Source organism: Rousettus aegyptiacus, unplaced genomic scaffold (genome assembly GCF_014176215.1).
Source record: "Rousettus aegyptiacus isolate mRouAeg1 unplaced genomic scaffold, mRouAeg1.p scaffold_m13_p_4, whole genome shotgun sequence".
NCBI classification, from domain to species: Eukaryota; Metazoa; Chordata; class Mammalia; order Chiroptera; family Pteropodidae; genus Rousettus; species Rousettus aegyptiacus.
This window is the reverse complement of record NW_023416307.1, coordinates 88,935,711-89,007,799: the sequence shown is the minus strand read 5'-3', so window position 1 is coordinate 89,007,799 and position 72,089 is coordinate 88,935,711. Positions and strand designations below refer to the sequence as shown.

The window sequence follows — 72,089 nt, the reverse complement described above, 5'->3', positions numbered from 1 at the left end:
AACTGGCCGGCCCATTGGGGTGAGAATACATCTGGGAGAAAACATTTACGGCTGTGCTCAGGACACATTCCAGCAAATCTGACATTAGCTTTTGGGTCCTGTGACAAACTCCAGGCCCCACTGAGCAAATGGAGCTGCTGGCTGTTCTCTACATAGACATGGTTGGGCTAAGGGTCTGAAGAAGCCAACAGAGGGAGAGACACTTAGCCCCTCCCTGCTCAGAGAGGAGTACACATTCCTAAGGTGATTCCGCTCTGTCCTTTTCTGCCTTGTCCTGGGCAGTGGCTACCGGATACATGCATGTTAGACCTTGTAAATAGGAGACATGTCTGTATGTAAGAAGCTGATCTCTTTTAGGGACTAAAAGTTGGGGGGAAGGGTGACAGGAATTCTTCTTTGGGAATGTGCTACTTTGTTGAAAAACTTAAAAAAAAAAAAAAAGAATAGTAAATAAAATTTAATATGACCTCATGGTCCCCGAAGGAGAGTGCTCGATTCACAGGGGTGATCCCTATGTCCAAATGATCTCCAGTCTGGAACTTTTGCAACAGCAGGGTCATGAAGTCGTCAGTCCCCTTTCTCTCAGACATGGTGCTGCCAATCTCTTTTACTCCGATTAGCCAGGTTTTTTAATATCTGTAAAAACAACTGCGAAACGGAAGTGCGTGCACTTTTTTCTAACTTGAGGATAGACTTCTTTTACTCGGTCAGTTCCTTCAAGGTTGCATCCATCCGGAGGATAGCTCGCCGGACAGCACGTTGTCGCCGCTGGGAGGACTCTGCCCCACGGCAGTGGCGGCGGCGGCCGGCTGTTGTAGGTCAGCGTGCGCAGCGGACTCGGGCGCGGGCGCGGGCGCGTCTCCTCCCGCCCCACGGGCTTCTCTGGCTCCTTAATTTCTTTCCTCCTGGGAAATGTGCGACTCTGACTTCTGACCTCCAACCTCTGACCACCGACCACTGCACTGAACATGAGAACAAAGTTGGAAAAAACTTTTAAAAGGTTTCCCTCTCTCTGTAATATTGACTAACATTAATCGGCACCTTCCAACTTGCTCAGTCGACAACTGTTCTCCTTTTCCCTGCCATTGACAATAGACATTTTTGCCATCTTCTACTTTTTAATTTTGGCAAGAAGGAATATTAGGCAAAGCACTGGCTTATAATTCAGCACCTCCCTCAATATTTATTTAAAAAATCATCAAAATTAAATGCAAAACCTTACTGTGCTTCTTTGTCTCCATAAGGATGGCTGAATTTCAATTATTCTGTGCTTGGAGCCACTAACAATGAAACTTCCACAGAATACCTTCCTCCTTGTCTTTAAGATGTTTGAAACACAGCCTAAATACCGCCGGCCACTGTGAACTACAGAGAATGAAACTCTAGAGCCACCACTGGGTTGCCACCTGTTACCCCAGTCAGATTTCTCTCTCCGCGATTTTCTTGGATCTCAATTAAAGCCAGTCAGCCTCCGTGCCTTCTGTCGTAACTGCTATCAGGTTTTCAGAGCTAGAAAGATGTGTTTTATGCAGTGGTTTTTGGTAATTTGGGGGGAAATGTACTTTTTAAGGATTTGATGAACGCTTGCCTTTCCCCAGAAAAGTTAACAAAATGTATAAAAATTCCAAATGCTGCCTAGAGTTTCAGGCTCTTCCCTGACGCTTGTAGCACATCCTGTAATCTTGGGTTAAGAATCATTGATAAAAGATGAAATTATGAGCACAGTGTTAATTTTCATAGGTGTATCAGTTGGGATTAATCAGAGAGGCAGAAGAGTAGGAGATATGGAGATAGAATGATAGGAGATTATATATATACACGCACACAGAAACACACACACACACATACACATATGAAGACATTTATGGCATGGTTTATGTGATTGTGGAGGCTAGCTAGGCAAATGCTATATACTGAATGTTTATGTCCCCCCAAAATGCATATGTTGAAACTCCAAGGTGATGGTATTTGCAGGTGGGGCTTTTGGGAGGTGATTAGATTATGGCAGTAAAGCTCTCATGAATGGGATGAGAGTCCTTATAAAAGAGACCGCAGAGAGCTTCCTTGTCTCTTCTGCTATGCGAAGACACAGCAAGAAGACAGCTGTCTATGAACCAGGACTTGGGCTCCCACCAGACATCAAGTCTACTGGTGTCTTGATCTTGAACTTCCCAGCCTCCAGAACTGTGAGAAATAAATGTTTGTTGTTTAAGCCATGAAATTTATGGTATTTGTGTTTATAGCAGCCCAAACAAACTAAGAAAACAAGTTTGAAATCTATAGGACAGGCCATCAGGAAGGACAGACTGGAACTCTTGGGTACAGGGTGAGGTTCATGTCTGCAGGTGGAATTTTTCCTTCCAGGAAGCTTTAGCTCCCTTCTTGTTTTTGTTTTGTTTTGTTTTGTTTTGTTTTTGTTTTCCCCCAATGCCTACAGCACCTGGTCTTCCTAGGTGGTCTCCCATCCAAGTAGCTTCATGAGATCAGACATCAGGCTTATTCGGGGTGTTATGTATGGCTGTAGACCACGGACTGTGGCTCCACTGGGGCAGGAACCCAGGATCTTCTGCATGTAAAGCAGATGTACTAACCGCTATACTATGGAACCACATCCTGCCTTAGCTCTGTTCTTAACACCTTTCAACAGATTGAATCGAGCCCACCAGATTCTTTGGGATGATCTCCCTTACTTAAGATCAGCTGACTGTAGGTTTAAATCATACTCACAAATTATCTTCGTGGTATACTTAGAGTTTGATTGAATAACCGGGGACTGTAGCCTAGCCAAGCTGACACATGAATCTGACCATCACAACTAAGATGGTATTATGATTATGTAGGAAAACATCTTATTCTTAGAAGATACATGTTGAAATATTTAAGGTGAAGTATCATGATGTCTGCAGTTTATACTTAGTTTATAAAATATACATATGCAGAAAGTGAATGTGGCAAAAGGTTAATAACTGTGCAATGTAGTTGGAAGGAAATGAGAGTTTACCGTATTATTCTTTCAGTTTTTCTCTATGTTTAAAAGTTTTCAGAGTAAGATTTGTGAACTTAAAATAGCTCTGATGTCCTGCCTGGTGCAGTGTTCGCTGGCCCATAGCATATACTCAATAAGTGTTCCAGGAATTAAATTGGATAAAAGGTGGCATTTCACTCATAAAGAAGTCAGCAAGATAATGTGGCCTGAGTGTAAGAGAATTTCTCTTGTCCATCCTCTATCCTTGTTCAGATAATTTCACTGATACGTAACTAATATTTAAGGCACTTCTTGAGGTGAGTGGAGGCTGCATGATATAAGCCACTGAAATACTAAAATAGGAGACAGGAATTTTGTATCTGAGTTATAACTGCAAGCTGTGTGACTATGGGCAGATTGCTCACCTACTCTGAACCTATTTCCTCATCTGAAAATGAGGATAATTATCTTTGCTTTGTTCAGACTTGTTCTGAGGGAGATATTTAATAATGACTGTAAAAATGCTGGGTAAACAGCCAAGCTGCAGAGTGGTTCTTCTGCTCACTACTGCGTGTAGGCTCTAGACTCATATCTTGTCACACTGAACACCTCTGACTTGGGAAGCATCTTATAATTGATGGTGCATCTAATTTAATTGGCAGCATTTTTTTCTTTAGTAATTGTTTTTAAAATAATAGTAGCATCTAGATTTGATGAAATACTGTGGCTGAGTAGTTTTGGGCAATGACTTAAACATTTTAAACCTCTTCTTTTTCTTCTTTGCTTTGGGGATAAAAATACTTTGTAAGGTTGTTCTGAAGATTAAATAAGATCAAGTAAGCAAAGCACTTAGTAAGCGATCAATAAATAGCAGTACGACATAGTATTATTATACAAATAGAAGTCATTACTATGTCGTTTAGAACTTAGGAGATAGCATGGAATCCACCTTTGTCGCCCCATTATTGAAGGAAAAAATATAGCTTTATCAGATTTACTTTGGAAGAATATGAGTGCAAATTAAATCTGGATGATTGCTTTGAGTGTTAGGGCTAAAGAAATAAATCTGAATACAAGATGCCAGTGTAGTGAACTCTTTTTTTACCTTTGGTCCCTACTCTGTGGATGCTGGCACTATTTTCACAGTCACGTTTCTGGGGACTCCCTTAGACTCTCTTAGATTAAGACCTGGGGTATAATCTCTGTACACACAGAATTTGTTGAGATTGGCCCTACCTTGGACGAGCCACACTGCAGGATTCTCTGGATAAACCTCCAGGGATTTTTCCATGGTGCTATAGTCGGGCTCTGAGATCTCTAGCGTCCAGAAACTGGGATTTGTGGTAAACACAGTACCTGTGGTAAAGGCTTTTATTTTCCTTGACCTATAGTGTGAGGATTAATTTGCATGATCCCTCCTGCCAAGGGAAGTGTGTGAATACTGCTAGCCACTGGCCTGTGTTAAGTGCTTCCAGCTTAGGCACACATCAAATCCCGTTGCAAATGCTCTGGCCTTAACTTTTCAACCGGTGCCCCTTGCCCCTTGCCCCTTGCCCCTTGCCCCTTGCCCAGGGAGCACAGAGAGGGAGAAAAACGCGGAAAGCAAAGCTTCAGGAGAAGTTTGTCTCCCGGCACTGTGAAGAACCACTGATTCACTTACAGGAGTGGAGTCTCCTTTTCTTTGTAAAAATCTGGGGAGATGTGAATGGGACCCTTGAAAAGTGGTCTAAGATGCCAGTTTTCCTTCTTTGTTAGTCTTTCCCTGGTCCTCTCAGTCACTGGGCTTTCTAGTGCCCTTCTCCCCTTGTCCCCACTTCTTCTGTTGTTGTCATTTCTTCTCTCAGCAGTTGAAGGTTTCATATTGATGTTATTTTTAGGTCTTTTCTTTGTTACCCTTCTCATGCTATCTCTAAGATTTAAAAACTTTTCCTTTTGAAATAATTTCACTTACAAAAATCTTACAAAAAATAGTACAAAAAAAGTCCCATATACTCTTCACACAGATTTTCCAAATAGTAACATCATAATAACCAAATTTTTTTAAGATAAAAAATATTGATCGATAATGCATTCCTCTGGTTTAGAATGAAAACAGGCTGAGATTACACACTAAGAAGTCTTATTCTTACATCTGTCCTCAGCCATTCTGTCTTCACTGTCCTCTCCTCTTTGTCAGGCAACTGCTTTGGTAGTCTTTTAGTGTTTTTCAGGCAAATGTTAGCAAATACGCACTTTTCCCCTTTATTACACAAATGGCAGCATTATGTACACTGTTCTACGACTGACTTTTCTCACCGTTTTGTCCCAGAGATGTTTCCATATTAGTATGTAGCAATCCCATTTTTTTTTAATCAGCTGTGTAATTTTCCATTATGTGGGTGCCTTGGTCCAGTTGGGTAGCTATTACAAAATACCACAGACTGAATAGCTTACAAACAACAAAAATTTACTTCTCACGGTTCTGGAGGCTGGAAGTCTGAGATCAGGGTGCCAGCATGGTTGGGTGAGGACCTACTTTTATGTCACAGAGCTCTCCTTGTATCTCCACGTGGTGCAGGGGGAGGGAGCTCTCTGGGCTCTTTTTATAAGGGCACTTATAAATTAATGAGGGCTCCCCGCTTATGACCTAACACCTCCCAAAGGCCCCACCTCCTATTGCCATCACACTGGTCATCAGGATTTCTCCTTCCTTCCTTCCTTCCTTCCTTCCTTCCTTCCTTCCTTCCTTCCTTCCTTCCTTCCTTCCATTTTTTTATGGTGAAATTGGTTAATGAACTCCAATAAGTTTCAGCCGTATACTTTAACAGTAAGGCATATATATATTTACACTGTGTGTTCACCTCTCATAGTTAAATTTCTTTCTGTCACCACATATTTGACCCCCTTTATTGCATCTACCTCTCCACTCCCCTCCCTCCTCCCCCTTCCCCTTTGGTATCAGTAGGATTTCAACATATGAATTTTGGTGGGCCATATTTAGACCACAGCAGTGGATATACCAGTTCCCTATTGATACTACTGCTTGGCAGCTTTTTTTATTATTTGTAGTTGAATACATCTTAAGTGATACACCAGTCAGCAAAAGGCAGAGGGTGAGGGACAAGCCCTAGGAAACCCCTTTAGTGGTAGAATGAATTTCTTCAATCACGTGCATTGCATAGCTTTGGGTGATCTTAGTTCTAATTGCTGGATTTAATTGCTGTGGGCTGGACTCAGGTGAAGAGATGTACCAGAAGAACAAAAAACCAATCACCCCGCCCCCCTCCTGCTCCCTAAAGCCTTATTGTTGATCCTTCGGAATCTAATTATATAGGAAGAGTTAGCATGTTGCATTATAACAGGCACTTTAATGTTTCCATTAGGGGCACCCAGATATGGAATGAGGGGAGTGGGATCTAACCCTGTAGAACAACATATTTCTCAGAGGAAAGTTCTGTGGCCTCTCCTGCTTTGGGATTAGGCCCCCAAAATAACAAGATAGAGTGGGACTTTTACTTGGCCTGGGAATTAGTAGCCAGGGTCAAAGCTGAGGCTTATATTCCCCACATTCTTACATAGAAAAATGCCAAGGCGCCTCTAAAAATTGGAACCAATCACCTGCTGACCTCAGCCATCACCCCGGTTCTCAACCCCATCTATATAGACCAAAGACATCTGGCTAGGGGTAGGAGTGAGGGTGGGAGGTGAGGGGCCAGTGAATAAAGCGAAGTGTTGGAGCTGTGAGTATAGTATTCCTATGCAACTCTGAAGCCAAGGGAAGGGATCCCACGGGGGTCTGATTGCAAAGTCGGGGCTCCTGCAGGAAGGGCGGATGGTTATTGTATCTGTTTTCTATCATTGCTATAACAAACTACTACATACTTAGTAGCTTAAAACAATACAAGTTTATTATTTTACAGTTTTGGAAGTCTGAAATCAATCCCAGTGAACTAAAGTCAAGTTGTTGGCAGAGCTACATTCCTTCTCTCACCCTGGTTCCATCATCATGTGGCAGTCTCCTAACTTTGACCCTCCTCCCTCTTATTAGGACCACTGATTAAATTTAACCCACCTGGGTAATTCAAGATAATCTCCCTGTCTCAAGATCCTTAAATTAACTACAGTTGCTAAGTCTCTTTGTGCAAAACAAAATATTTACGGATTCCATAGATTAGGACATGGACATCTTGGGGGAGCCATTATTCAGCCAGTCACAGTCATAGTTCCTTGATTAGACAAGGCAAGTGTGAGGACTTTTTAATAACTTTTGATAACTAGACAGCTAGATCTGCCCAAAATGTCATGTTACCCAGTGGAAAAAGAAGAGTCAATATTTGACAGTTGGGGTTCAGTAATAAAAAAAAAAAAAAAAAAAAACCTCCACAACTATTTCACATTTGTGTTACTAGCAAGATAGGCTCCTTAATAAATTGGTTATATTTCTTCATGTGAAGGCTGGGACTCAGATGAGAAAAGAAGAATCTTAAAGAGTATAAGTCACACCAGCTACCTTTGCTTGATTGCCTCTTGCAGCACCTCAAGAATCAGTATTTTTCCCTCTACAGCCACACTTCTCATAGTTATGAGTGGTTGTCTGTGTAGTTAAATAGTGTGGAGGACTACTCCTGACTGAATTAGAGAAAAGAATGTCTACTTGAGGAGCGCTCAGTTAACATTTCTTGAATGTTTGTTTTTCTGGAGAGAACCTCAATTGAGCCTCACACTTGCCTGGAAGGAGACGTTTGAAGATTATCACCCAGCCTGCTCCCAGACCCATTATTCCATTTCTGCAACCCCGAATCCTAGCCTTCTGCAAGTTCCTTGGGAGTCTGAGGAGCAGGACAGTTAAGAGGGTGGGCTTTAGGGACAGATGACTCAGGTTCCAATCCTAGTTTATCACCATCAGCTCTTTGACCTTTTATGCCAACACTCCTATCCCAGGTAGACAAAACACAGACTTTTCTAGGAGCGCTGATATTTGGGGTAGTGGGAACTGCATTATGTGAACTGCTGCAACTTCACTGCTGAGTTTCGAGGAAAAGAGGCCTCAGGCTGAATGCTACTACACATAGACAAAGTATGCATACTCTCTCTCTGTTCAGTAAGCTTGAGGGAATCCCAGCTCTCTTGATTCCTTATGGTGTGCTCCTTGCATAAAAGTTGCATCTGAGACAAACGTCTCTATATTCTAGTGGCGGGGTTCTGCAAACCATTTTATTGGAGTCGAGTAATCAAGGATCTTCTGGAATTAGCAAGTGGCCACAGGACCTTTTACAAGGTTTGATTTAGCTTTGGGGGTCGTTGAGAAGGGTTAAGTTTCTTATGTGCCATTCAAGTGGGTTTTAAAAATTATTTTAGTCATCCATATATATTGAGCAAACAATTGCTTTTACCAATGGAAACTCATTTTTAATATCCATTATACTAGTAAAAAAACTTTAAGTGTTGGCTAGAGATAAAAATAGCTAAGGAGCTTGTAGTAGCCCCCTTCTGGAGTGGAGCTTTTGATTAAATGTCAGCAAACCACCCCTGGAGAGCATATGCCTGATTAGGGCATGACTGTCACAAGGGTGTAGCCTAAACTAATTCACACACTTATAGCACACTTTTTATGTTGAAATATTTTAAAGCAAATTGCAGATGACATGATACCTCTCATACCTTAGTTTCCTCTTCTGTAGAATAAAGATAATAATACATACTTCGTATGCTGTAACCAAATTATTAAATTACGAGAAAGGTTAATATAGTATCTGCTAAGCAGTAATGGCTCAGAAAGCGTGGCTGATACATTGTTGTTAGTTTTGCTTAGATACATCCAAGTAAACACTTTTGAAAAACTATGAACATTCTGTAGCTGATATCTAAAATTTTTCATTATGGATTTATATAATAGCAAAGGATATAATCTCTGGTCTGTAGTAATTATTCTTTTTAATTAAAATTGATGTATTGATCTTTTAAATATATCCAATGAAATCTAAATCCTGCAATGCTATTCTTATTTTAAACACACAAAGATTTTTTTCCCCGTAAAAGCTCTTTTGTAATATTTAAAATAGGAAATTTCATTTCTTTATTTTTTCTCCTTAAACTTGCATTTCCATTCCACTTACTCTATAAAATTTTATTCTAACATATTTTTATGCTTCAAAGTCTTTTATTGGTTGCCCTATTGTATTTTCTGTAATGACTATGTGCATGTAAATAAAAGTTTTATAATTTATTTTATTTCCTGTTACCTTAAGGCTCTTAAATGTTAAAAACATATTGGGATATCATAACTGTTATTTTTTAATACAGTTGATCAAAATAATATAAATGTATTATAAATTTTGATAAACATGTACTAAAGAAAAATTAAACATATTTAAAATAAACTTAATCTGATTTTTAAAATTAATTCACGTATCTGGATGAATATTATTTATTTTTAGAATGAAACAAGGTTTAGCATCAAGTACTTTCCCAATTTTATTTTTATTGATATGAGAAATGAGAAAATTTATTTGTGCATAGGCATACCTTGGAAATAATGCAAGTTTGGTTCCAGACTATCACAATTAAGTGATTATAGCAATAAAGAGAGTTGTAATCTTTTTGCTGGTGGAGGGTCTTGCCTTCCGTTTGTAAAACATGCAACATCTGTGAAGCACAATAAAACCAATCCTGTATGGAAGTAGATAGGAGTGGAAGAAGTCTTAATACAGTGATGGCATTCAATTCTTTGAATTTTGCAAATTTCAAGGGATGTTATGACACCTGCTGAGAAATAATTTGTAAGATAGATTATGAAAGCAGTGAGAGTATTGTTTAAGTCACGTGGACCTAATAGAATGGATTTATCTTCTTCACTTGGCAAGGGACCATGATTATTAGCTGAGGTGTCTGCCAAGGGCAGTTGGAACATGAAAGGTAAGAACTATAAGCACATGCCCAATATTGCAAACATGTAATACTTCTCATATTTCTTTCTTATTTGATATAGATCAACCAAATATTTGTTTTTCCTCCCTTGTTATCCTTTTATCACCTAACATAAAATGTGTTAATAGTATATAACTTTATATCTCAGTGCATGTGTTACAGGATAACAAAAGGGGAGTGTGAATCAGCTAGAAGAAGAATGAATATCACCTAAGGACAAAAAAAGAGACTTTGCATCCCCCCTTTGGGAAAGGTTTCGTGTGTTTTTGGTTGTGTGTGGGATAGTTGTATCATGTCAGGCAAAAGTGTGACCTTGCTTTTGTCTTTATTTGGAGATTAAGTATAGTTTAAGAACATGTGTCCGAGTGCCAGGTTGACAAGGCGTATACTGCTGTAGCTTTGAAATGTGTCAAATTGGCTAGGCTGAAATACATTACCTAAATTGCCTTTCCTATATGTTTCCCATTAGGGTGCACCACAGAGGAGATTCTCGGGGGATTTAGAGGGTGGAAGTGAAGCAGCAGTCATCTTGTAGCTCATACGTTGTTATTTATTTGCTGGTTCCCCTTGTTGGCAAAAGGCAAGCAGCTGGGTCTCCTTTAGCTTTTCTGACTCCTGGGCAAGGATGTGTGTTTAGCTGCATGATGAAAGGCCTTGGCTTCTGTAAGACACCTTTAAAATCAGAGGCAACAAGAGCTGACGTTTCAGTCTGCCTTTGTGGGCTCCAGCTGGCGTTTGTGGGTTCCAGCTTGTTCTCCCTCTCCCTCACTTTACGTCCATCTTCCCTTCCTGATTGCATCAGTCAGGAAAACAAGAGCCTTTGTGTGGATGGTTCATTTTATGTGTCAGTTTTCCTGGGCTAGGTGATGCCTTGATAGTTAGGAAACATTTATGGGTGTGTCTGTGAGGGTGTCTACGAAGAGATTAGCATTTGAATTAGTGATCCAAGTAAAGCAGAGGCTCTCTCCAATGTGGGTGGGCATGATCCCTCGCATGATCCAAAACATCGATGGCCCAAATAGAACAGAGTGGTAGAAGAAGGGAAAATTTGCTCTCTCTTTGTTTGAACTGAGATATTTAACTTCTGCCCTTGGAATTTGATAGTCCTGGTTCTCAGGCTTCCAGATTTAGATCAGAACTTAACACCACTAACCCCAGATTCAGACTCAGACTAAAGTATACCACAGGCTTTCCTGGTCCTCCAGCTTGCAGATGATAGTCATGGGACTGACTTCTCAGCCTCCATAACTATGTGAGTAGTTCTCTACCTCTACCTCTGCATCTGCCTCTGCGTCTGCGTCTGCCTCTGTGTCTGCCTCTGTCTCTGCCTCTGCCTCTGCCTCTATATATCTATATCATCTGTACCTATATCTGTAGCCTATTGGTTCTAGTACTTAAACAGCTTCCCACAATTGCATGAGATCCAGTTCCTATAACAACCCCCATCTATGTGATTCTGCTTCTTTGATAGAACCCTGATTGAATAGTCATGGGTAAGATGATATATAAGGTGCGCATTTGCCATGAAGTATTACTCCCCACTAACAAAGTAGCGTGTGTGTGTCTGTGTATGTATGTGTGGGAAAATAGATGAAACAAAGCTGGCAACATGATGATTATTATTGAAGCTGGGTGATGGGTATTTGAGGGTTTATTACACTATTCTCTCTATTTTTGTATGTTTGGAAATTTCATAATAAAAAGTAAAATGTTTTTAAGTTAAAACAAAAGAGATAGAGGCTTGTTAAATAAAAATTATTATTCCCCCTCACACTCTACTATATATTTTAATTCACCATATCCCAACACAAGCCAAAATACTGTTACATTTCAAAATTACAGTTATATTTAACAGAATCTCTAAACCCATCAATTTTCTCTGTTCTGAATTTAGGGTACCCAACACCAGCTGGCCTGTTTTAACGCTCAACATCTCCTTTAATAGAACGATGTATGAGACAGAGAAAGATTGCACGGGTTATGAGTTCCTGATTACTTCATTAAAGAAGACACTCCCTCTAATATCATCAGAGGTTTTTATACCCTGGGGCGACACAGCCGTAAGATTGGGATGGGTGAGGGGTCTTGTAGGAGAGGGCCATTGTGAATGCAGCCCCCTTTCCTAGGTGGGTCGGTTTTAGCAGAGCACATAAGTACAGGGTCTGAAATCAGGTGGCTTAAAGTGATCCATGCTCACTCTGGTACCTCTGGGAAGGTCTCTGGCTGTCTGCAAGAGCATGCCTGTATGCGTGTGCACGTGCGCGTGTGCGCGCGCGCTCACACACACACACACACACACTCGAAGACTATTGATCTAAAGCAAGGCATTGGGTCTCAGCATCTTCCAACATCCCGCTTTTTAGGCTACTACTATGGTGATCTCTGGCCAGGCCTCAGCACAGGGTGGCAGTTTGCCTCCTGTACTAAGGTTCCAGAGTGCAAGGGTGGGGAGGAAGTTTAGCCCCAGGTTCCTCAAGCCTGGAGCCTGGCCAGGAAGGAGGCCTTCATGTAACTCATCTGCTGGGGCGTTTTCTGTCATTTACACAGGAGGCTCCCTACATGCCGGTGGGGGTCCTGGCCCTGGGTGTCCACACCTAACATTCTTCCAGTTGCACCATCTTCCCAGTATCAGAGCTTTAGTTCTCTGCTGGTAGGAACCCACAGTCATCTGTAGTTTAGGGCTTCAGTGGCTTTGTGTTGGTTTTAGAGGTGAGTGTGGGGTGTCTTTCTTACATAGTCTACTCAGTCCTGTTCAGAAGGCAGCGGATGTTGGAGCCTCAGGGAAACGCAGCATGGAATTGTGATCTTATCAGATTTCTCCCTCTTCTTTGAACTCTCATGCCCTTATTGCAAACCTAGATGCTTTCAGCATCTTGGAAATTATACATGGACCCATTTAACAATTTTGATACACAACACTTATTACAGAAATATTTTAGAATAACATTTTCCTGATTATGAACTAACACATGTTCATTGTAAAAAAAGAAAAAAATCTTGGAAATTTTGTGAATAAAGACAAATGCTACCACTCATAATAAGTATTATTAACACTCAGGTGTTTTCGATTTCCTTTTGGTGCATCATTCTCTATGTAGCTATATTTGACAGTTTTACATTTTATTTTTGTCATTAAGTCTTTGAACACATTTTTTAATTTTTGTTTTTAATAGTTGAAGAGTATACTAGAAAAGATACTGTGCTAGACTGTGGGGTATACAACGTTTGTGTGTATGTGTGTGCGTGTGTGTGTGTGTGTGTGAATTTGTGTATGCATGATTATATTTTCCAGCTTTTTCCCAAAAATAAAGAGGAAATAGATGTTATCTCTGCCCTCTCAGACTTTATAATCTAGTAGAAGAAATAATACATGTACATAATTAACTTTAATACGGTGGCAGTGTGTAATAAATCATGAATTCCACAGAGAGAACTTGGAGATGGAATGAATCTACATATGCATATTCTGGGCATATTCCTGTTCTATAGCTGACATTGAAGAATGATAAAAATAATCTTGATGCTTCCCCCATTCTGTGAATGAACAATTTCTGCTTTTTAAGTGCAGAAGTCATTGAAAGATTTGGTAAGCTCATGACAAAAGGATGTTGGAATCAACCAAATTTGCTTCATTTTCATCGTTCCCCACCTCCAAAAGGTCACGTTGCCAATGCTCTGTTTTGTCAGAGGCAATTAAAGTCCTGGATAGCTATGCCACCTGTCTCTGGAATGTTTTGAGGGTGAGGAATAGATGAGACATTCAGAGAGTGAGAAGAGATTTTGCTCCTCCCTCCTTGGTGTGCCATGGGAAAACACTAATTTAAAATAATTAGAGCTAAGTAATGGAGAAGCCATAATGGGACGTTAACCATGCATGTGACACAACAGGATATTGCCCCTGCTAATGAGGAGACAAGACCCGGCCTTCAGTAATTGAGAGACTTAACTGTGAATTCCCATAAGAAAAGTTAGACTTTCAAATAGGAGGGGATTGGGAGATGAGAAGTGAACCTGTGATGGATGAACATACCCTTTTCAGAGGCAGAGAATTCCCAGATTGTGTGTTTCCTGGTGTGTTTCATGCAATTTTCACTTAACTAACTGGCTACCCTTCCAGAAAATGGAGGTGGTATTCTAGTGCTTTTTGTCATCTTTCCTGGTAAGCTTTCAGGATTTCGATGAATTTGCTTACATTCACTATCCATGGGAAAATCCTGTTAAATTTTTGTTCATGGTGGTTTTATTTTATTTGAGAAAGAAAGCCCTCCCGGAACCTTCCAGCAAGGATTTGCATATGTTATTTATTTCCCTTAGGGCAGTGGTGCAGATAATAGTGTGTGGACCTTATTTGGCATTTTTTATTCAAGGAAAAGAGTCACAGTATGTTTGGTACTCATCATTTCTGAAGAAAGAAAAATCATTACATGGCAGGGGCTGGGTGGTCCAACACCAGGTGATGTTTCAGAAAATCCCCCCATAGGAACGCTCTGTTCCTTGAGCTCCTTTCAATATACTCGAGTCTTTTGAGGGATGTACACAAATGGGCAAAGGCCTGAGCATTTTTCTGATATGCTTGCATGGAAAAATCAGACTTAAAAGTAAGTTAGGTTTCCTTTCAAGAAGAGATGCAGTGAGTTTAGCCCTGTGTATGAGGGAGCCCTGTGTAACGGCCTAGCCCCATTCAAGTGAGAAATGGTATTCTTGGTCATCTGACTGTAGAAAATTTTTTTCAGCAAGACAGAAAGTGGGAATTTATGTTGTTATAGAATAATAATGGCAAAAGAAATAATAAGCTTTCCTTTCAGATAGAGATAAAGCAGTAAGCCCCTGTCAGGAGTTGTGAATGGTTGGTACTAGGTAGGTAACCTGTTTATACTATTCAGTCCACTCATTTTTGCCATCTACAATTTTCAAGAAATATTTGTCCAGGGAATGTGATGTGTGGAATGATGTTTTTCTTTGTGTAAAACCAAGATTCATTTAGAAAAAGAGCCTGACCCCTTCTGACCATGTATTACTCTACTGCCGCTGGGCTCTCCGAGGCAGAAATCTATCTGACCATGTCAGGTTCCTGCTCAAAATCCCTCAGGCTTCAGGAGGAAATCAATCTCTTTGATGATCTGGCCACAGACTATCCCTCTGGGGTCGTCTCTGGTAACTCTTCACTTTGTCCCCTGGGTTCCAGTCATACCTAACCACTTTTTTCTTTTTTTTGGGGGGGGGGGAGGCGGGGAGGGTGGGAGGCTACCAAATTACTTTATTTGAAGTAATGGTACAAATGAAAGAACATAAGTAGAAGATTTGTTACCATTCTTTTAAGCTAATATTTACTGAGTTTGTTCTGTACTACAAGTCAAATGCTGTGTTAAGGATTTTTACATGGGTTATCTCATTTAGTCCTAATGACAACTTTCGGAGGTTGACATGGAAAGGTTTAGTAACTCATCTAAGACCTTAAGTAACTCGCCTATAGCCAATAAGTGCTAGACGAAGCAAGATTTGAACCCACATCTTCTGACCACAGAGCCAGTGCCACTAACTGCGAAGGAGCCTGGGAAACACATTCTGAGAAGCCATGTATGTGCCCAGATAAAAATTACTAGTATTATTATATTACTATAGAGGAAGGAGAATGAATATTTTGGGATAACTGTCAATTTCTGTCACAGTGAACAACAATTTAAAAATTATTATAGAAGCTCTCTTGGGTGTATATTTGTGTTGTGCTAAGCTAAATCAGTGTGGAGTGTTGACTTTTAAGGTTTATTAAATAGTAACTTATTTTATAGACTCTAAAGCCTTTAAATTAAGAATTTTCTGGCTGGAATAACTTGTCAGTGTATGTATTATTAAGTGAATCAATTCAGTGGAACGATGGAAAACGACCCGTCAGAGAAGGTTTCCTGGAGGAGGACTGTCTGGTCTGATTTTCGAAGAACACATAGGAGTTAGCCAGGTAAAGGTGAGCCCATCTCTCCAGGTCCAGCAGCTGCAATGGTGGCCAGCTATGCATGGGCCACCACCAAGCTCATGCAGGTGCCATCTGATAACACCCAGCTTCATGCCTGCTCCTCAGAGCTCTTGCCTTCTGTTCTGGGGCTTCCCTGTTGATGGCGAAGCAGTCGTAGAGCGCTACTTGGTGCACACAAATACACAACAGGAAGTGCAGGGTGCGTGACACCCAATGGAGTGGACCTTCAACCTGAGATGAGAGCTGATGGATAAATTGTTATCCCTTTCTCTCCCAACCAGATAATCCTGAGGCACATTTGAAATGGCTTCTCAGAGGAGTGGCATGAGGTCAAGCAGTCAGGTGCACTCGCATTTTTCACCCTTGCATGGTGCTCCCTTATTCTTGCTTCACACCCCTTGCTCCTCACTTCTGCTCCAAAGAGTTGCCATTCCTAATAAAGAAGAAATACAGACACCTTCGCCTCTCAGACGCTGAGTCCTGGAAAACACTGTGTTTCCCCAAATCCCATTTCCCATTTCATCAGCCATATAAATTCATTCTCTTCTCTGTTATCTCTGTGAAAAGGGAGAGGCACACCATAGCCATCCACATGAGTACTCCTCCCCTCCTCCCCCCAACTTTCCCTGGAGGAGATTTTAACTTCTGCAAAGACTTAGAGGCACAGGACATTTTCAGAAAGCCATTCAACCACACATTTCAATTTAGATCTCATTGATCCCATGTTAGCATGTAGAGAGAGAGTTATTAAAGTCTGTGGTTGAGTGGTTTCTGCCCTTGCTTCTGTCTGTCACACAGGAGCTTGTCATTGGCATGGGAGGGTGGGGGAGGCGGGGTGGGGCTGCAGGCATCAGGCATTCCTCACAGCTTTCCCGAGTTGAAGACTCATCTCTCTAGGGTCAGGTTAATGTAAGGAGATAAGTGCCCCCCAGCCCCTACCTCATACCGACAAAAAATTCTCCCTCAGACACTTAACAATGACGACGACAACAACAACAACAACAACAAGAGTCTCATCTTGACTGTGGAGTCCTTATTTTAAATAATACTTAGAGGAAATCTTATCTATTACCTGTTGGCCAATCTTGTTTTTACCTTTTATTTTTTAATTATAAGAATATGACATTAAAGAAATTTATGAAAAAAGATTAAAGGTAAGCCACCTAATACAATGCCAAGGGCTTGCTGGGACCAGCTGAGGTAGGTGACCTTCACGGTGTTGCCTGCATCTAGGCGTCTGTGATCCCAGCTATGATGATGCTTCTCTCTCTTATCCTGATGAAACTGGTGTCAGCTCATCACCTTCCCAGGCCACTGGGCCCATGGCTGAGCCCTGGTGCTGCCATTTTGCCCCGTGCCTTGAGTAGGGCAGATCCTGGAATGTTGGCACTGGACAGTGCAATCTAGATGGTTCTCCCAGTATCCCAAACTGCCAACCCTCTGGGCCTGGAGGTAACTTCCTGCCATTAGGAGGAACTTGAGCACTTTTGATATAGTAGCAAAACGCAAAGGAAGTTACCTTTCTTAAATAACTATAGAAATACAATGTAAAGGAGAAAATCATAATACCAACATCTCATGATAGTCATTCTTACTACTTGAATATATTTTCTTCTGTATTTGCATATAAAATGTTATCTGCTTATCATGTGATTGCTTGAGCACCCATACTCCCTTGTTAGCGTGAAGCCCAGTGTCTCCCTCTTGAATTCTGCTCTATAGGATGCCCCTTACCTTCCCCTTATTTGTTGAAAAACTCCAGTTAACTTGGAATAGAGTTTAGTTCTGCTTTCAGATGCTAGGCGTCAGTAGCTCCAGAATGTGGTCATTCCTCAAGCATTCACTTCATCATAGCATTACTCTTGAAGACTTATTTTGTGCTATTGGACAGATGACTTTGGTGTTCTCTGAAACATTGCCAAGGTGCCACACATGTTAGCTTCAAGATCATAGTCATAGATTCCCAAAGCATGAATCATTTGAGGAATGACACTGTTGAAGAATTTTAGCCCTTTCTCAAACCCTCAGGGCTTTTGTGTTGTCTGGACCAGGTCTAAACTACCCTTTTAGCTCAGGATAATTTTATATCATGACCTTGTTGCCCTTTGCTGATACTGGGTCTTGCTTTGAACCACGCCATGATTATCCTAATGAATTTCCCTTACTCGAATTTCAGTGAGCAGGTTAGGTGGCTTACAATACCTTCTTACCTAGAAGGAGCCTGGGTACTTTATATTAATAAATCTACTTGTCCCCGCAATCCTTCAGTCTTATTTACCAGGGAGCTGTGGAGCTTTTATGAAGATCCGCAAAAGATAGGAACCAGTTACACTCTTTTTCTAGGACAACGGATAGCCACCACCCTACACTTCTGTTGTTAAAAGGACCCCTCAGTCAGTGGTACATTGGTAAATGTTCTACCCCCACATCTCTGAAAAAATAAAAAGCCCTAATTTTTTGTTTGCCAATTCGTGATGTAAATATTCGTGATGTAAATACCTTGGCCAGTTTCAACCTACTGAGGCAATGCTACCGGACTGGGAGTTGGGAATCAATGCTCATGATTGGCACACTTTGCTTTTGGGAGTCCAGTGAACTCCAGGACACCGCTGCCTCACGTGACCCGGCAGGACAGAGATCTCCTTGGAGGGGACTTTTTGTCTTTGCCTACTAGAGAATTGCATTTTCTAAGTAAGTAAAGAACACCACATTATGTACCTGGGTTCATACCAAATAATATATTTACTAAATATTATTGAAATAAGGCTTCTGACATTCAGGGTTTTATTTTATTATTATTATTTGTAATTATCAAACACCTTAGAAAACTAGGTTCATTTTTTTTGTGTGTTTAATTATTAGGTTAAAAAAGCCTGTGCCCATCACTCAACGTACCTCCTTCCTAACCAAATCTATCATCTCTACCTTTTCTCTTCCCCGCTCTCTTCCTTCCTCCCCATTCCATCCTTCCTTTGTAACTGCTGGGGAAGTGGAGACATCGAGTAACCAGGTCCACTGAGTAGGCAGCTCCAGACTCCATTCCTAGATGCCCAAGACTTGGACTTTATTTTTTGTTTAAAGCTGTGTGAAATTTCAACAAAGAACCTTTTGTAATTTAGTAAGCATTTAGACCAGAGGTGGAATCAATATCTGGTAACATCAGTTTCCTTTAGGGATCTCAGCTATAAATGTGATACACATTTGCTTTAATATCACAATTGTCAGTTTTGTCATAAAAGATTATCTAGAAATTTTTTTAAAAATCCACTAAGTTATACTTATCAACCCTTGGCCCCTTTCAGTGGCCGTTTTGAAAGCCGATTGTTGGTACCGAGCTGCTCCACCCGCCCCCCACCCCCTCCAGCCCCGCCCATATCATTATGGTCCCTAGCTCAGAGAGGACCCACTTCTGGGCAGATTCCTCCCACAGCGTTTCCCTTGTCTTCTGGGATTTTGCTTGTGGCCTTGAACACACATTGTGGTGAGATATAATTTAGTCAAAATAGGAGAAGCTTGTAGAACCTATGTATTCAACATATTTTTATTCAGGGCTTACAGTGTGCCAGCCACAATATTAAGTACTGAGATTTATTAGTGAACAAAACAAACAAAATTCCTGTCCTTATGGAACTTATATCTTAGTGAGGAGAGCAGACAATGAATGAATGAATGAATGAGTGCTTTGCAAACAAGGACCAATGGCCTCCTGGGGCAGTAGTCAGTTTTTCCTAGCGGAAACAGAAAAGTCTGGGGTCTGTTTGGGGTCAAGGAGATGGCAGAACAGTACTCAGCTTTGAAGTCACCCTGCCCATCACCCCTCAAGACTCACCGGTAGTCGGTGGTTGACTAGCCTCCCCTTCACTCCCCGCATGCCCGTGCATGCCTCGTGAGCCGCATCCCTTGCACTGACATAGCGTAACAAGTGGGAGCTGTAAGAAGGCTGGAAGGAGCCCCGGATGGAGCCAGGAGTCCCAGGTTGGAGTCCTGGCCTCACAAGTTACTAGATGTAAGACTTCAGGCAGCTTGCTTACCTTCTCTGAATCTATTTGCTTACCTGGAACACGGGCTACTAAATCCGTCTGCAGGATCATTGTAAAGCTTACAATAATTATTACATGGGAAAGCATGTTGCAAACCTAACACACTATTTAAATGCCGTCATTTTAATATTATGTTGACTGGGAGCTAAAAAAATCTAGTGACAGAGGCGAGTCAGTTTGGAACTCTGTCATGTGCTTTCTTTGTGAATCTTCTTTTCCCTTGCCATGTAAATCACATTTCCAATACAATATTAGATGCTGACACTCTTTTCAAGCAGGGATTTAAGTCAAAGATTAAAGAAGCGTGAAAGGCACCTGGTTGGTAGTGTGAGACCTCTGTTTAAGTCTGAACCTTGTCTGTTGTTGCAGCGGGTTCTTGGGATTCTACCTAACAGGAAGGTGACAGTGGGGGCTTCCCTGTTCCTGAGTGCTGAGAAGGAGAGATGAGAGGCTCCCAGGGAGCGTGGGGCTCAGGTGGGGGTTGGGTGGCAGGTTGATGGAATGTTCCGGTGCAGGAGCACTGGCGGAAGGGCTGCCTCAGTCAGCGGACAGTGGCCTTTTTCAGGTTTGGACCTCTCTGCCATCTTACATGAAGTTCCATCTGTAATGCCTAAGGGAAAAGCCATTTCCCATAGTTCTAGATTGCACGCACAAGGTGCCCCTTGTTGTACTTTAATAACAAACTTAATTTGGGGCAATCATTTGCCTGACACCACAACACTGCTGTCCTCTCATACAGGCAGCCTTTTTTGGTCACACTTGGAATGTTTATTGATGCTCTAAAAATGTAAAATTTATGTCAAGACATTTGCATTAATGACATGATCATTTTGTCTTTACAGCTGAGAGGCGGGAGTGAGGAGGAGAGAGAGCAATTAGCAAAGTATGGACCTAAGCCAATGTTGGAATCATCTGTACTCTCCAATACCACATCTTTAAAGTGGGAGGACACATTGTGTTTAAAACATATACCTAATGCTTAACTATTAAACTTCAACTGAAGTTTGAATCATTTTTTTTTTTTCTGTGATGATGGTTTCACTATTGTCTGAAGGAGCCTAAAGTACTTAATGTATTGTTAGAGTCCTAATAGTTCTGGAAATAGATTGTGGGCTGTAATTATTTAAAGAGAAAACAAGCTCAGGAAGTGAATATTATTATTATTTTTGATACAAAATAACAAGCCAGATCTATCACAAGAAGTCAGCTTTTCTGACTAAACAGCTATCTGTTACCACTTTTTGCAAAACGGGTGATTACTAGGTTGTAGCAATCTCATTCTTAGTCCAGCTCTCTGGGCAGCTTGCCCCTTACCAGCAGTCTGTCTTGATCCTTTGAAGGTCTCTCTATTCATTCATATTCATTCATTCATTCTCTTTCTCTCTTTCATTTCTGCACCACCCCTCCTTTATTCTCTTTTTCATGAAAAATTGAACTGTTTGATTAGATCACCAAAAGATACCTTTCATTCAAAGGGCCAGTTACATTTATTTCTCAGACCAAGAGCTAACTCTCAAGGCAGGAGCAGAGAAAAAATGGAAGGGACTGAATGGTTTGAGTTATATACTTAGTAGCAGACTCCATGTAAATAAAACTATCACAAAGCTCTCTGAGGATTTCCAGGAAGAAAAAGCTAGAAAAGACCAGCCCAGATGTGGCGGAGAGGTTGGAATGGCAGTTGTTTACACAAATTTCTTTAGTCATTCCTGGACAGGAACAACTGTTGAGGGCAGAACAAAGAGAGCCGTCCTACCTTACATCCTTGGACCTATGAACATATTGGAAAACTACTTCATCCTTTCCCTTATGCTAGCAGCCCCCACCTGAGTATGCAGGGCAAAGTAAGCCAGATCATTGTAAAGAGGAAAGTATTTTCTATGGTGTCCCATTCTTTCTCTGAAATGGGAAATTTTATTCTATAGTAGAGATTCCAAATTGGCTTTTCATTTTACATGCCAGTTGTTGGAGCAGCTGCAAATAACTTAAAGCAGTGATTAGAGCCATGTGCATGTAATAATTCCTTCCTTCTCTTACCCTGGCAATTCAGACACTGGAATCTATCTGATGTTATTTTGAACTGGATTCACAACTCGGAAATGACTCATCATGTGCACACTCACACAGACCTCACCTGTGATCTGGTACTGCCAACAGCTGGTTCTACAGTGACTGTTACATTCATTCAGCTAGCTCATGAGCACACATTCCCCCTGCCCCCAACACACACACACACACACACACACACACACACACACACACACACACGTGGTTTTAAATTGGTTAATTAATCTGTCTGCTTTTAAGCAGTGGTCAGGCAGATTGCTCACCTGCCACTTTGTTTTGCCTGTCAGGCTCTCTGTCTTTCTGGCCAGTCAAGTCTGATTAGTTTTTGTACAATGTGGCTTTTGGGGCTGCTGCTGAAAGAAACCTGTGTGCTCCCTGCAGCATACCTCCTGCAGATGGTTGATGGCTGTCAGCCACTCAAACACTACGGGGAGGGAGGGGAAAGAGTGCAGTGAACTTGGGTATCCTTCTGGAAAGGAAGGGTCCAGTTGCATTTCTCCTTGTGGGCTTATAATTTGAAAACAAAAGCTAATTAGAGGTCAGGGGACTTGATCAAGTAGGGAGGTCTGATTTCGGAGTGTAAAATAGGCCAAATATCAGTTTCTTTTTAGGGAACTGTGTTGGTTATGTTGCTGGAGGGGGATGATGATGAAATTTTTACCACCTCCCTGCCCCATATACAGTTACTCCTCTCCAAACACTCTGTTTAGAGAAAGAGGCTTTTTATTCCTGCAAATTTATGACCCCTTTCAAATGAGTGGTATCAGTACTCCCTATAAAGGGCTATTTTTATAACAGCTTTATTGAAATATAATTTACATTCCACAAAGTTCACCTGTTTAAATGTTCTATACAGAGTATGTAACCACCACCATAATCTGATTTTAGAATATTTTCTTTATCCCAAAAAGAAACCTTGTACTCATTAGCAGCCACTGTCCATTTCCTCTTCCCACCTACCCTCTCCTTACCCTAGGCCTAGGCAACCACCTATCCACTTTTTGCCTCTGTAGAGTTCCCTATTCCCATTATACACACACACACACACACACACACACATTATATGGCCTTTGTGACGGACTTCTTCACTTAGCATAATATTTTGATGTTCATCTGTGTTATAGTCAACCAAGATGTCATCAATGTATGTCATTCCTTTTATGGCTGCATAATAGTCCATTGTTTGGGTACATGATATTTTGTTTATCTGTTTATCAGTTAATGGACCTATGGGTTATTTCTACTTTTTTAATATTATAAATAATGCTAATATAAATATTTGCATGCGATTTTTTTGTGGACATATGTTTTTGTTTTTCTGGAGTATCAATCTAAGAGTAGAATTGCTGGCTTGCTGGCTAATGTGGTAACTTTATATTTAACGTCTTGAGGAACTAGCAAACTGTCGTCCAAAGTGGCTGCACAATTTTATATTTTTACCACCAATGTGTGGTGGTTCCAATGCCTTTGCATCCTCACCAACACTTGTCTTTTTTATCTATAGTCATCCTAGTGGGTATGAAGTGATATTTCATGTGGTGTTGATTTGCATTTCCCTAATGATGGTGAAGATCTTTTAGTGTGCTCATTTATCCATTTGTAGATCTTCTTTTAAGAAATGTCTATTCAAGTCACTTGCACATTTAAAATCGGCTGTCTTCTTATTTTTGAGTTATATGAGTTCTTTATATGTCCTGGATACAAGTCTCTTGTCAGATACGTGATTCACAAATGTTTTCTTCTTGTCTGTGGGTTGTCTTTTCTGGATGGTGTCCTTCGAAGCACAAAAGTTTTTAATTTTGGTGAACTCCAACTTATCGGTCTTCTCTTTTATTGCTTGTATTTTGGTATTGTATCTAAGACATCAAGGCCTGCTACAAAACCACAAAGATTTATTCTTATGTTTTCTTCTAAGAGTGTTTTAGTTTTTACATTTAAATCTATGACCCACTCTGAGCTAAACTTTGTATATGGTGTGAAGTACCTTATTTCACTACTGACACTGGAATTCTTCATACCAACTTTGTTTTTTGCATGTTTATATCCATTCGTCCTGCCACCTTTTTTGAAAAGACTATTCTTTCCCCATTGAATTGTCCTGGCCTCTTCATCAAAAATCAATTGGCCATGAAATATAGGGCTTATCTCTGGACTCATACTTTTATTCCATTGATCTATATATCTATCCTCAAATGTCCTATTTCAGAAAAATCTTTTTTATTAACTATTATATATATGTGGAAAAGAACATATATTGAAATATATAATTTTGGTTAATTTTCACAAGCAAAATTAACTGTGTAGCCAGTACCACTTAGAAATATAACATAATTAGCACCCCACAGCACCCCTTCTACCCTTCCTAGTCACTGCCCCCAAAGGTAACCACTCTCTTGACCTTTATTACCACAGATTAGTTTTGTATGTTTTTGAATTATTTATAAATGAGATCATATAGCATGTACTCTTTCCTGTCTACTTCTTTTCTTCAACACTATGTGTGTAAGATCACCCATGTTGTTGTATGTCGCAGTTGTTCAATAATAACGAATGATTTTTTGAAAGTGTATTATAAAATATGACATTTAATCTTCTTCCTAATTCAACAAACCAATAATTTTCAAATGACAAATGCATGAGATAGATCCCTTTAAAGTACAGAATACATCAATGGATATTAAGGTAATAGTTTGAAAATGCATTGATATGGTTTCACTTTCCACATTGCAACTGACCTTTAGGACATGACTGCTTGTAGAGTTTTGTAGTATCAAAAAAGAATAGCCCCAGAGCTTTTAAATTTCTCCTTCCTTCTCAGCTAAATATCTATGTGAGGCCAGACTTTCTTCATGTATTTCAATGTCAAAACATATCACAACAGATTGAACGTGATAGCAGATAAGAGAAGAGGCTGTCCCATATTTTTGTCCATTAAACAGATTTATAGACATATTAAAATAATGCTACTCTTTTCATTAATTTTTCTTCTTTGGAAAAAAATAGGTTTTTTAAAATAAAATCTAATCTTAGATTAATATGTAATAGGTTTTATTATTGTTATTTTAAGTGAATTAATAAATATTTAAACAATTTTTTCCATTCTAATTTGAAATAGAATAAATATTAATAACTATAACTCAGAAAAACAAAAGCTCTTTGAGGTCATTGATAAATATTGAGAGTATAAAGGGGTGCTAAGACCAAGAAGTTTGAAAACCATTGATCTAGTGGGTAGTTAGGCACTTAATGCACAAGCATCCAAATAAGTACATAATTATAAACCATGGGGAGTGAGAGAAGAGAGAAGAACAAGGTGCTAAGACAGAGAACCAGGGAGACCTGTAGGTGGAGCATGGTGTCAGAGAAGGCCCCTCTGAAGAAGTGGTTTTAAAGCAGAAATCTGAAGAACTTGACAGGGGTGAAGATTATTGTGGCCTAGGGAACAGCATGTGTAAAGCCCCTTAGGGATGATCTTGGCTTGCTTGGGTGGAGCACAGAGATGAGGAGAATGGCATGAGATGGGTCTGGCATAAGATAAGTCAGGAGCTAAATCTTAAAGTCTCTTGTAAAACATGTTAAGCTTTTGGCATTTTCTCTGACGTAAATAAAAATAGCTGTAATATGAATTAATGTGCTATGATCAGATTCAAATTTTAAAAGAGAACTGATTGCTGCTTTGAAAAAGGATCGGAAGGGGACAGAGAGAAGGTGAGAGGAGCACTTGGATGGCTAATTTAAAAGCCCAGGTAAGAGACAGTGCCTGCATCAGGAAGGTGACGGTGCAGATGGAACTAGATTAGAGTTCTTGCTATTCTGTTGGAGTGGAAGAGAGCAAGACTCCTAGGTTAAATCAATCCAACCTACTATGCTTAGTGACAACAATTTTAACCACCGCAAAGATTAAATACCCATTACATTAATTTTATAATAATTTACTTTTTATGGATATTCTGACTAAAATGCCCATATTTACTTTAATAATTATATTGGATAATGAGATTGGAGAAAGTCACTCTAATACCACCATCTTGTGGTCAGTGGTGAGAATTTTTTTTAATTGGGTTCGATAAATGAAAATGAAAAAAAAAAAAAGAAACACTAAGTTCCCCAGAAGGTATACCAGTTATTAGCAGTCACTTTAAGTTCTTCTTGGAAGGAGATGGGATATGAATACATTCAACAGAATTATCCTGAAAATCCTGGTTGAGTGAATAGATAGATAGATAGATAGGTAGGTAGGTAAAAAGAAGTAGATAAACAAACTTGATCCTCTCTGGTGGATTTTAATACAGAGTCATTGACTGAAAATACCATTTATTCATTCATTTATTCATTATAAAAAGAGTCCCACAAATTGTAGAAGCTCTAGGCTTCACATAACCGGGAGCTTGAAATAACTTTTATATAGGCTATCACCTGAGGGCTACCTCCTCTATCTCTGGCTGCTCCTTCTCTGCCTCCTTTCCAGGCCCATGACACCTTACTTGACTACTGACACTGCAATGCTCCCTCAGGGCTCAGTTTTAGGCCCAGTTTTCTTCTTGTTTCTATTCTCCCTAAGCAATTTTATTCCAGACCATCACGTTACTTACCATTAGTGACTCCCACATATTCCCAGAGTCCAAAACTCTCTTCTGAGTCCCAGATCCTTATTTCTAACCCACTTATTCTGCCTCTCCATGTGAATGTTCATGTCTAAGGCTGAACCTGCAACTTTCTCCCCTCCAAATCAATGGAGGCACAATCTTTCACCAGACCCCGGAACACTGACGGTGCCCATGGAACACAGCCAGCTGCCCACAGGATGAGGCACCACTTTGAAGCCTCCCATCACTTTTCTATTTGAAGGTCCAGGTTTGAGTGTGAAGTTCTAGTACCTAAGTGAAAACATAAAGCAGTTTGAACCTAATACCATCTGGAAATCCTTAGGAGGTTCACATTATCTTCGCACCTGCCACAGAGAAGAACAATCAACTCTGATTTTTAGAAGGGACTGAAGCCATTCATGTCTTGCTGGAATCCCTCCCCCAGCAGCCCTGGCAGACCACGCCACCATCCCAGTTGTACCCTCTTTCCTCTTTACATTTTTCTCTTAAAGAAACTGGTAGAAAGAAATCCAACCATAAAAGTACCGAATGAAGCTGCACCCAATGCAGTCTACCACTAAGTCACTGAAGAAGCATCCTGCAGACATGACTACATACCTGTGAACTCGCTGAACAGTTACACTGGCTCTGTGTTCCATGCAGCAGAGATGAGCGCCAGTTTTCAAACTGGAAACTTAGGTATCATTCCTGACTCTTTCTGTTCCCTCCTCTCCCTTCCCCTGAAATCAGCCTCTTGCCTCAGTATATTTTACCCACTGAGTGGTTTCTCCTGAGTGGCCCACTTTGGTCTACCTTTATTGCTACCACCCTGGTCTGGCATTTCTTGCCTAGACCACTGCTACCACTGCTATAGCCTCCTAACTAGCCTGCATCCACTCTCGGCTCTTGCCAATCCATTCCCTACACCAAGCCATTTTTTCAAAATGCAGATCTTACCAGGTGACTGACACCTTCCAGAGCTGCCCATGCCTCCTCATCTGCACTGCCTCGTGGGTTCTTAACCACCTCTCCAGCTGCTGTTCAGCCACTCTCCACATTGCTCTCTGCACTGCAGCCCCACCAGCTTCTTCTTTGTCCCTCAAGCTCACCACCACAGGGATTTGCACTTTCTCGTCCCTCTACCCCTCTCTTAATAATCTCTCCTCAGCCTCCCTACCTCAGCTTAACAGTCTATTCCTCAGAGATACCTTTTCCCTTAACTTTCAGGCCTTTATTATAAGATAGTACACACCAGAAATCTCTTCCCTCTGAACACTTATCTCAGTCAGTGTTCAAGTTTCTATTCCTGAAAGTGGTTTGTTTTATTAATGTCATCTCAAAAGAGCCTCAGAGGGGCCACGGCGGGTTTTGCTTGCAGTGTTTCTCCAGCCCCCAGCACAGTGCCTGGCACACGGGAGAGGTTAAAAAGTTCCCTGCATGAACAGCTGTATCTCTAAAGCAATCACAACAGTCCACAGTACATATCCATAGTTTGCATTACTCATTTATAAATAAAATCGGGTCCAAGTGTGACTGAAGGTTGCATAGTGCAATGCCAGACCCAGCCAGTGTGAGGTGAAGGGAATCTTTGGCCTCCCTGCCCCTGGTCTTGTCTCACCCGGTCTTCTGACACTGGTGAGCATATACTTGAAGAAATGTTACACACACCTTCTTTAAGAACAAATAATAATTTTGAGAAACATGCCAGTCCAAGTTGGTATTTGAGAAAAAGAAAAGTATGTGGCATCTTCTCGAGGACCTAGTCCCACTAAAGGTAGTCAGTTTAGGTAACTATTCAGAAAAATTATCTCCATCTTCAAGCTTTCTCCTGCTATATTGTTCGAGAAGCTGAAAGGACAATTAAAATCATTTTCTTCAAAGCACAGAGAGTTCAAAGATAAACTGATGGTCCCAAAAATGTCTAGCTACTTTTAAATAACGTGTTTTTACCTTAAGAAAAAAATTCAAGTATTACTAGGTGCTCTGTTTATAAGATAAAATAAAAAAACTTATTTTCACTGAACATTGACATATGAAGTGATTCATATGAAGTGATTAATACCTTTATATATAAAAATTATTATGCCTTTATATATAAAACATAGATACTTACTCTTGCCTCTATTATTTCACTTATGTACAGGTTTGTTCCAGGAATAATTTAAGACAGATTACAACCACCTCTAAGATATGGCAAAATAATATAACTGAAAAATTAATTAAAAGTTTAAAGGAAAAATACAGTAGGGACAGAAAATAAATTTAGAAATGAGGTCAATTAAAAAATGCCTTTGGTAAGAACTAATACACTGCCAGGTGGTGCTGCTGGTTGTCTGCACAGCGGTCGTCCCCCCTTTTTTCCTTCTATGGAAGTCAAGTGTCCTATGCTTAGTCCTAGGGGATGAACTGTGACTAAAAGGGTCATGGACCCTTACCTGGACTGTTTGTGTGAGACACTTGCAGTGAGACCTTTCATGTGTGACCGAGAGCTCTCTCAGTCATGCACCTATCACAGTTTCCTGTTTGGCTCTAAGCTTTCCGACAGTCCAGTCCAAAAGGGGCATTAGTTAGAAATAATTCAGAGTCCATAAAACAAAAACGGGGCTGCACCTCGGGAAAAGTACAACATTGCTAAGACTAAGACCAAATGAGATGAGGGTCTGTAGGGATCCACTCATTTGTCCAAGGTATTTAAAATCCCAAATGAAAACACCAATGATAAAGATACTATAATTGGCAATCCAAGCCGAATTGGCTTTCTCTTTTGACATAATTTACTATTCACCTTGAAGTTTCATTTTCCATATGCTCCTTAAGCTAAAGCAATTTTCCTTGAGCCAAATAAAAATGCATTAACAAATTAACTTGGAAAATGGATACAGAAAAGTTGTTCTTTGCAAACTAACATTTGGCTTGTGAATACAAAGCTCTAAGTCTATGAGTTGGCAGACCAGTGGGGAGGGTAGGAAAATGTTCTAGATGCTTTCCATGTACTTCTTTAGAAAGACTATATGTCTTACTCTGTGTATTTCCTCAGAAAAAGTATAGGCATTCCACAGGACAGAGTAAGATCATATTCTAGAAAGATGTGTTTTCCCTTTGAACCATGACGTAAGAAGAATTATATTTTTATATATAATTTAGTTTCATCTAGGAATCAGACTTCTTTCTCAGTTTATCTGTTTGTTTAGATATTTATATCCAGCTTATAAAGAAATAAACACAACACTGATAGAAAGAATGTCTCCTGTGTGCTCGCCATGAACCCACAAGTCAACTGCCATAGATGCCAGTCTACTACAAATAGTCTCTGCTTTGAGTCTGAAGAAGCCCACTTACTATTTTAAAGATAAGAACTTGCTAATGTGGGCACATGAAATGTAACCTTAGAAAGGAATGCTCTCCATACCAGGAAGTCTTTGAGAAGACTTGAGTTCTTGCCATAACTGAAAATCTGATGATGACTTCATCTCCAAAGAAAAGGTAGCTACCTGCTTCCATAATCTTCATGGAGAATCACACCGAGAAAAGACTAATTTAAAAATAACATGCAGGGAAGAGACTCCACTCTCTCTTTTGAATAAAATAAAGAAACTAGTTTATATGAATATAGAGAATACACCTTGCAGACCCTGCTGTAAGGGCCTATGCTTCTCCTATGATACTAAAAGCAACTGCAGAGGGCTTAACAGAGACAAATGATAACAACAACAACAATAACAACAACAACAATAACAATAACAACAAAGGAGAAAAACAGCCAATAGGGTTTTTCTGTGGGGCCCGTGAATAAAGAATATAGAAGTGAAATGGTCTCTCCCCAAATTAAGCTTTGTATCCCAGCACTTCTGATACTGTAGACTTTGTTGTACATCCTGATTTTCTCCTTAGAAAAAGGGAACACTTCCATTCCAGTCGATGGTGGCCTCTCTCCATTTGGTTCTGATCACCATCTCCACTGGAGAAAACCGTTTTCCTGGTCTCTTTTCATCCTCACACTGGTCCCTCTCCCAGTGATGGGAGTGAGTATCTGAGGGAGGAACAGCCGGCATGTAGACCCCAGCCCATTCACATCTTTCCAGGAAAAGCCAAGATGGAAGGTAAACAGGATGGGTGGTCGGGAGTTGGGCTCAGCAAGTTGTGTTCCTAGAACTGGTTAAGCAGATGGGGATGGTGTGTAGAAACTCCCCACACAAAACAAATGCGTGGTAAACTGAGCTGTTGTGTATTTTGGAGCACGAATATTGATAAGTCATGTAATGCACGTTCCAACACCATGATAAAACACAGAGGCAGGTGTAGGTCGCTGACAGTATAAGGGAAAACAGCAAAAGGGGAGAACTATCACCTCTCAATGCTTCTAAGGATACCTTTGCATTTCTGGGTGAAGGGTGAGGTATTCTAGTGAGATAGTCAAGAACAGGATTCAAGGCCCATATTTGTTTCATGTGACATATGAGAAGGTGCTTAACATCTCTCAGCCTTATTTATTCAATTAGTAACTATTTACTGGCCACCTCTGTTTCCTCTATGTAAAAATAGATATTATAGTATTTATCTCATATGATTGTTGGGAGAATTTAATGGGTTACTGTATGCAAAGCTTTCAACACGGTACCCGGAATGGAATGCTTGTGCTGCAGGTGAGCTAATTAAAAAATAAGGCTTTCCTCAAGGAAGAGAGTAAAGTAGAAATGATAATATATTTTAAGGAACATATTGTCAATGTCCCAGTAAATTAAATGGGCTAATATATATTTCTCATAATTAAAGAAAAAAAACTGGGAGCTGCATAGATCAAACAGTCACTAAGGTACTTCTCCAGATTTAGTTATAATAATGGAAAGTTGCTTAATATCAGGACTGTGATGCTAAATGCAGAGAGTCAGACATCAAATCAACAAGGCTCCTTCAGTGAAGCCAAGGTACCAGATACAGACTCCCACCCAGTTTCATCACTTTTATTCCCTCGTCCAAAACTCCAGTGTTTTAAGACATGGGTAGTCTTTTTACCTTGTAAGTTAAAAAAATTCAGGTTGAAATTAAAATGTAATGACCTGTGTGGTTGTTGCTTCTCCCTTCGTACTGGAACTTTCTAAATAGTGCAGGGACTATTCCTTGGATTCATTGCTTTCCTCATGTCTAGCACTTAGTAGCCCCTCATAAATGCACCATCAGTTTGCTTACCTGTGTTACTGGATGATCATTTGATATTCAGTTGTGGGATCGGATTGGCCAATTGGAACCCTCTCCTCGCAACCCATTTGTTTTCCCTGTTCTTCCCTCAGGCATTAAATGCCTTATGCTCAAAGATAAAAGACCCTGCAGAAGGCTTTTTGGAAACTGGATTCCACCTGTTTTCTTCTCTAACCAAGAGGTCGTTTGTTGCTTTGTGTTACTTCTAACCCCCTGCTCTTATTTATAGCAGGGTTAGAATTCCCAGGTTACAGTGTGGGGATTAGGCCCCTGGGGTTCATGCGTGGGTTTCATTTCAGAAATCAAGCCTAAGTGTTTTCCTGCAGACCTAGCATGAATATCCATCCGCAGAGCTGTTAAACATCGGCAGCTCATCTATTTGAGCACGTTAAAGCACACAGCACTTCAAGGCTGAAATGCTCACCTACTGTAAGACGCGCAAGCTTTTTCTCTGAGGACTGGCCACTGTAAAAGTGCAGATCAAAGAGACGCTCCATTTTCCAATCTGATAAGAGCTGCCTGTTTGTGCTGAAAAGGACGCTGTAACTTCCATTGATGTTGCACAGCCAAATGGGTACTTTGGGAGTCTTCAGCATGCTGCCCACCTGGAAGGGGAGAACGGAGTGTGGATGAATACACAGATTTTGCCACGTCACAGCAGAGGCTGATACAACATCATAATCGAAAAGCAACCCTGAGGCATTTCGTTGCACTCATAGCTGGGCAGGGCACTGAGCGTGGAGTTAGATATGGAATGAAAGCTTCATTATGAATGAATTAACAATTATGAATGGTGTGATGCGGTGATGACCTGTTACCTTTTAACGGATTTTATTTAAAAATTTTTTTAGGGTAGCCTCATGGAAGAAGGTGGAATCACTTCATTTGCTTTTGAAGTGAGGTGAAGAATATACAGAACATTTTTTTTTCTATTTAAAGAGATAAACGTAAGCGACATGGAAAAAACTATCATTTCCATGCGATGCTAAGGGGAGCAACTGGATCCTCTGCCTTGGTGCATTTTACCATAACTGTAGGATCCAATTCTGTCTTTTTTATTCTCAGTCCTCAAAGCTGTACTGTGTGTTCAGGAATAAATTTTGTCTTATGGGAAATCCAGCTTTGAAAAATTACGTGTTTTGTGAACCCGAGCATTAAAGGCTAATAACTTGACATTTTGATTTCTCAATAGTTCTATTCAAATCTCGTTTTTCCTTTAGTTTAAATTCTTCAGTTGTGGGTGAGTGGGTGAATCAGAGATGCTTTTGTCTTTAAGCTTTTCACTTTTCACTACCACAGAAAAATTATATTACTGTGTTTGAAAAAAAAATGACCCATTTTAGTTGATAGTTTAAAAAGGGATACAAGCCTAGTACCCAAACCTGGACTTGCTCACAGTGGGTGTAGGATTCACTCATCTACTATCACACGAGCATCTCACATATCAAACGTTGAGCAAGTTGCCCATTGAATACATGAGAAATAGAGCACAGAGGATGTGCCATTGAGGCAGCCATTCTAGAATCCAGCCCCAAGTTCCAAATAACATTGAAACCATGAACTAGTTATAACATAAGCACTTTCTTTCTTAAGCCTTCTTGGGATGACACCTTCTGTAAAAAGGTAATATAGAATCAAACTGTGATCCACAGAATGTGGAATTATTAGGGCTGGAAAACTTGGATAAAGCAATTAGGAAATTGTGTTGGAAAACGCCGTTCCTTTTGAACTTCAGGTGGATATTCTGGCTGCTTTTAAACCAATGAGAGTTCTTGTAAAGTATGTCTTTGATGTAATAGAATATAGGTACATATGGTGTTGTTTCACACAATCTTTGTAATGTAGGCAAAATTCAGCTGGCACTCAGAAAACATACTCTACAAGGTGCTGACACCACACTATTGTTACTTTATGCCACAAGGCAACAGTTTTCTTTCTTGAACTCAAAATTATTCAAGATTTTATTAGGATAGGAGGAAAATGAAGTATAGTGGACCCTTGAACAACGCAGGTTAGCAGTGCTGACCCCCTGGGCAGTTGAAAAGCTGTGTATAACTTTTGACTCCCCCCAAAACTTAAGGTGTTCCTCATTATCCGCAGGGGATTGGTTCCAGGACCCCCGCAAATACCAAAATTCACTTAAGCTAAGTCTACCATATAAAAAGTTGTAGATCAATGCATACAGATATTTTATTGAAAAATATCTGCATATAAGTAGCCTGTACAGTTCAAATTTGTGTTGTTCAAGGGTTAACCTCCAACCCCCAGAGTGGCCATACAGAGACCCCACACTGAACAGGCAGAGACTCCACACTGAGAGATTCTGGTGAAAGAAAAATGTCCGGCACAGCTGTGATGGTGCTTGGCCATAAACTCTCAGAGGCAAGCCTTATTGATTACAGCTGAGAACACATCTGGCTTAAAGTGAGTCCTGCAAAAAACAAGCAAAGCAAACCCCAGTTGAATCCAGCCAAATATTACATTCCCTCCCTTTTTTTTTGGCAGACCACATAATCTATTTGACTGGAATTTTTAGTTAAGAATTTGTATTGCTTTTAGATAGACACAGCTTATCAGCTACTTCCCCCCTCCTCAAGCAGGGTTCTAAATATGTTTTATTGGTGAGATTCCACCAATGCAGAATTTGTTCATGCTGCCTCGTGTTGCCATGGTAAAAAGGAAATTAAATTGTGATACAGTGGTGCTATAAATACAATACCTTTCTTCTTAAGTTCACTCATTGTGTAATAAGCCCAATAGGTTCACATTACATGCAGCAATCAAGGCTTTTCATAACGTGTATCATTCAAGCCAGTATAAAATTATAAGGATAGGAAGAAGGGTAGACAAACTCTAAAGACTAGAAGGCAAGAGTTGAGTCCATGTGATTCCTTTTTTTATGTTATCTAGAACAGTGGCACTTAGAATGTGCTTTTGCATAATGAGCTTGATAGTGCAAGTCCCAAGACCCCAGTTTAGTAATCTGAACAGGAGAAAGGGGTTGGAAACTTTGTGCTTTCTTTGCTGATTCCTGGAGAAGTTTCGAATGCATAACTGTTAATGGTCTGGCGCTCATCTCTGCTGCATGGAACACAGAGCCAGTGTAACTGTTCAGCGAGTTCACAGGTATGTAGTCATGTCTGCAGGATGCTTCTTCAGTGACTTAGTGGTAGACTGCATTGGGTGCAGCTTCATTCGGTACTTTTATGGTTGGATTTCTTTCTACCAGTCTCTTTAAGAGAAAAATGTAAAGAGGAAAGAGGGTACAACTGGGATGGTGGCGTGGTCTGCCAGGGCTGCTGGGGGAGGGATTCCAGCAAGACATGAATGGCTTCAGTCCCTTCTAAAAATCAGAGTTGATTGTTCTTCTCTGTGGCAGGTGCAAAGATAATGTGAACCTCCTAAGGATTTCCAGATGGTATTAGGTTCAAACTGCTTTATGTTTTCACTTAGGTACTAGAACTTCACACTCAAACCTGGACCTTCAAATAGAAAAGTGATGGGAGGCTTCAAAGTGGTGCCTCATCCTGTGGGCAGCTGGCTGTGTTCCATGGGCACCGTCAGTGTTCCGGGGTCTGGGGGGCTCATCGTGTTATCTAATGAGAACTCTGTTTTTTCGAAAATTTCACCCACTGGGCTGTGACATTGTGATTGAAAGACGTGTGTTTTTGCAGTCTCTGCAATTCTATCCCATAGTAAGATGAGATTTAATTCGGGAGACAGGCAGCATTACAGGATGGGTTTCACCTCAGCAGAATCTGTTAGGCAGCACGTTGGTTCTCTTTTGAACTCAGAAACCTTTCTTTTTATTTTTTTTCTTAAAAATTACTGGGGTGGCATTGATTAATAAAATCAAATAAATTTCAAGTGTATCATTCAACCAGAAACCTTTCTTATGTTTGGTTTTAATTATCGGTTTATACATTTCGTCGTTTGATTTAGAGCACCCGTCCTAGGCAGAGGTCCCTAAATACTGATAAAGTGCTTTATACCCAGTTGGCATATGTAGTCCCCATGCCTCAGAACAGAAAGGAAGGGGAGTGACTGTAGGGTCTTCAATCCAGTGATACTTAGAGCACTGCTTTAGAATCACATCCGTGTCTTTCTTGAGCAAAATTCTGCTTTGCATGGTGTTGCAATTCTATGATAAAATATTGTGAAATATTATATGGGTCTTCTGGTTAGCACGTCTCTGAGAGCCACTGAGCTTGTCCTGACAGATGCGGTCTGCCAAACCAGCAGGTAAAGGGGAAAAGACACTTTAGAGAGTTTGTGTCCCAAGGACCTGCGGTTCACAATCAATTTGAACTCACAACTGCTATAACCTAGAAGTCAATGAATAAAGTTCAAGCTTGCTAAGCACAGCCATTATCCATTCTAAAACATAGCCATAATTTTGCCACCACCAAAATATTAGAGTACATAAGTGTACCTATAATAGATATTAAAGGTTATGTAATATAAGTCTACTTCTATATGTGACTATGTAGATAGGATAGGTTATAAAGCACTTATTGTAAACACTTTTATAATAAAGTGTTTAACACTTTATCAGAAAACAAGCAAAGATGATAATGGTAGGCAGTGAGGCTCAATGAGCAGAATGTGGACAGATCTGGGGTCATAACACTGGCGCTGACACTTGGGCGACTGACACCTTTCTCAGTTTGCAGTTTCTCTTCTCTAAATGAATGGCCAAACAACAGATACTGGACTTAAACTAACACTGATTACAACTTTGAATGGAAGTAAGGATGAAATGAAAGGAAATAGCATTGTGAGTGGCTAAAAGAGAGCCTGGCACACAGGACACACTCATACATGTGGTGTTAGCACTACAGTGAATAAATAAGCTTTGAATACGCAGTAAGTCCTCATTTAACGCTGTTGACAGGTTCTGAGACTTTAAGCAAAATGATGTATAATTAAACCAATTTTACCATAGACTAGTTGATACAAAACAAGAGCTAATTTCTAATGGTATCTCATCAGCATTATAAAGAAACAATGTTGAATGAAATTAGTTGAGGACCCGCTGTACTTTCTTTAATCACCAGTTTCAAGGATGATTAAAAAATATATAAAAATTCTCCATATAGAATTAGTGTATAGATAATTATTTTAGTAATATAATGAGTTATGGATTTCTTTTATCCTAAAATAATGAGCTGATATAGAAGGAATAAAAAAGCACCTTCAGATAAAACTTTTTACGTGTACATGTATATGTCTAACATATTCACATATCTTAGAGTTCAGGTAAGAAAACTAACCACCAGCCTGTATTTGCTCTTTAATACATTTGTTCTGAAACCAAACTCCATCCGTTATGACAGAGAAAACATAATGCACACCCTCAGGGTTTCAAGCCATTAGTGTACAATTTCAGGCAATTTTCACTGAGGGTAGGATTTATAGAAGTCTCCCTGGGGACAGAACACTGAATCTAAGAAAGAAGGATGAAAAGCCACATTAATGTCACTTTTCAAAAAGATTAAAGTATTGTGGATTTGATTTCTATGTATATTTTAACCCGAGCGGTTTCTATCTTTTGCCCTACTTTATGTTTGTGGGCAAGCATTACAATGGTGGTCCTGTTTGGTGTATTTTGCCCTCTTCCAGCAGGAAATATTATTTTTTTACCTTATGCCCCACCCTCTTGACTGACTTTAATAAGGTCCTGGCAAATATTTGCTTTATTATTGGAGATTCTTTTAAGATCTGCAGGTAATTTTGTTAGAGCATGATTTAGCAGCCTTGTTGGTCTGAGCTGACTTGTGTAGAAAGAAATATGGTCCAGAATAAATGGTAGCACTGGATGACTGTGAATTCCTGACTCTTTGAGGTTCTCGCACCCTCTTTCTCTCTGCCCCCGCCCCCCATATTCTTTGATATAGTCTCTTCCTTCAGAGCAACTTAGTAGCTATTTAGCAAACACCTGTTTACTTTTAATTTAAGACAATCTGAAACTTGTTCCCAAAGCCTTGCAAATGTTACAAAGAAACAGAAAGAAAGTTGTCAACCTTTCAAATATTGATTGAAAGAAGATCTCCTTTTTTGTAACGTCAACTGAAAGAACTAGTTTCCCAGTTCTACACACCATGAATTTAATCATCAAAACCTAAGATTTTTCCCCCTTTCTTTTGGAGCAGTAGTTCAACCAGGGGCAATTTTGCCCCCCCCCCCCAGGGGCACATTTAGCAGTGTCTGGAGACATTTTGGTTGTGGCACGGTGGGGGGATGAGGGGGGTGAGGGGGTGGAGGGGGTGGGGGGCGGCAGTGCTACTGACATCTAGTGAGTAGAGGCCAGGGATGCTGCTAAATGTTCCCCAATGCACAGGACAGGCCCCACCACAAAGAATTATCCAGTCCAAAATGTCAGTAGTGCTGAGGTTGAGGAGCCCTCCTCTAGAACAGAGGTTTTTAACTCTGGCTGAACATTGGAATCATCTGTGGGCTTTTAAAAACTTTGATGCCCAGGTGCTCCCAGACCAAATAAAATAGTTATTTAATAGGACTAGCTATACAATCGGTGAGGTCTAGTTCAAAATGAAAATGTGAGGGTCTTCGTTCAAAAAGTTTAAAGAATTTTAAGACAGCAACAGCAGAGCTGTAAACCAAGTGCAGGGCCTTCTAAGTGTGGGGCCGTTTGCGACTGCACAGCTCCTGCACACATGAATCTGGCACTGTTCCGGGGATACCCTGGGCATTCTTGGGTTTAAAATCTCTACAGGTGGGTCAAAGACTTTGACACCTCACCAAGGACAATATAAAGATGGCAATTAAGCATATTCAGAGATGCTCCACATCACATATTATCAGGGAAATGCAAAATAAAACAACAGTGAAATACCATTGTACACCTATTAGAATGGCCAAAATCCAGAACACTGACAACACCAAATGCTGGTGAGGATGTGGAGCAGCAGCAAGAACTCTCATCCATCGCTGGTGGAAATGAAAAATGGTGCAGCCACTTTGGAAGGCCATTGGCAGTTTCTTTCCAAACTAAATGTATTCTTACCATACACTCCAACAATTGTCCTCCTTAGTATTTACTCAGAGGAGTTGAAAACTTATATATACACAAAAACCTACACATGAATGTTTAAAGCAGCTTTATACATAATTGCCAAAACTTGGAAGCGACCAAGTTGTCTTTTGTAGGTGAATGGCTAGATAAGCCATGGTACATCAATTGAATGCTATTTATTCAGTGGAACATTACTCACAATATTCCAATGGAATATTATTCAGTGCTATAAAGAAATGAGCTATCAAGCTGTGAAAACACGCAGAGGAAACTTAATGCATATTACCAAGTGAAAGAAGCCAATCTGAAAAGGCTATATACTATGATTTATGTAGAATGTATGACATACATAGTGTGATTCCAACTATATGACATTCTCTGAAAGGCAAAACTGTGGAGACAGTAAAAGGATCAGTGTTTGCTGGGGTTTGCGGGGAGGGAGGGTTGAGTAGGTGGAGCACAGAGCATTTTCACAGAGGGCAGTGTGTCCACTCTGTCTAATGCTATAATTGTGGCTACGTGTCATTATACATTTGTCCAAACCTATAGAATATACAACACCAAGAGTGAGCTGTAATGTAAACTATGAATTTTGGGTAATGATTATGTGTCACCATAGGTTCATCAATTGTAACAAATGTACCACCCTGGTGGGGGATGTTGATAGTGGGGGAGGCTGTGCATATGTGGGGACAGGGGGTACATGAAAAATTTGTGTATTTCCACTCAATTTTACGATGAACCTAACTGCTCTAAAAAATAAAATTAATTAACAGAACAAAATTCTCCAGGTGATTTCAATGTACAGCCAGAGTCAAGATCACTGTTCAAGATCACTGTTCTCAAGCATTTATCACCTATACCCTTCCTACAGCAATCAATGTACGTGTGTATATTGGCCCATGTATGACTCATCTTTGTATCGGACACAGAACCTCACAATTAGTAGAAGCTGAATGAACATGGCCAAATAAATCACTGTTCTTTTATTCCTTGCCACATCTTATGAAGTCTCATAAGTACATGATCATTTTAGCTTGTAAATGGGTTTCAGCACTCGTGCTTTTGTTTACTCTTCACAGCAGTCCTGTGGCTGCAGCACGAGTCCGTAGATGAGGAAACAGGCTGGGAAAGGGTAAGTGAGTGTCAGGGCAAGGCCAGGACCGGTTCCGACACGCTGCAGGAACTCCTTCCCCTTTCTGCCAGGTTTCCAAAGTGTGGTGCACATGTGGCCATTGGTGGCCTGTGGCATGGAGGACAGCGGTAAAGGGGTGAATTTTTAAAGCAAAACATATTTATTTATTTACATATGTATTAGGAAAAAATAGCATGTCAAGTTTGTGGCTCATATTAATGCTGCAGAAAAGGTTAGATTTAAACCTTAAAAGTTAGCTGATTTAAAAAAAGACATTAAGCAAATAATAACACAGGTGGTGTGGAGATATGACAAAGCTTGCAAATTACCTACTCAAATGATCGAAATATGAGAAAAACTGTTAAATCTTTGTCATTTATAATGAGGATATAGTGAAATAATACTGCAAAAGAACTTTGTAATAATAGACAAAGCACTAAAATTATTGTGGCTTTATGCCGCCTCTCCCTCCCCCTCCCCCCCCTGAAACTTGCCCTCAGTGTATTCTGCCATTTTCTCCACACCGAGTCTTGGCATGTTACTGGGTTCTGATGGATACAGCGTGCTTGACCATGGATATCAAATGACCATGCATGGTTGAAAGGAAAAAGTATATACGTATGTAAAATGAAATCTATAAGTCCCCTACTTCTGTCTTAGTTTACCTCATCAATATATGTATATATCAAAGTCTAAGATGAATTCTCAAATTATCTGAAACAAGTGATTAGAAACTTTGTAATAACAAATATAGTCTCTGTTTGGGGTATGTTCAAAGCACAGTCTTTCACATTCATACAGTGGGACTCTTTGCATCCATTAAATATGATGAAGAACATACATTCATTGACATATGAAGATATGTGTGTTAAATGAGAAAAGCAGGTTTCAGAAGAGCAGACTAGAATATATTTATATGAGAAAGAAAGAGAGAAGGAGGCATTCTTGGAAAGATTGACCACCTGGCGATGAGATTGGGTTTATCTTTTTTTTAAGCTTATCTTGTAGCTTATCTGTCATTTCTCATTTTTCTTTGATGGACCTAGATTTCAAACTAGAGGAATAATAAGCAAACTTTTGAAATGCATTTGTACACAAAATATACTAATTCTGCTATAATCACATACTATTGTCCTGATGCCATCAGATGCATGGTTTGTATGTGTCACGAGATACTGATTTCATATAATACATTGTAGCTGGAGCCAACAGTATAAGAGGGGAGATGAATAAAGCTATAGCTGTAAAAGGACTTTATAATGTGTGAAGCTCTGTACACACAAAAGGGTTTTGGGGCTGCAACAGGGAAAGTGAAGGGCAGGACAAGGACTGAGCAGCAGGGGCCTCATTTGGCGCTAGTGGTTGGAAGAGGTTGGGGACAGTGAGGCCTGGGGGTTTGTCACCATCATATTGGATTATACCCCAGATAGTTTCAAGGCCACTCTAGAGAAGCAGTTGCTTTTCTCAGAATTCACCTGGGCTTCCCTGGGTTTTAGAATAAATTTTTTTTTTTTTTTTTTTTTATGAAGATATCATGGAAGCATCTTTGATTTGTGGTTTCAGTGAGTACATTCGCTGTCTCATTTTCTCTCCTGTTTGTTTTTGCAGAATCTCATCTTACTTAATTCTCTCATTGTGCTTTTCAATGGCACATTCTACTTTCTGGTTGTCAAAGGTTGTAAGTCCCCGAGCTGGAAAACTTTTTGAGAGGAGTTTCAAAAGTGGGCCCCCTCAGTGACTTTTTTAAAGCTTTGAGTAATAGAATATATGCATTCATTTGCATAAGTAAAGGATCTGGAAGATACCCATCAGCTGCTGGAAGTATCGATTTCTGAGAAGAGGAACCTGCAGCTGGAGGGGAGAATGCAAGGGGACTTTCCCTTTATCTCTATATTTCAAATTTAAAAAAATATTTGCATATTAGCTGTGTTACCCGTATTCTATATACATAAAAATAAATGAAATAAAATTGAAGCAGGTAGAGTTGGATATTTTTGTTTATATCCCCAAAGCCTCCATGTATGTGTGTGTGTTTGCGGGTGGCGGGGGGGGTGGGGGTGGGAAGGGGGGGTGTAAGGTATGCAAGAAAGTAATAAAGGCAAGCTCATATTTGAACTACCTTAATATAGAGACTTAAACAATGTCAAAATACTGACACCCTAACTGTGTGGCTGAGAACCAGGACACACTTACCTGGGAAAGCCTATCATCCTCTGAGGTGCTCTGACTCCACTGCAAATAGCCAATGTCACTGCGGGTCAAGACTCCGTGCAATATTTCTTGAGACTTTCCATTCTGACAGCCATTGAAGACATTTGGACTTGCTCTTCCAGTTAAAACCATGTTCAAAACTGCCTAGGGGACAGATTTTACAAATATTTACATTTTAGGTAGCAATGACATAAGGACTTAATTTTTTTTCTTTTAATAATCATTTTAAAATGACAATATCTGCTTAAAAGAATGAAAACACACAATATATAATTCTGGAAAAACATATGTCGTGAACATTTGGTAGGGTTCAAACAACAGGTTTTGGCTTTTTTCTTGAGCCATACCCCATAACTTCCCATGTGCCCCCTACCACCCTTCCTCCCCCTACATTTCTTTTAAACTTTGATTTCCATGGTTGTGACTTAAGAAGCATAAAGCTAATATGTTTTTATACTACTTTTCTTTCAGTAATTAGGGATTCCTAGTGGCTCTTGGCAAGATATTATCTAATATTTCTAGAAACTTGGTGATGTAGGGCTCTCAGAAATAAACTAGGAAGGACTATAATGGAAATTAGAAGGTAGAATCTGATAACAAACTCAGGATAGCATTTAGTCTTTCAGAGTTAACTTGATCACTCTTCATGTGTTAAGGGGGGGAAATTTTCAAATGGCCAACTTTTCCTTGCTTGTTTAATGTTTAACCAGAGTATAGTTCTAGGAGATATTCTGTGCAAAGATACGCTAATGTTAAGGGTGTAGTTATCCTGTGCAAAGATATGCTAATGGCTAACTCCTTCTGTAAACCTGCTTGCTCGTTAATGTAATTGTAGGCTTTATAAGCGACCTCCTCTGAAAGCTCAGGGCTGATTCTCTAGTGGGGAGAGTCACTCGTTGGCTGGCTAATAAAGGTTCACAATTCATCTCAATTGGCTCTGTGGGTCTTAAATTTGATTGCGCCATAACACATGTAAGAGATAATATGCTTATTTGAATGAGAGAAATAAAAAAGGTCTAATTCAGATTCCACAATAGAAAGTCAAAGTCTTCCAACCCACCTGCCTGCACAGAAAGCCTCTGGTAGTTGGTCGTAGCAGATGAACAGTGGAGACGTCTAGGTCCTTCTGAAGCCTGCAGAGTGGTAAGAGCCATTGGCATTTGTTAGAGGTGATGACTGCACCGGGAACCTGCAGCCTCTCCTCCCTCTGCCCCTGAATACAAAGCAGCAGTCGTGTGAGCTCGCATAGTCACTGTCCCTGCCACGTGCCTTGCCTGTCTCCATCTCTTACCAGGAACATTTCTAGGACTGGGACTGCCTATGTGACTGGGAAAGCTACGGATGCAGTTGGGGGAAGCCTGTGATAAGTGGTGAGGGAGAAGGGAAAAGCTACAGACCTCACACGTTAGAATCCTTGTGTGTGCGTTCTGATGTTGGGCTCTGTAAAGAAACTGCTCTGAGTGACAAGGGATGCTTGGCTTAGGGTGGTGACACATGATCACTCCAGAGAGCACTGGCCCAAGGCAGAGTTTAACGGGAAAACACCAGTTTAGGGGGTAAGCCCATTTCTTGGCTGTAGAAGGGCAGCCTCTATTGCTTCATCAGAGGCTGGGGCTTGGATTTCTCTCCTGGACATTATTAAAATCAAAGTGGAATGTGGCTCTTGCTGTCACCCAGCGGGAAGTGCTGAGGCCAGTATGAAAGCCATACGTGTTCTTGAAAGAACCTATCCACAGGACAGGAGGTCATACCCTACAGGCTTGGGTCAAGCTAGATGAGTTTCTCAGTAGCATCGGGTATAATTCAGGGCAGTGTTTCCGAAAGTATGGCATGATTTGGGGTAATATTGATATGAGCATTTCAACATTTTTATAGTGATGTCTTTAATACAGTTTTCATTAGCACAGCAAATACATGATTTAAAGGATATTCATGTTTAGAAAGAAATTAATATATAAATATGTATTGATTTAAAGAAAACTGAAGCAAATAATAATGTAGACCACAAAAATGTGATGGTGATATACAAAAGGAAGTTTAGGGAGCATCGCTTCGAGGCTTGGACTTCTCTTCTGGGGCTCTCTACCTCTCTCTGACTCTCGAAAGCTTACTTTTCTCTTAGAGCCCAGAAGAAGGTCCACTTCTTCTAAGGAGCTTTCCTTGACTACCTTATCTGCTGGGAACCCTTCCTCCTCTGGAATCCACTATGACTCAGTGTCTTTATGCTTCATTTGGAATAGGAGGTACAACCAAGGATTTGCCCAGAAGCCCTACGTGTATCTCTTGTCTTTCCCAGGCTGGGTTCTGCAGGAGGTCAGAGCCCTATCTTCCATTTGTATTTCCCACAATGCCAAGAACAGGGTTTTGCATATCATAGGAACAAAATAAATATTTGTCAATATAATTTATTGTACATATAAATAATACAATATTTTACATGAAAATTGTACTAATAATCTTTGGTACGATCTGCCAACATTTATTACCACAGCAGGAAGAAATCTACTCCTGTGCCAGAAAAGCAGATTCAAACTTTCCTGATGACATCCACTTACCCATTAATATGACCATACCGACTACAGGAAAGGACATATCAACATAAGGGTATGCACTAGAAAAATAATAGCACTCATGTTTCCAACAGGGTATGAAAATATTTTCCAGTAGAAGAGTACATGGTTTTTGTGACCCCAGAGCTATAGGAAATACCTGCTCAAAGTTTTGTGGAATTTACCTTTCAAATGTTCTGGAGAAGATGAGACTGTAAAGAAACAGGATGACACCATGGCTTCCTTCCCCTTTGAACTGTTTGGAAAACAAAAGAAAATCATATCTGCCTACAAGCAATGCAGCTATGTACTGTGGGCATGAATTCAAGGATTTACAGCTGGAGACGTTTATTGTCTAGCCGCTTAAAGGACATTTATTGTCTAGCTGTTCTCTGCTTCCCTAGATATATGTTCACTCTCTAATGCATTTCTCCTTCTTTGTTTCAGCCCTGCCAAAGTTACCAGCATTCTCTTGATTTCCAACCTTTCTTTCTTTCCTCCACTTCTGTCTTGTGCTTCTCTTCAAACCCTGGCTAAGATGTAGTGTATCTCTCCTTTTTTCTGGCATTGATCCTAGCCCGGGCCCCAGTGCTGCTCTTGGCTGCCCCTCCTTACTCAGCTTCCCCTCAATCAATGCATTCCTCCTGGTTGTCCCTTTAAACTTAGGGGAGCAGAGAGGACTTATAGAAATAGCTTTGGAGTTACACAGATCTAGGTCCAGAGCCAGTTCTACTTCTACCGACTCCTACTTACTAACTTCTTTGAGTTTCAAACTCCTCATCTGCAATTGTAGATAAAAATACCTTTTCCCCCAGGTGTGTTGCAAAAGTGAAATGACATAATGCACAATACCTACCTTGGTTCTTGGAACATACTGGATCCGCAGCAAAATCAGTATCTGTTCCTCTCTGAGGTACTTCTCCTACCTTTTTCTTGGTCAGGTTACTTTTCATCTAGCAACCTTCTGAAGGTACCCTGTGATCTACAGGATAAAATCTAAACTGACCAACCAACATTCAGGGCCTCTCATTAGTTAGACTTATCTTAGTTTTCTGTCAATACTCTGCCTGCTAAGAAGAAGCTCCTTGGCTGGCTTTCTAGGTTCTTGGGACTAATGCCTCTCCTTAATAGGCATTATATCAGGAAGGCTTCAGCTAAAATGCTGTGCTTTTCCAGTTATGGATTCATTTGCCCCCTTCACTATCTGTGACCTGGCAGTGGCAGAACCCTCAGGCAGGAGACCAAATCCCTGGGGCACAGTAACCAGACAGGAACCCAAACAGACGTACCACAGGGTGTGAGAGAAATGGGGAGATGTGGGGCTCAAGGCAAACTGGAGAACACTGGCGTATTAGTTTACTATCACTGCAGTGGCAAATTACCAAAAACTTGGGGGCTTAAAACAATACAGATTTGTTATCTTATAGTTCTGGAGGTTAGAAGTCCAACATCAGTGTCACAGTGCTTGATTCAAACTGCTGGCATGCCTGTGGTCCTTCCTGAGGCTTTCTGGGAGACTCCATGTCCTTAACCTTTCCAGTTCTAGAAGCCGTCCTTGTTCCTCGGCTTTCGATCCCACCTCATGTAGCCTCTTCTCCCTCTGCTCCTGGCATCACATCTCTTTCTGACTCATGCCATCCATTTCCCTTATAAAACCCTTATGATAATGAAGCCTACCAGGATAAGCGAGGATAATCTCCCATCTCAAAATCTTTAAGTCCTTTGTACCTGTTAGATGTCATCATTCAGCCTACCACAACCTGTCTAATGTGAGTCGCTTTCAGCTAATTGAGGATATGCCAAGTTATAGATCTAGTACAGCCAGATTTTCTGATTTGGGGGGAAAAGCTAAAAATCCAGGTTTTTATGTGGAATTTCCTGTTTGTTTTTGACTGTCATTCACTGAAATTAAACAAACAAAAACGCCATGTGGGTTAATGCTGCAGATATAGATAGGTGTGTTGCTTTCTTATTGCTGTAACAAATTACCAGAAATTTGAATGGCTTAAAACAAGAGGAATGTATTCTCACGGTTATGGAGGCCAGAAGTCTGAAATTAAGATGTCCGAGTAGGGCCAAGTCTCTCTGCAGGCCCCAGGGGAGGATCTTCCCTTGCTCTCCCTAGCTTCCGGCGGCTGCTGGCAATCACTGGTGTCCCTTGATTTGGGAGATGCACCACTCCAGTCTGTGCCTCATTATCACATAGTGTTTTTCCTGAGTATCTGGGTTTATGTCCAAATTTTCTTCTTCTTATAAAAATGCCAGTCGTTGGCTCAGGGCCCACCCAAATCCAGCATGACCTTATCTTAACTTGATTGTTTCTGCAAAGACCTTATTTCCAAGTTGGAGCACATTTACGGGCACTGGGAGAGTGCCTGGGAGTCTGTGCATATTTACAGGCACAGAGCACATTTATAGGACTTGGACATATTTCTTTTTGAGGGGGGATGCAATTGAACCTGTAGTCCTCAGACCTCTGGCTTGAGATCTATGCTTTACGATGGGACATAAGACTGGTATATTTTGATAGTGAATGGTGTTTAACAAAGGTCTGAGTGAGGGCTGGTCGCAAGGTGCAGCCCCTGGTCAGGGAGTGCCCTTTAGAATAGGTATGCATCGAGTTGCCCCTCACTCAGGAAATAGTGCCAGCGCTTCCCCAGTGCGGCCATCACTATAGTCAGTGTGAGTCAGCCAGGGTCTGCACCTGCGCCATGCAGTATACTTCTGTTTAGGGTCCTTATTACTTATTCTGATTCCACTCTTAGTCTTTAATGGAGAAAAGCTCCGATCCTCTGATTCTCAACTTTTAAGAATCCCTTGCAGGTGTGGGCGGGGGGGTGGGGGGGTGGGAGGGGGTGGTGGCTTTCCTGTTAAACCAGACTCTTCCAGATCTGAGTTGAAGAGATGGAAGACAGAGAGGGAAGGAGTTGCCTCTTTTAGCTGGAAGGGTCATTTCTTACACTGTTCCTCTCTGTATAACCCCATTAAACATCTCCTGTCCGCAACAAACAGTCTATGACCAGGCCTCTAGCTTAACATTTCATCTCAGGTATTTAAAATCTATATACTGGTTTTATTAGTTTCACATTGCTGCTGCAACAAATTACCATAAATTTAATAGATTAAATAATATGAACTTATTATCTTATGGTCTAGAGGTCAGAACTCTGAAAGGGGTTTACTGGGCTAAAATCAAGATGTCAGCAGGCCTGCCTTCCTTCCGGAGACTTTAGAGAAGAATATATTTCCTCCCCACTTCCAGCTTCCAGTGGCCCTGCCCACGGTCCTCGGTTCATAATCTACACTTTCCATCTTCAAAGCCAGCAACAGAGGTGACGCTCCTCCCGTATCGCATCACTCTTCCCCTCTTCTGCCCTCCTCCTTCATTTAATGTCCCTTGTGATTACACTGGGCCCACCTGGGTCATCCAAAACACTTGCCCTGTTTAAAGTCGGCTGATTGGCAATCTTAGTTCTCATTTGCCATAGTAACATAACATCCACAGGTTCTAGGGGGTAGGGTATGGGCATCTTCGAGGGGATAATTCTTCTGACTACTATGAAGACCTAAGAGATGGCTGGAGAGGTAGGCCTAAAGGAACCAGTTGAACCAAGATCATAAAAGTGTGGCTGAGAACTTGTGCCTGGTTTTCTGTCTCTATTGCCTTTGGAAGGAAGGAAGCAGTGAGTTTCATGGGTCACATTTCCCCCTTCTGTACAAACCAAAGTTGTATGGCTTCACAGTTACCCTGCTAATTGTCCTTTATTTTCACACTGTAGAGTCCTAATTCTTCAGAAAATCACTTTTCAATCCTTTCTCCACAGAGGAATCTTTTAAAAAGCACCTTCCATTTTCAACCATTACTGTCCTCTACTTTGTCTAATCCCCACCCAGGGAATGGGGAAGAGTTAAGGGGAGAGAACATTGTGGGGCAGGTACTGATAGAAGAGGTGAAACAGGGTCACCTTTTTCAGAGAAGAAGTCATTTCCTTAGCATCAGTTTGAATGGTCATTTTAGCAATTTAGACTAGGGCCTTAGTTGTTTTACTATTTTTGTGTTTTATTCATTAGATGAGGCAAGACTTCTTTAACATTTTCTCTTCCCACAAAAGAAATCTTGGTATATGGCCTCTATAGCACTATTCTCTGGGTTTGATTAGCCAGAAAGAAAGTGGCGTTTGTGAGTGGCCTGCGTGTGAACTGTGCCTTTCTAGGTTGTAGGGAGGGAGAGGTAGGCTTCTCTTTTTCTCATTCCTCTCTTTCTTAGCCCTCAAAAATGACCTAGTTTTCTTAACAAGCATCGTTAGAAATACACTTTATAAAAGAAAGAAGATTCCTGTAAGATCAGTGCAAAATAAAGGAATTAGCTCAACATTTAAACACTTACACATTGTAAATGATCATAGATGAATTTCTCAGTGGCTTCTTTCTTTAAAAACTCAAACAGCTGGAGCTATAAATCAGGAGTAGAAGATAAAAATAAAAAAGAAAATGAAAGTTACATCTATAAGATGTCAAATCACTGTTGTTATCTCAAGAGATTATTTTTGTTTCATTGCAAAATGAAAGCATTGCTAAAAACTGACATATCTTACACAAGGCCATGTAAAACATATGTGGTAAAATTGAGTGGCTACTGGTCTCACTTTCACATCCTTCAGTTTTAAATCAATAAGATATCTTGAGCAGTAAAACCATAAACAAATTTTTTCCTACTAGGTAGAATTTAGCTATGTTTAAGACAGTGAATACAGTTTAAGATAACTTGGGGTATGGAATATTCTTGATCATGTTGAATTTTAGGAGACATTTGTGGCAGGATTTCTCATTTTGGGTGCCTGGATTACTTGCAACCCTGGATTCTTGCCTCTTTGAAAGGTGACTGGCCACATCAGATGCTTCCAGAAGCATCGATGGGGCTCAATATACATTTGCATGGTGAGTCTAGGACTCACTGAGGCCTTATAAGCCCTATATCTGGTAAAACAGGCAGGAGTGCACTCACCCGCTCAGTGAAACTGTCCCCAGAGTAGTCAGGAGTCGAGGCGATGTAAGTGTGCTCGGTGACAAGACAGATGGTGGCCTTCTGAGCTTCTCCTGCAGCCCACAGGATGCCAGCAAGCGCCGCGGCCAGAGCTCGCTCCTGCTCCTGCTTGCTTATCGCACATAAACTCCAAAGCAGGTGGGGTAGGAAAACACTGAAATGAACTGCAACCTAGCTGAGTGCTGGGGCCTCTGCTTTTATGAGTCCTTCTGAATACAGGGCGGCTCTATTTGGTTCCTTCATCACCCTACACCATGAGAATGTCATGGAAGGCCTTGTCCTCTCTGCTCTCACTGGAACTGGCATCCTCACAGCTGTGTATTATCTCTCTTGGTGATCTCAGTTAATCCCACCATATCTTACCACCCCCATGAGTCCCACCACTGTCCTCTCTCCAGAGCTCCAAAAGAGATTGATCCAAGCTCTGTAACCCAATGAAACATGCCTTTCCCAGTGCAACCCCAAATGAGCCTTCCAGTTTTATCTCCCAGGTTTCTGTTTTGCAAACCCTCTGCACAGATAGACCAGTCCCCTAGACATATTTTCCACATTGCACCTCCGTGCCTTTTCTCATGCCCTTGTCTGTCTTTAATGTGCACGCCACATCTGTCTTCCTGCCTGATAACATCCTATGCGTCATGGGAGGCCTACTCCAGGTTGCCCTTACTAACCTGTAGTTCATACTCACCTGGCACTTGTTGTCCCCGGCATTGTCGTGATTATTTCACACATATCATCTTATTTAATCCTCACAACGATCTGTGAGGTAACTACTATTATGACTCCCATTTAAAGGTGAGGAAAGTGAGACAGAGAGGTTGAGTAATTTGCCCTTGCCCATTCATCTTTAAAGTGATAGAGCAGTGACTTAGATGCAGGCAGGCTGGCTCTTGACTCCCTACTCTTAACCACTGCACTCCACTGAGTAATAACTCCAGCCTGTCAAACCAACCAGGAAGTGAGAACCAATCTTTATGTGGCAGAACTTTACTATGCCTGTTCTCTCAATATTTAGCATCAACAACTGTTGTCCTGATGAAGAAACACATGATAGCGTTTTAATAATGAACTCAACGATTTACAAAATTCATCTAGTTCTGTGGCAGTACAGAAATGAGTAATGAGGAGCCTCATACTCCAAAACCTTAGTACGAGGCAGATGAGAGGAAGTCAAAGTACTATGAGAGCACTGAAGGAGAGAGAACTTGGGACCGCGAAGGTTTGGAAAGCCTTCGTGGAGCAGGTCTATAACTGTGGTTGCCGTTACCATGTATTTCATATTTGCCACATACTAGGGACTGTGCAAAATGCTCTGCATTCAGGTAGCAAGTATCCTGTGTGTCTGGATTTGTCTGGATTCCCTGGACTCCCCTTTATTATGTTGGTGGACATGTCTCCCAGCTGTTGCTACTGCCTCCTACTTTTCAACTTTCTCTGAAGAGCCACCGGGCCGAGAAGTGACTAACAGTTATGTGCCTTCCTGAAAAATGGCCCACAGCCCCTGCATAACAGGGGTGGGAGCTACCAAGGCCCCTGCTTCCTTATCTGAAGATGAGGCAAGGACACCCCAGAACTCCCAAGGATCAGGCTGAGGCTAGACTTTACCAAAAACACATTCTTCCTTAACTTCTCCTTCCGTATCCTGCTCCCCTCAAGCTCTCACAAGTTTTCTCCTGGGGGCATTCCTTTCACAGACCTCTTGTGTAAAGAATTCCCATCTCTGGCTCTGCTTCTGAGGAAACTGGCAATTCATAATCTTAGAATATATGATATACTTAATTCGAATTTGGGATAATAACTTATCCTGACTGAGAGCAGATAGCTGCCTTTTACTTAATTCTATTTCCTCTAATATCGAGCATAGAGCTTTGCACATGATAGGGGTTTATTAACTCCTAAGAATAAAGTAATGCAAACTGATTTTTTAAGTAGGCAAATACCAAACACTGTACTTTATTAGCCTTGTTAAATTGGAGGATTGATCCTTCATTTTTCATCACCCTGTTGTTCTTCCCTGGAATTGCTAGGTTGAGGCTTCCCATCAAATACTGTCAAGAAAGCCCACCTGAGACCCAGTGCGTCATTTTATCTGACAGGGTGGTCTGCAGTAGAGCATAAAAACTGTCAACATTATTCTGCAACTGAACTTTTAGAGTGTCTCCACGAGAGCCTTCCCCAGTCACGGATCCAGCCCCCTGAGAGAACCAGGCCCATTTCTGTCTTGTGAGCAAGTCCCCTTCCTGAGGGGACCCCGGGGGACTTTCTGTTGTGATTATGTAGCTTGTAAACATGCTCATGAAATGAGTAACTCTTTCAAGTACTTCTCACCTGGATTCTTACCTGTGGAAGTTACAGTCTTTTCCCTTCCTTGTAAACAGCAAGTATTTGATTATAGACCCCTGTACAGCCATCTGAATGCCTTGGGCACCTCCCTGAAAAGGGGACGATGACTAGTGAGGTGTGAGAAGCCTGGGAGCAGGGCTTCGCATACTTGGCGATAGAACTTCTCAGGGCTAACAGTGCAAAAGAGAACTCCTGCAAATAGATGTCATTATCTATTTTTCTCTGCAGCCTTTTCCCTACAGGTATACAGCATCCCCTAGGCTTAGCAAGGGGCGCCATCCTACACAGGTGTCATCTCTCTCCGTGGCTCTGGCTGGGCTAGAACCTGCAATGACCAGCTTCCTTGTAAAGCCCCATAGACTGGCACCTGGGAGAGCAGGCCCTCCTCCGCGCCGCGCCCCTGCTTCATAGCGAGCCTTTAGATTTACAGGAGGTAAGTAAGGCGCTAGATGGCTAGCTCTTGACATTCTGTGTGGCTGGTGATTAATGACATGAACTACCGAGGTTTTAAACAAGTCAGAAAGAAATTCCTAGATCGCCTCTTGCCTCTAAATACTCAGGGATATTTAGGACTTGGAGAAAAGAGCCTGGAAAACTAGAATTTAGAAGCTGGAAGAGAGGAGAAAAAAGGCGTTTGAGTCTGTTACAACCCAGACAGTATGTTATAATCTTAAATAGTCTGTCATCTTTTAAAGTTAAATTATAAAAAATCAATATTTTTCTACAAGTACTCGTAATGAAAACATGCATTCACATAGATGGGGATGGAAGGAAACAAAGATAGAGAATCCAGGATTAGGATTTAAAAAATTTTTTCTCCTGCTCTTACCTTTTCCACTTTCAAAGTAAAAGCCAGGTCGGAGGAAGGGCCGTGGAAGCGGAAGCAGGCCCTCCTCCAGTCGCAGCTGAAGGTCTGGGCTGCACTGCCAAAGAGGCTCTGCCGCAGCTTCTGCGAAGGGGACAGGGGCAGATGGTTCACACGGAGGTCGTTCTGCCCAGACACATTCCTCATCCAGTAACCTTAGGTTAGGCAGTGAAATCACGGAGGTGGACCGTTCCCCTTCTATAGTCCAGTGTATGTGTTACTCTATTTCACTATTTTAACTGTAAAGTCCTGTGCAAAAGATTCACATCAGGTTCAGTTAGGACATTTTATCCCAAAGGCTCAGTGTGTCAGCCCTACACCTTGTTGACCCTATCCGATTTTTGCGCCTTGTGTCCGTCCTGTTGCTAGCCATCTCTCCTTTACCCCCTGTAGTTCACGACAGGCTGCAGCTTTGTCCTTGTGCCTTTGTCCCTACATGACTTGCTCCAGAAAATTGGAATAGACAGGACTTTGTGTTTCTAGCCTGAGCACAATGGGGATCTAAATGATATTAACCAAGCATTCTCTGTTCTCTTGCCCCAGAATCTTTAAGGTTTTCCTGGATATTCTACAGCATGTTTAGATTGGAGATGGTCTTTTAGAGCATTCCAGAAAAGTGGGAACAAGCTTTTAAAAACCAAACACATAGAAAAAGGGAAACCACTCATAATCAGAGATATACTAATTATTTATCATATGCTAGGTCCTATGTGGGACATAGATGTGTAAAAAGTCTAAAACTCCATATCTATGTACAAGACAGATATGTGAAGCTCCGTAAGTCAAGTACAAAGTACCAGGAGAGAACAGAGGAAGGAGAGAGAACTTCTGGCGGAAGGACTCAGGAAGGCTTCATGGAAGAGGCGGCATTTGAACTAGGCTGGCTGGCATCTAGCATTTATTGGTAATTTTCTATGTGCCAGGCACTGGGCTAAGTGCTTTATGTTCATCATGTTAATTTAATTCTTTGAGGTAGGTATGGTTAATCCCTTCCTTTTACAGAGAGATATTTGCCTAAGGTCACGCAGCCAGTAGACACATAGGCTGGGATTTGTGCTCATTCTAACACTGCTGCTCTGCCTCCCCAGCTGTAATCTGTGTGTGCCATCTTATAGCTAATGTCACTTTGTGTGCATATCATTTAAGTGATGTTTTTCATTAGCTTGGGCCACTCTTTTATAACTTATAGTACATTTATTTAAAAGGGACGTTCATAGCACCTCTTTAAATGGGAATCAAAATCACTTGCTATGCATGATATAAAAAAGTAATGGAAGTAAAATGATGTTATTGAATTATGGCTAGAAACTGTTGCTGGTAAAATTCTGACTGAGCCCATACACTTTTTAATTAAGAAAGGTGGTAAGGAGTGTTGAAGGGGTGTGAACGTGTCCTGCCCCTAACCTAGTCTTCCTCCCTGGCCTACCAGAGTGGAGAAGGGGCGAACTTTACCAAGAGGGAACTCAGATTATTTAATATGTAACTTAACGATCTGTCCCTGAATGCACCCCATATTCTAGCAGAGGCACACATGCCACTCTCTGGGACAGACCACAGAGAGCCTATTGCCTATAATGGAGGGGAGGTCAGTCATAGAGAAAGATCTGCAAACACACAGACACAGTATTTAGTTAGGGTGTCCAGGGATGGGGAGCAGTTCAGTGGGAGTGAATCACTGTGCCTGTGTGTGTGTGTGTGTGTTTTCCAGGGCCATGAAACAGGAAGTAAGTGGGTCTGAGACAGGACAGTACCTAAAAACTGATCCTAATATTTGGAGCCAGCAGAAGAGTTTAGACAGAAGGGACATGGAGTCCAATTGGCCCAGAGCTGTGGTGCCTCTTCCTAGCTGTGAATAGAGCAGGCCCTAGTGTTTCTAAAAACAGATGCAGGAGAAGCATGCATCTGGAACGGTCTTCCCCTTAATGCCCCAGGGCCTGGTCCATGGCTGGAGTTTATTTCCTGGCCATCTCTGCTTCCCACCCCTCTTAAAAAAGAAGATTGTCTCTACAGAAAATAGAGAAAAGAGCATTTCGGTTTGAGCAAGGACCCAGAATTTCACCTGAAGAAAAATGATTCACCCAGTGTTTCAGGGCAATGGCAAGTCAAGGAGAGGGAGCAGATGTGCAGAGAAGCTGCTTGGAAGACACAGACGTGGTGCGCACCACAGCCAAAGAGGGCCACCGACCCAGGACATCTTTAGCAGAGGACTGAAGATGACAAAAAGTGTTTCTTTGACATCAAGGCTTCACAGCACAGAAGAAAGACTGACCTGCCCTGACTGCAGTGTCAAGAGGCCCCAGTTATGCTCTTCACGACAGCATGACTTGGTCAGACTGTCCAACCTCCCTAAGACTTTATTTGCTTAACTCAATATAGGGAGAACCCCTGCTCCATCTACATCACGGTTATCCTTGAAAGAGAAGAAGTATGGAAAAGGGCTTTGGGACCCATAAGGGCTGAGTGAATGCAGAGTATTATTACCTTTGTGAAAATACAACCTATCTACACTGGAACATCTTGTGCTGTGGGGCGAAAGTCCTAATACAGGTTGCAAAAGACCAGAGACTGGCAGGAATAAGAGAAGAGAAGCCATGTATATAAATGTGAGAAATTAAGACTTTGGGACTAAGATGATTTAACATACGAATTCAATTAGAAAAGTTCTGTAAGCCAAATATCCTATCTCCTGTTTCTGTTGTGGTCTGCCACCTCCCACTTAGGGGGCATCACTGCCCAGATGCGCTTTGGGGAGGCCTAGAACAGAGGGGCTGAAGCCTCTCAAGTCAGTGCCACTGACCAGAGAGACATCTTTACTTTTATATCAAATATAATTTATGACAAAATTAATTTGACGCATATTCAGTGATATTCATATGTTGTGCTTCCTGGTAACTAGATACAAATGGTAAATGGTCCTAATACATGACTACAATGATTATTATTATTTAATACAACCCAGCATGATTTATAGTTTTTGTCTTTTCACTTTGTTAGCTGTCCAGGATGGTAATGAATACCTCTTTTCTCGTTGCTGTGATGATGATAATGACGAGGATCATTAACACACACACACACACGCGCACACGCACACACACACACACACACACACACACACACACGAAGACAGAAGTAATAGATCCTTCTTGCTAACAGGTTTAATTTCCTTAGTCTGACTGCTCTGACTCTTGTCCCTGGGCATAGAATTTCCCTGTGACTATCTGGCTCCGTCCTGTCTTCTTCTATTCCACCCCCACCTCTCAACTTGAAGTAGAATAATTTCCTTGTAAGCTTTCCCCCTAAATCTTTTCTTACCTTAAAAATTACTGGACTATCATAGAATCAAAGATTTTAGAATTAGTGAGTCCTAGGAAGACATTTCTTTCCTAGCCTATCAAACAGAGTGCTGGCTCTTGGCTTGATCATGTTCACCATGGATTTCTCAGCCTCTAGAGTAGTTCCTGGTACAGAGTAGCTTACAATAAGTATTTTTTCAATTTAAAAAAAAATCTAATTCAGCCCTTGTCCACAATCTCAGCCTGAGCCAGCAGCCTTAACTAGAGTTTAAGACATCACGCACACTTTAAGAAGTTAGATTGGGCATGGGGGTGGGGGCAAGGAAGAAGGCTCTAGTATTGGAAAAAGGGCAACAAAAAGGTGAGAAACAGGAGAGCCGGGAAAAGCAAGGGTACGTAGTGTGCTTCGCCCACCCCCTACTTTTTCAGCAGATTCCCAGCAAAAAGTATGCGCGAATGCCAAAAAATCCCATGCATCCCTACTTCAAACAGAAGGGGGAAAGAACAGCGGTGTGACAACAAAATGCATTCATAAGTGAGGATTAGGATTTGATAGCTCTGATGATTTACCAGGCAGCGGCTACACTGCTGAAACATCAACTAGAATCAGTCAAGCTTCTAAAAACTACCTCCTGGAACACGTGGATTCAAATTCTCCCAAGGCTGATCATCTTGAAATCCCAGGGTGTGTTTAATTAATGCCACTGCTATTTAAAGGACCACTATCGTCTGGCTCATGTAAGGGGAAAAAGTCCAAATTCTCTCTCTCTCTCTCTCTCTCTCTCTCTTTTTTTTTTTTTTTTTTTTTTTTTTTTAAGAAGAATTAATTCCCTCTAGTACTGCCAGGACTTCCTAATATTCCCGATTCTGTTTTAGACTACAGTGGTCTGGTCCTTTTGTCTCCCAGCCTTTTCCAGAGGGAGATAATTACCTTGGAAAAGTCACTGGGGAGGTCTCCAGTTGCATCACATTTGTATTTGTAGCAAAGTGGGAGAATTCAGATCCAGGCTCTCCTGCCTCCACAATATAAAGAGAAACTAGAAGACTTTGGAAACATCTGTGAATGTTTTTTTCTATTTCTAAAATTTGTATGTGTGCTTTAAAGAATAGATTGTACATTCAAATGGCTCAAATTTCAAAGAGTACAAAAGGTAGCAGAGGAAAGACTCCCTCCCACCTGTGGCTCTTGCCTCCCAATTTCCCCCACAGTTACATGTTATGAAGTCATCTGGAATTTCAGTATGCATATATAGGCAAATACCAATACAGAATCATAGTGTTTTCTCTTTTTCACTGAAAAGGTAGCCTATTTCCAGATATGTATGAGTTTTAAGGTGACATTCTTCATAGACATTTACTTCAGAGACCAATTATATATCTTTTATTCGATATTTTTCATTAAAAAACATTATCTTTCCCAGTAAAATATAGATAGTTGCTCTAACTTTGGTCCTCAAGTACAGAGTAACAGTATAACCACTGAGGCCAGGGACCCTAACAGGATGACACATCATCTGTCTTTATTTAACAAAAACAGAGTGATTCACTAGGCACCTAAGACACAAGTTAAGGCACCAACCAGGAGCTGTGAGGCCAATGAGCAAAGTGCAACATCTTACAAAAGCCCTGCTGTCCTATTTTCCTGTGATATCTGGCATTTTAGGCAAAAGAGGGAAGCTTGAATGAAGCAGAAAGATTGTGACAATGAGAAAGAGCAAGTGGGCCTTCAAGTACATTTGTATTGCCCACGTGACAGTGGAGGGTTGCTCAGTGAGACCAATACTGAGGGTAGGAAATACTGTGGTCAGGGCCAGTTCAGTTTCTGTGCCTCAAAAAGCAGATGGAAACTGTGTGGTTTCCCAAGAGGGGTGTACAAGCACCCCCTAGACCCCTCAGCAGGGACAAGGAGCTGGAAGTACATGGCAGGTCTGACTGCAGGGCAAGTGTTGTTGGTCTTTGCACAGATGACCACACTGGTCCCAGGTGGTTTCTGCAGGCATGCCCAGGTATAGGGCAGCATGTCCTCAAGAAGAAAGTACTTCTTCCTCCTCTTATTCTTAAAGACCTAAGGAGACGCCTCTGTCCGAGGCTCTAGAATGTAGTGTGAAAGTTAGGGGAATGAGGTGAATGTGGAGACTGTATTGGAGGGCAGTGCAATTGGAGGGCTCTCTCATCATAGCAGGTACTGTTTGCCAGGCTAAGCTTCTTGGTTCCCATTCATGCCTGTTTGACCTTGATGCTGATCCTTTGGACATTTGCCAGGGCCTCGCCATTGAGATGCTGCTAATTTTGCCTCTTGGCTGGGTCTTTATCTCTGCTCCTTGCCTCCACCCAGGCCAACTGAGCAAATGGTCCCTGGGACTAGAAGCTTTCAGATCCACTTGGATCTTCAAATGTTGGGTTCTTTTTCAAATCTGCATATTAGCTGGCAGCCCCAGAAAACCTTTCTTCCCTGAAATCAGCTCCTTGCCCTAGGACTGGGTCTGGCATAGTCTCCCACTCCCCTCCACATGTTCACACACAGACAGGGGCCTGTCGCACACATCTACATTTCTTTTTTTTATATATTTTACACATTTGCAGCACTCAACCTCTGACCTATCCTACCCTATGTAGTGAATTATTTGAATAATAATTCAATAATCCCTCATTCCCTCCAATTTAACTATCAAATTGAGGAAGTGAATAAAGAGAGACTCTCAGAGCTTGAGAGGAAAAGGCTATAATGTTACCAGTGTCCTTGAAAAATGCCATAAATAAATCATTTAAATTGTATTCTCCTTTTACCAATAACAACCATCTTATCTTCAATAATACTCTCACATGACAGCAGATAAGATTCTCCAGGCTCGTTGTTTGGGGAAGATTACGTTTCGTTTCATGTTTAATTGACAAGCTATACTTACCGTGGCCATTGCTAGGGAGATAGGAAAGCCACCCAATTTTGAAGAGATGATAGAGGTGCTGGGAATAGAACAAAGGCTACTTGATGGCAAATGTCCTTGTCCTTTGGGCTGAGGTATTCCTGTTCCATCTGCACTTTCATCAGCAGATATACGGCTGCCTTCATGATACTGTGTAAAATGCCACCACCAAAAAACGAAGCAAACAGCTGTGAGGAACTTTCCCACCTTTTTTTTCTCTCTGAAATTTTTTTTTCAGAAAATTTTTAAATAAACATGTCTAAAATTGTGATAAATAGCAATAAAGAGGCAGAAAAATCTCAATGTCTGTGTCAAAGAGGTTTCTCACAAGTTTTGTGTGACTTGAAGAGGTTAAATGTAACTATGGAAACATAATTAATGCTATCAAAACCTTGACTTGAAATTATGCTTAGAGAAGAATGTAAATGTCACTGTCTCTTGTTTCGAGAAGACAGTATTTCATAAACAATGAATGAATCTTTCCAGTCTATATGAGGTATTTTTCATTATATTGTTAACTAGCCAATAAATGAAGTCAGCTCACCTCCTTTTAATTCTCTGAGATTCCTGTTCCCAAATAATTGAGTATAACATTTTTTAAAAAATTCACACACACCCCATCTTTGAGGAAAAAAGATCTATGTTTACTTTTCATGATAGCTCTTATGGCATTTAAATATGTTAGCATCAACTCTTCTTTCAATTTACTTAAACTTCTATACTAATGTCATGAAACAAATCTACCCTATTGGTAGCTGAAACATGAAGGAAACTGCCATCTTCGTTTTTCTGGATTCCTAGAGGCAAAGATGCTTTCTTATCTCAGAAACACAGCATCCAAGTCACAGACTACTGATGGGATAAGATGCATTTTGTAAATCAAAGTGAGAAGCTTTACATTTGTGGCAGTGGATTTACCCTACCTTCGTAAGGCATAACTTGACATTTATTTATTTATTTCCTTTCAAAGACTGTTTTATCATTTGAGTATTCTATTCCCCCAAATGGTAGCTATCTCCATATAATATTTCCAGGACTAAAATAGAAGCATTATCTCCCTGATTCTAATTTAGACTGTGGTTAAGAGAGTTTTAGCACAAATGAAGGTTTTTGATTACAGGTTACTTGGGGCGAGATGCTTTAGTGTTTTGGTTAAAATATTAATAATTTGATTGTTTGATTCAATCATATGTGGCTGAAAATCACCTTAATATTCTGTGCTGTGTTTGTTCAATGGTTGAAGTAGTTCCTGAAATGCGAAGTCTATTACCTTCTAACCTTTCAGGTGACATGAGATACAAACATCTTTGATTTTATTTTGAATAACAGATTTTAAAATACTTTTTTTAACACCAGAATTCAGTCATCTTTCCCTTATTTGAAAAATCGTGAAAGAAAATGATTTCTCAGAAGCTGAATAAAGATAAGTATTTTCAAAACTGCTTTGGGGACACTGAAGCACTTGGCTGTCAGAGTGTATGTAGCCTTACTTCACAAGTGTAGGAACTCTAAATTTTAATATCATTTTTTTCCTAAAATAATAACATATGGTGTTCTTAATGATGAAAAGTAGCTCTTCAAAGTAGGAAGAAATTATTATAAAGAAAGAAAGCACAAGAAAATGTCTTCAACAGGCTTTCTAGTTTTTTTTCACACGTTAAATGCCGGGTGCCTGAGTGACATTATATGCATAAAATAAACGCAGATGATGCTGTTAATGTGGTTGTTCGAAGTAGCAACTAGAGGAAGCACATTGACTTTGAGAAGAGTAATTACCTGAGGAGTTGTATTTTTAATTCCCAACCTACAAATGAAAGAGAAAACAGAAAATTACTCGCTCTCTTTAATTCTTCTCATACCCTCAAACCATCTCAATCTCAACCTTACTGGGGACGCTTCTCTCAGCATAGTTACCCGAAGCATTTTAAATGTGGATCTATAATGGTGACTTCTCATGTAGCAAGCATAAAGCTGATTACTTAAACACCTAAAATCCCTGTGGTTCCAGAGAAATTAGGAAACAAGAACATCTTACCTGTGATAACTAAAGATTTCTCTCCATTTGTCAAGAAATAAAATTTTCCTAGTTATCTCCTCCAAATCCAGCTCTTCAGAGCTTTGTTCCTGGTCTGAGAATTCCATAGCCATTTAAACAATGTAAGAAATTGGAAGAAGGAAGTTGTTAAGATGGGAAATAGAGGTCTGGCAGCAGAGAAGTGCAGCGACTGTCACAGATGGCCAGATGATGAGTGCCACTCCTACTTTTGACCAGCAAGGAGTTCCGCCACACAGTTGCTGCTCCGGGCTCTCAGTAAACCCCTGCTATCAGATCATGATTAAATTTTCATTAGAGGTGGAATAGTTTGTGCGTTTTTGTTCACTGTATAGATGCCATGAATATTTAATCCAAGACAGATTTATAAACAAAAGGACTGCAATTACTTATCTGTATCGAAGCAACTGAGACAATTTAATTGATGAGAGACATGCTGATAGAATGTGATAGTATTTTATGCTATAGTGCCTCCAGTGTTCATGAACAGAAATACATAGCCAAAGCGGGTAAAAGCCCTCCTGTCGATATTAGAAAAACTATACCAACTACTATTGGGTAATACTCAGACCAAGAAAGAAATTGGCCAACAGATATTTGATGTAGATTTTAGTACACAGAAATTGTACACACAGTTTGAAAAAGGATTGGCTTGATTTGTCTAAGGGAGAAATTTAAAAGTATATCTCTTCCTGTTGGCTGAATGAATTATACTTATAACAACTGGCATAATAAAGAATATTGATGGTTGTGATGGTTAATTTTGTGTCAGCTTGCTAGGCTATGGTACCCAGTTTTTTGTTAAACACCAATCCAGATGTTGCTGTGAAGGTATTATTCAGATGTGATTAACATTTAAATAGATTTTGAATAAATTGGATTGTGCTTTGTAAGGTGGATGAGCTTCATCCAATCAGTTGAAGGCCTTAAGGGAAAAGACTGAGGTCCCTGGAAGGAAGAAGGAAGCCTCCTCCCAATGGCCTTCAGACTCCAGCTGCAGCAGTGACTTTTCTCTGGGTCTCCAGCCTGCCATGCTGCCCCGCATATTTCAGACTTGCCAACTCCACGATCAGGTGAGCCATCCTTTCAATTCTTTAATGTAATTCAATCTGTCTCAGAGAGAGAAAGTTCTTGGTTCTGTTTCTCTGGAGAACCCTGAGTGATACAATGGTGTTTGTCAAAAACAAATTTGCTACCAATAAAAGTGTCCTTGTCTCTTCTGTCTTGGTTGAATACTAAAATTGAACCTCTTCAGCAGGAGGTCATTTTCTCTATAAACAGTTCTGATTACAAGTTTTGTAAAATCCTGGATACACTAAAAGGTCAAGGCAAAAAGGCTATTTGGATTTACTATGGCCAGAATGGTCAGAGCAGAAGGGACCGGTTATATATAACATTGCAAAGACCTTGAAATACAGCAAGTCGCTACGCACACCAGAGGTAGATTTAGGTATCCACAATTTTGCCTGGGTTTCCAGTTTCTTAAACTAATTTTTGGTGGTTGTTTAACCATTTCCTATTCACATTAATTTCAATCAGATTTAGTATTTTTGTTGTAAACATAAAATACATTAAAAAATCCTTTCTTTCTTTCTTCTAACCATAAATCCTCCTTTAAAAAAATCTTTATTGTTTTCCTCTTTATAATTTTATAGTTTTAATGGTGGTATCAGTATTTAATATTAATTGGGCACACCCAGTATGAAAGAATTTCCTATTTAGAAAGTCATATTAAAAATAAATTCTGGATCTGCCATTTAAATTATTTAAAAACCCAAACCAAGAAAAACTATTTTTGTTAAGAATTATTATTAAATATACAAAGTTTGGGCTATGTCTGTGTCCTAATTTACAGAGAATTCTGTAAAAGTAGAAGAAATCTCAGTGATTGGACAGCTCACCCAATAAACCATTCTGTTGGGTTCAACGAGTGTATTTTGAGTACTTCCTGTGTGCTAGGCAGCTGGAGATGAACAAGATGTGGCTCCTGCTTTTCCAGTAGAGGAAGCGGACACACGTGGAAGGGAAAGTGCTATGCCAGTGGCTCGGGGGGCTGTGGGAGCACGGGAGACAGGCAGAGGGCAGGGTGGTAAAGAGCATGGCTTCTGGGTCCACACTGCTTAGTCTGAATCATGGTTTCACCTCTTCCTAGCTCCTTGGCCTTGAACAGGTCTTTTAACCCCTCTGTGCCTCAGTTTATTCATTTGCGAAATGGGGATAATTTCATATCTTTACTATATTGAGACGTCTATGAAAATGATATATCACTCCACTTATTTAGACCTTCTTTACCTTTCTATTAATTCCCAGAGGTGGAATGCCTGAATCCAACGATGTGGTCATTTAAGGACTTGCTACATATTGCCAAATTTCATCGCTGTTCTTGAGCATCCCTTGCCCAGCCCCTCTTATTCCTTTTATTCCCAAGTTGGAATTCATGGTCCCATTCTTTTCAAAAAAGAAAATTCTGTTTCTACTTCTCTACCTTTCTCTCTCTTTTCAGTTAGATGTTGATAATTGTACTACAGATGGAAAGGGCTTATCTCTGGAATACACCAAGAGTTAAGCATGTGATTCTCCCACATCCAGAGGAAACCACCACTTTCTTGGGTATTTTGTCCAAAGACATAGAGCAAGAGTCTTGGCTGTAAGAAGTGGGGTGGAAAGAAAAGGTGAGACTGGCAGTCCTGAGCCAGATCTGGTGGAACAGGTCAGGGGAGGGGTACAGAAATATGTAGAATCTGGGATTTCCCTCTTCAATATTTTTAATGCCCTTGCCCCCACCTAACTCACCTAAAACTCCTGTTCCAAGACTGCCTCCGATACATCAAAGGGTTGGTGTTGAACATGAGGACTCAGACAGCAATGAGCCTTCAGCAGCAAAAGGAAAAAGCAAGTACAAACCAGGGACTGTTGGGGAGGAGAGTTTTGCAGCCACGAGTGGAGGGGGAAATTGTGGAAATCATTCACATATAAAGAAAATGGGCTATGTAAGTGCAGAAATCTATGCCTGCAGCCATTTGCTTTCTTGGTAGAAAATTTTGAAAACTAATACCAATTATTTCATGCAAAAAGCTAGTATTTATTTCAAACTTGGCAATTAATATGTAAAAATTTAATGTTATTAACATTTGCTATAGTTTCCCAGAAAGCCATAACTGATTTTTATAATCATTTATTCAATTTAGTCTTATAGGCAAATATGAAAACTTTGGGCTTATAAGCATTTTGACTAGTTTATAATGTTATCCCCAACCTTTTTTCTTGCTGCTTTCCTAGGATGCTTCATAAACAGAAATCTGGAAGGAGAATTTTAGAGCCTTTGATTTTTTTTAAAAAAGAAATCTTGTTAGTGTTTAATTAACCTTACCCCTGGAAAGCTCTTCCTTAGGATTAAGTTGAATCCTTTACGCTTTAATTATCATTCATTTTCTTTAGTTCTACTTTCAGTAGGAATGGAAATTTCCTAATTATATTCCTTCCTAAAAGAATTCTGCCATTCCACTGGAAACTAGAAGATGGCTGATATATTCTTCTTTTGCTTTTTTGGTGGTGTGGTGTGGAGGAAAAAGACGGTGTCAGGCCCAGGATTGAATCCCAGAGCCTCCCTGGGACCATGACCGTGACCATGACTGTGACCGTGCAATCTTAGAGAAGTTACTTAGTCTCTCCAAGCTTCGCTTTTCATATCACCTTTGATTTCCCTCATAGCATCATAATGAAAATAATTTATGTGAAATTTCTAACCTATAACCAATATTTTCTTGCCTCTTCTATGTTAAAATTTCTCCTTTAAAAGTTTTATTTTTTCTTGACTTCATATATGTTAGGGGTAGCAGCCCTGGCCAGGGGTAGAGCTAGAAGTCAAAAGTCCTAAAGTGAGAATACTGGTCCTGACTCAATTCCCCAGTCACTGGCCATTTGGCCATTGGTTGGTCATTTAGTCACTGGTCCTCAGCTGAAAGGCTTAAAGACCAGTATGGTAGAATGAGAAAAAATATATTGGTCTTTGTCTCTGGTTCCTGGCATAGAACTAAAATTTTTGGAATTTCCTGAGCGATAAAGGTGATAGGACTGTCTTTAGTCCAAATGAGACTTGGTTGAAACCCTTGATGGCTTCAGAATGAAGGCTGGTCACCAGAAAGACCAACCCTTGATGAGAGGCCTGGAACTTTCATCCCTAGCCCCTGACTTCCAAGAAGGGAAGCTGGGCTAGAGATTGAGGTGATCACCTGTGGCCAATGGCTTAATCAATCATATCTAGTAATGAAACCCACATAAAAATCCTAAACAGTGGAATTTGGGGAGCTTTCAAGTTGGTGAACACAGTCATGCGCCAGGCAGATGGCACACTTCCACCCTACTGGGGACAGACTCTTGAGCTCTGGACCCTTCTAGAACTCACCTATGTACCTCTTCATTGAGCCATTTATTTATATCCTGTATCATGAACTGATGTGCATGAGTAAAGTGGCTTCCTGAGTCCTGTGAACTATTTCAGCAAATTACTTGAGGGGGGGATTATGGGGACCTCCAATTTATAGCTTGTTGGTCAGAAGTACAAATGAACTGATACTTGCTTCTAGCATCTGAAGTGAGAGCAGTCTTGTGGGACTAAACCTGTGGAGTCTAACTCCAGGGAGTTAAGAATTGAATTTAATTGTAGGACATCTAGTTGGTATCAGAGAATTATAATATTAGTTGGTGTGGGGAAACAAAACAAAACAAAAAAGCTTTCATTTGGTATCATAAAGAACCTGAGAAACAGCATTTAAAGCACACGGCCTGGAGTCAGAATGTTTGGATTGGAATCTTTACTTCTCTATTGTATTATCTATTGCTGCAAAACAAATTACCAAGACTTAGCAGAGTAATACAATACCTATTTATTATTTCAACATTTCCATGGGTTAGGAGTCCAGGCATGGTTTAGCTGGGTTTTCTGCTCAGAGTCTCAGAAAGCTGCAATCGAGGCCAGGCCTTGACTTCTTATCTAGGTTCAGGGTCTTCTGAACTCATATAGTTCTTGACAGAATTTATTTTCTTGTGACTATAGAACTTATTTCTTTAAGACCAGCACAAAAAGGGGAGTCTCTGCTGCTTTTAGTCTCTAATCCTGGAGGAAGCCTAAGATCTCTTATAAAGAACTCACTTGATTACTTTAAGCCCACCCAAACTCATTAGGGATCTTAATCACAAGGCAAAATCCCTTCACCTTTTTCATATAAAGTAATATATTCATGGGAGTGATATCCTATCACATTTGCCATATTCTGTTGGCTAATATAGATGGTCTGATGGTCTCTTTCTTCTGTGTAAGTTTTGGCAGATTGTGCCTTTCAATTGGTCAATTTCATTTAAGTTATCAAATTTGTGACCATAGAGTTGTCCATAGCATTCCTTTATTATCCTTTTAATATTCATAGGATCTGGATATTAGTCATTTGTATCCTCTCTCTTTTCCTTAGCCTGGCTAGAGGCTTATTGATTTAATGATCTTTTCAAACAACCAGCTTTTAGTTTCACTGATTTTTTCTATTGATTTCCTGTTTTTAATTTCATTGCTTTCTGCCCTAATTTTTATTATTTATTTTCATCACCTTACTTTGAATTTAATTTGCTCTTTTTTTTTCTAGTTTCCTAAGGTAGAAACTTAGATTTTTGATTTTTAGATCTTTCTTTTTCACAAGTGTATGCATTGAGTGCTATAAATTTCCCTGCAAGCACGGCTTTTGCTACATTCCCCAAATTTTGATTAGTTGTGTTTCATTTTCAGTTAGTTCAAAATATTTTAAAATTTATCTTGAGAGTTTCTTCTTTGACCCATGTGGTGGTGTTGTAGCTCCAGCTATTTTGGAGTTTTCCAGTTATCTTTCTATTATTGATTTCTGGTTTAATTCCACTGTAGTCTAAGAGCAAACATCGTGTGATTTCTATTCTTTAAATTTGTTAAGTTTTGAAACAACTCTAAGAGGTCAACTGGTCAAATGGGCAGGTACGTGTTATAGCCCACAATGTGGGCCCAAACCTAACATCTTGCAGTATTGTAGGTGTATTTTATGATCCAGGATGTGGTATCTTGGTGAATGTTACATGTGAGCTCGAGAAGAAATGTGTATTCTGCTGTTGTTGGGTAACGCAGTCTGTAGATGTTAATTATATTCAGTTGATTTACGGTATTGTTAAGTCCAGCTATGTCCTTACTGATTTTTTGCCTGCTGGATATACCCATTTCTAAGAGAGAAGTGTTAAAGTTTCTAACTATGATAGTGAATTCGTTGTTGTTGTTGTCGTTGTTGTTGTCTTGCAGTTCTATCAGTTTTTGCCTCATGAAGTTCAATGCACTCTTGTTAAGCACATGCACATTACAAACTTTTATGTCTTCTTGGAGAATTGACCCCTTTATCATTATGAAATGCCCTTCTTTTCCCCATATTCTGTTGATAAGAAGCAAGTTACCAACACAAAGGGGTAGTTATTACACAGAAGCATAATTTGTTGGGGAGTCGCCTTAGGGTGTGTCCACCACATCTACGTCCTGGTAGTTATCTAGAGCCAATCATTTTACCTCTCTCTGTCTCAGTTTCCACTCTTTCAAAATGGGGATAATAATTTTAACCCTCTTATTGGATCACTATGAGGATTCATTATTTATGCCTAAGAAGCATTTAGAACAGTGGCACATAGCAGACGTTTATGACTTTTAGCTGTTTCTCTTCAAAGTAGGAACAAGTCTTGCCTGGTTGTCCTCATAGAGTTCTTATAAAACTCAGAGTTGTGAGGTCTGTGTTCATTGAAAAGCACCCTACAAATGGGCTGGGTTGTTGTTTCAGAGCTTGTCTCCTCATTCTTTTAACAAATGTTGCTTTTTTACTACTTTCCTATGATTGTGCAATGACTCATAATTGTCTGCTGCATTTGTGGATGAGAGGAAGTGAAGGCTCTGCATTAATCATGTTGGTGCTTCACCTCTGCCTGCTTTGGGATATTTTCTGCTTTGTTTTAGGAGCTGCTCAGGCAACAGAAAGTTCATAGGGCAGTGAGTAGCAAGGTATGGGTTCACTGAATCTGCTGTGTGATTTTACAGAAGTCACTTACCCTCTCTGAGCCTTCAGAGTTAAAAAAAATAAGATGGAGGGGGGTGGTGGACAACACTAGACAATCTTCAGGTAACCCGTTCAGTGCTTACCTTCTCTGATTTTGGCCTAACTTATCAATTCTACCTAACTCCACCTGGAATCTCTGACTCAGGTCCAAGAACCCTCTTCTATTTATAGATTGTTTGAGGTTTGGCATAATGCTTTGTGCTCTCTCCCTGGACTTCAGATCATCCAATTTTCTGTGGATCTAAGAAAACCCTTCAGAGACAGCAGAATTTATTCTCAGGAACATAATTCTAGGAACTAGAAGCAAAGTAATGCTAACAAAGTCAAAAGGCAGGCGAAATTAACAGATGCTCCCAGTAATGAACAAGGTGCAGAAAGGTTTTTCATAACAACTGCCTCCACAGAGTATAAACCGAAATGCTTCCCTTCCCTCACGTCTTCGCTCACACCATCTGTTATTTGTGACACACAGCGACCCTTGTTGTTGGTGACAGGGACAACACTGTACATTGCCGCTTTCCCTGCCTTCCTCCATCTTCTGGCAGCTGGGACTATACGGTTTGCGTCTATCCTAAGATGGTAGGTCAGGATTTCCCTGGCTCTTGAAACTAAATATAAACAAATCACTCACTCTCACTATTGGGAAATAAGTTATAAATAACAGGTTAGAGCAATCTTTCATCAGAGAGGCTGCGGTTACTAGGAAACGGGCCCTGCAGTCAGGCTCTCTGTTGTCATTATGTATCCATATGGCATGGAGTAGAAGCTCTGGATTTCTGTCTTTGGCCTTTCAAATGGTTCTTGAGTATACTGTTCTTGCATATTATTCTACCCTTTTGTGCCTTTTAAGGGACAAGGACTTGTGTTCTAATTTGACCTCTGGCATCGACTTGCTGTGTGACTGGGTGAAATAATTCATCTATCTGGTCCTTAGTTTAATTCTCAGTAAAAGAGATGAGCAGGTTGGGCTAGGTCAGGGGTTGTAAAATTATGGTCCACAAGTCAACAAATATAGTCTGCCATCTGTTTATGTATGGCCGGCAAGCTAAGAATGGTTTTTATATTTTTTAAATGTTTAAAAATAAAATAATCATATTTCATGAAACAAAATATATACTACTTCACAGTATAACAATGTATAATTATAAGATATAATATGTAATGATATAATATTTCACAAAAGTTATATGAAAATCAAGTTTGTGTTCATAAATAAAATTTTATTGAAACACAGCCAGCCACTCTCATCTGTTTTCATGTTGTCTATGATTGCTTTTGCACTCAACAGCAGAGGTGAATAGCTGCAACAGAGACCGTACGTCCCTGAAACACCTATTTACAAAGTGACGAATTCTCAGTACTGCTCCTTCTCAACCTGGGAAAGTAATTTTAGGCTTTAGGTAAACCAGGTTGGCGCTGCTCCTAGAGGAAATTGGATTTTCAATGAGTCCTGATTGCTGTCCTGACTGTCAGGTGGCCTAAACAGGAGTAGAAATGTCTTGGCTCAAGACAGATTTGGGCGATGAACTCTGGCCCTGCCCTTGCTCCGAGTTGGCAGAGGCCTGGGGACCAGGGCTCGCCCTGAAAACTGGGGCCAGAAGCGGTTCTGGGCTGAGGCCCCTGCAGATCTAGTGGAGAGATGAGGTGGTAGGATGTTCCTGCCGTGACACAGAGACTCAAGTAACAGTGGCTTTAACAAGCCAGAAGCTCATTGATCTTTCTCATAAAAGTCCCCATAACCTACACATTAAAGGAGACATATCAACTGATTGCAATGTATGGAATTTATTTGGATGATGCAAAAGAACTTATGAGGTAATAAGGGAAATTTAAACATTGTATGTTTGATAATAAGAAAGTTATTGTGGTTTTTCAGGTTTGATAATGATATTGCGATCATGTTTTAAAATAAGAATTGTTATCCTGAGATATATACAAAATATTTACAGATGAAATGATGTCACTATCCACTTCGAGAGGTTTGAAAGTAGGTGAGGTCATATAGATAAAACAAAATTGGCCAGGAATTGAAGATGTGTAGTAGGTATGTAGAAGTTCGTTATATTATTTTCTCTCATCATATATATATTTGAAAATTTCCATAATAATAAGTTTAAAATATTTAATGTTCACAGGTAGTGATTTAAAAATGTGTATTTTAAAGAAATTTGGTCTATGAAAAATCTCATACGAGAGCCACAAGTATATAATTACAGTCATTGTAGCTGGGTTTATAATAGAAATATCTGAAAAAGAGTTTTCCTATAAAAAAAATTCCTTGAGGAAGGATAATTGTGTTAAAAGTTCCAAGTATTTAAACACATCAGTTGATGAATATATTTTATTAATAAGTTTATTATTAATATATAATCATTTAAAATGTTAAAGTAAATAAAGGAGACAGAAATTACCGCCAATTCTCTAGCCAAATGCACCACTTTTTCTTTCGTATTTTTATATCAATCATGGAACCACTTAGCATTTGCCAGTGCCCACTGTAATACTGTGCATGATGCATGGCGTTTTATTATTTCTTCAATATAACTGCTATAAAAGTATTTCTTGGATTGGGAATAAGTCTGGGTTGGCAGTGATTGATTGGTAGCTTCTCGATTATCAAAAACCCAGGCTTCTTCCTTTTTGTGGCTCTGTCATCCCCATACTTGGCTTGCTTCACAGGGTCCAATATGGCTGCTTTACCTCCTGCCATTAACAGAGTGTTTGTTGAAAGGGTCAAAGGGGAAAGAACATGCCACATAAGAGTGGGACATGGCTTTTGCACTTAGTCACTTTTGCTTACATCCCATAGACCAGAATCATGTGGCGACTAGTGGGAAGGGAAGTTGGAAATGTAGCCCTTAGCTGAACAGTCATTTTTTCTACTAAAAATGTTTTTATTACATTGTAATGGGAGAATAGCTATTGGGGGACAATGAATAGCCTCTGTCAGGAATGTCTTTTACATATGTTTATGTGTGGATTCCAGAAGACTCCCTCTTGATCTTCTTGCTTTTCTCTCCCCCCCAACTGTATTCTGGTTCCTTCTCCCCTTTTCTCTTCTTTCTATATAAATAGTTTAGTTGGGGAGCACAAGTAGCCACATTCCAATTCTGGTGGTTCTGATCAAGACACCCACTAACCTATTATTCATGCATTCCTACCCATGTAGTCACTCATCTCACCCACATTCAGACCCACACCCACACTCACGTATTTGGTTTTGTAGCTCAGGAGACATGGTTTAAGTCCTGCCTTCTGTACATTGTCTGTCTGTGACCTTGGATAAGTCAAGTAAGCTTTGTAAGCCTCATCTTCCTTACCTGGAAGAGGGCATCATTACATCATAGGAAAGAGTCCTTGCTTAGCTTACCTGAGATGATAACTGAGAATGAGGAGAGTGGTGGGAAAGCAATTGGGCTTTACGAAGGGTCAAGCCATTGGCTGGGAAGTCATATGTAGAGTGAGCGCTGGTGAACTCCACTTCCCCTGAATCTGATCGCATTGCCCTTCTCACAGAGGGCATATGTGTCTGCACATGAGCGCATCCCAGTCACAGCTGGGTGGATCAGGCATAGGATCTTGTCCCAAACAGGCTTGATTGTTTACTATGGGAATATGCATTTGGACTCAAGGATCATGTGGTGATAACAGAATCCAATTAGTGGTTGAGGTCTGAAGGGACCACCTACACCACTAGGGTCCTGGAGGCTTTCCTGAGTCCAGGAGGTCAACCAGTCCTTGTATTCTGTGAGATGCCTTTGTCCTTCAATAAATTCCATTGCTTTGCTCTAATTCATTAGTTTCT

General features: G+C 40.5%; 1 protein-coding gene across 1 annotated transcript; it reads right to left on the bottom strand.

Moving 5' to 3' along the window:
• Positions 1-30,259: 30,259 nt before the first annotated feature.
• MINDY4B (MINDY family member 4B) lies at positions 30,260-61,267 on the bottom strand. The gene is made up of 12 exons (XM_016156441.2): positions 61,161-61,267; positions 60,902-60,929; positions 59,108-59,275; positions 52,873-52,992; positions 52,041-52,132; positions 49,662-49,827; positions 49,044-49,109; positions 44,842-44,912; positions 43,168-43,240; positions 42,090-42,251; positions 32,153-32,333; positions 30,260-30,562 (listed from the first exon to the last, which is right to left on the bottom strand). The coding sequence occupies exons 1-12, from the start codon at positions 61,265-61,267 to the stop codon at positions 30,420-30,422; spliced, it is 1,377 nt and encodes a 458-aa protein (XP_016011927.2). The 3' UTR covers positions 30,260-30,419.
• Between the last annotated feature and the right edge of the window lie 10,822 nt (positions 61,268-72,089).

What these genes read in the sequence shown, in the direction of transcription:
- MINDY4B (XM_016156441.2), bottom strand. Translation starts at nt 61,267, where the DNA reads ATGGAATTCTCAGACCAGGAACAAAGCTCTGAAGAGCTGGATTTGGAG. An exon ending in GAGGCTTTCTGTGCAGGCAG is followed by an intron (nt 42,252 to 43,167) that starts GTGGGTTGGAAG and finishes TCTGTCCCCTAG; the next exon opens with GCAGTTTTGAACATGGTTTT. An exon ending in GCTTGCGCGTCTTACAGTAG is followed by an intron (nt 30,563 to 32,152) that starts GTGAGCATTTCA and finishes TTCCTCCCTCAG; the next exon opens with ATACTCACTCCCATCACTGG.